Genomic DNA, 72,089 nt, shown 5'->3' on the forward strand with positions numbered 1-72,089 from the left:
CACACAGGCTGAGTGGATGGGTGCCCTCTGCAGACAGGCTGAGTAGAAGGGTTCCCTCTGCAGACAGGCTGAGTAGATGGGTGCCCTCTGCAGACAGGCTGAGTAGCTGGGTGCCCTCTGCAGACAGGCTGTGTGGATGGGTGCCCTCTGCAGACACGCTGAGTAGATGGGTGCCCTCTGCAGACACGCTGAGTAGATGGGTGCCCTCTGCAGACAGGCTGAGTAGATGGGTGCCCTCTGCAGACAGGCTGAGTAGATGGGTGTCCTCTGCAGACAGGCTGAGTAGATGGGTGCCCTCTGCAAACAGGCTGAGTAGATGGGTGCCCTCTGCAGACAGGCTGAGTACATGGGTGCCCTCTGCACACAGGCTGAGTAGATAGGTGCCCTCTGCACACAGGCTGAGTAGAAAGGTGCCCTCTGCACACAGGCTGAGTGGATGGGTGCCCTCTGCAGACAGGCTGAGTAGCTGGGTGCCCTCTGCAGACAGGCTGAGTGGATGGGTGCCCTCTGCAGACACGCTGAGTAGAAGGGTGCCTGTTATGGCCGGCAATCAGGCAACACAACGTGCAGTAATCAGCGCACATACAGAGATCTGGCAATAACCAAAAACAATAGGACGAGCTCTGAGACGTGGAATCTCTGTAGACTGCAGTACCTGATCTATCCTCACACAACTATAAGCAGCAGTGTATTGCGCCTATCACTACCTATGCAACTCGGCACTGCCTGAGGAGCTGACTAGCCTGAAGATAGAAATACAAGCCTGACTTACCTCAGAGAAATACCCCAAAGGAATAGGCAGCCCCCCACATATAATGACTGTTAGCAAGATGAAAAGACAAACGTAGGAATGAAATAGATTCAGCAAAGTGAGGCCCGATATTACAGACAGAGCGAGGATAGCAAAGAGAACTATGCAGTCTACAAAAAACCCTAAAACGAAAACCACGCAAAGGGGCAAAAAGACCCACCGTGCCGAACTAACAGCACGGCGGTGCACCCCTTTGCTTCTCAGAGCTTCCAGCAAAAGTTAATAGCAAGCTGGACAGAAAAAACAGAAAACAAACTAGAAGCACTTATCTAGCAGAGCAGCAGGCCCAAGGAAAGATGCAGAAGCTCAGATCCAACACTGGAACATTGACAAGGAGCAAGGAAGACAGACTCAGGTGGAGCTAAATAGCAAGGCAGCCAACGAGCTCACCAAAACACCTGAGGGAGGAAGCCCAGAGACTGCAATACCACTTGTGACCACAGAAGTGAACTCAGCCACAGAATTCACAACAGTACCCCCCCCTTGAGGAGGGGTCACCGAACCCTCACCAGAACCCCCAGGCCGACAAGGATGAGCCACATGAAAGGCACGAACAAGATCTGGGGCATGGACATCAGAGGCAAAAACCCAGGAATTATCTTCCTGAGCATAACCCTTCCATTTGACCAGATACTGGAGTTTCCGTCTAGAGACACGAGAATCCAAAATCTTCTCCACAATATACTCCAATTCCCCCTCCACCAAAACAGGGGCAGGAGGCTCCACAGATGGAACCATAGGTGCCACGTATCTCCTCAACAACGACCTATGGAATACATTATGTATGGAAAAGGAGTCTGGGAGGGTCAGACGAAAAGACACCGGATTAAGAATCTCAGAAATCCTATACGGACCAATAAAACGAGGTTTAAATTTAGGAGAGGAAACCTTCATAGGAATATGACGAGAAGATAACCAAACCAGATCCCCAACACGAAGTCGGGGTCCCACACGGCGTCTGCGATTAGCGAAAAGCTGAGCCTTCTCCTGGGACAAGGTCAAATTGTCCACTACCTGAGTCCAGATATGCTGCAACCTGTCCACCACAGAATCCACACCAGGACAGTCCGAAGACTCAACCTGTCCTGAAGAGAAACGAGGATGGAACCCAGAATTGCAGAAAAATGGAGAGACCAAGGTAGCCGAGCTGGCCCGATTATTAAGGGCGAACTCAGCCAACGGCAAAAATGACACCCAATCATCCTGGTCAGCGGAAACAAAACATCTCAGATATGTTTCCAAGGTCTGATTGGTTCGTTCGGTCTGGCCATTAGTCTGAGGATGGAAGGCCGAGGAGAAAGATAGGTCAATGCCCATCCTACCACAAAAGGCTCGCCAGAACCTCGAGACAAACTGGGAACCTCTGTCAGAAACAATATTCTCAGGAATGCCATGTAAACGGACCACATGCTGGAAGAACAAAGGCACCAAATCAGAGGAGGAAGGCAATTTAACCAAGGGCACCAGATGGACCATTTTAGAAAAGCGATCACAGACCACCCAAATGACCGACATTTTTTGAGAAACGGGAAGGTCAGAAATGAAATCCATCGAAATATGTGTCCAAGGCCTCTTCGGGACCGGCAAGGGCAAAAGCAACCCACTGGCACGTGAACAGCAGGGCTTAGCCCTAGCACAAATTCCACAGGACTGCACAAAAGCACGCACATCCCGTGACAGAGATGGCCACCAGAAGGATCTAGCAACCAACTCCCTGGTACCAAAGATTCCTGGATGACCGGCCAGCACCGAACAATGAAGTTCAGAGATAACTTTACTAGTCCACCTATCAGGGACGAACAGTTTCTCGGCCGGACAACGATCAGGTTTATTAGCCTGAAATTTCTGCAACACTCTCCGCAAATCAGGGGAGATGGCAGACACAATGACTCCTTCCTTGAGGATACTCGCCGGCTCAGATAACCCCGGAGAGTCGGGCACAAAACTCCTAGACAGAGCATCCGCCTTCACATTTTTAGAGCCCGGAAGGTATGAAATCACAAAATCAAAACGAGCAAAAAATAACGACCAACGGGCCTGTCTAGGATTCAAGCGCTTGGCAGACTCAAGATAAGTAAGGTTCTTATGATCAGTCAATACCACAACGCGATGCTTAGCACCCTCAAGCCAATGACGCCACTCCTCGAATGCCCACTTCATGGCCAGCAACTCTCGGTTGCCCACATCATAATTACACTCAGCAGCAGAAAATTTCCTGGAAAAGAAAGCACATGGTTTGAACACTGAGCAACCAGAACCTCTCTGTGACAAAACCGCCCCTGCACCAATCTCAGAAGCATCAACCTCGACCTGGAACGGAAGAGAAACATCAGGTTGACACAACACAGGGGCACAGCAAAAACGACGCTTCAACTCCTGAAAAGCTTCCACGGCAGCAGAAGACCAACTAACCAAATCCGCACCCTTCTTGGTCAAATCGGTCAATGGTCTGGCAATGCTAGAAAAATTACAGATGAAGCGACGATAAAAATTAGCAAAGCCCAGGAATTTCTGCAGACTTTTTAGAGATGTCGGCTGAGTCCAATCCTGGATGGCCTGAACCTTAACCGGATCCATCTCGATAGTAGAAGGGGAAAAGATGAACCCCAAAAATGAAACTTTCTGCACACCGAAGAGACACTTTGATCCCTTCACGAACAAGAAATTAGCACGCAGTACCTGGAAAACCATTCTGACTTGCTTCACATGAGACTCCCAATCATCTGAGAAGATCAAAATGTCATCCAAGTAAACAATCAAGAATTTATCCAGATACTCACGGAAAATGTCATGCATAAAAGACTGAAAAACAGATGGAGCATTGGCAAGTCCGAATGGCATCACCAGATACTCAAAATGACCCTCGGGCGTATTAAATGCCGTTTTCCATTCATCTCCCTGCCTGATTCTCACCAGATTATACGCACCACGAAGATCAATCTTAGTAAACCAACTAGCCCCCTTAATCCGAGCAAACAAGTCAGAAATCAATGGCAAGGGATACTGAAACTTAACAGTGATCTTATTAAGAAGGCGGTAATCAATACACGGTCTTAGCGAACCATCCTTTTTGGCTACAAAAAAGAACCCTGCTCCCAATGGTGACGACGATGGGCGAATATGTCCCTTCTCCAGGGACTCCTTCACATAACTGCGCATAGCGGTGTGTTCAGGTACGGACAAATTAAATAAACGACCCTTAGGGAATTTACTACCAAGAATCAAATCGATAGCACAATCACAATTCCTATGCGGAGGTAGGGCATCAGACTTGGACTCTTCAAATACATCCTGAAAGTCCGACAAGAACTCTGGGATGTCAGAAGGAATGGATGACGAAATAGACAAAAATGGAACATCACCATGTACTCCCTGACAACCCCAGCTGGTTACCGACATAGAGTTCCAATCCAATACTGGATTATGGGTTTGTAGCCATGGCAACCCCAACACGACCACATCATGCAAATTATGCAGTACCAGAAAGCGAATAACTTCCTGATGTGCAGGAGCCATGCACATGGTCAGCTGGGCCCAGTACTGAGGCTTATTCTTGGCCAAAGGTGTAGCATCAATTCCTCTCAACGGAATAGGACACCGCAAAGGCTCCAAGAAAAATCCACAACGTTTAGCATAATCCAAATCCATCAGATTCAGGGCAGCGCCTGAATCCACAAACGCCATGACAGAATACGATAACAAAGAGCACATTAAGGTAATGGACAAAAGGAATTTGGACTGTACAGTACCAATAACGGCAGAGCTATCGAACCGCCTAGTGCGTTTAGGACAATTAGAAATAGCATGAGTAGAATCACCACAATAGAAACACAGTCTGTTCAGACGTCTGTGTTCTTGCCGTTCTACTTTAGTCATAGTCCTGTCGCACTGCATAGGCTCAGGTTTACTCTCAGACAATACCGCCAGATGGTGCACAGATTTACGCTCGCGCAAGCGACGACCGATCTGAATGGCCAAGGACATAGACTCATTCAAACCAGCAGGCATAGGAAATCCCACCATTACATCCTTAAGAGCTTCAGAGAGACCCTTTCTGAACAAAGCCGCTAGTGCAGATTCATTCCACAGAGTGAGTACTGACCACTTCCTAAATTTCTGACAATATACTTCTACATCATCCTGACCCTGGCATAAAGCCAGCAGATTTTTCTCAGCCTGATCCACTGAATTAGGCTCATCGTAAAGCAATCCCAGCGCCTGGAAAAATGCATCAACATTACTCAATGCAGAATCTCCTGGTGCAAGAGAAAACGCCCAGTCCTGTGGGTCGCCGCGCAAAAAAGAAATAATAATCAAAACCTGTTGAATAGGATTACCAGAAGAATGAGGTTTCAAGGCCAAAAATAGCTTACAATTATTTCTGAAGCTCAGGAACTTAGTTCTGTCACCAAAAAACAAATCAGGAATCGGAATTCTTGGTTCTAGCATCGATTTCTGATCAATAGTATCTTGAATCTTTTGTACATTTACAACGAGATTATCCATTGAGGAGCACAGAGCCTGAATATCCATGTCCACAGCTGTGTCCTGAAGCACTCTAATGTCTAGGGGAAAAAAAAGACTGAAGACAGAGCTAAGAAAAAAAAATGATGTCAGGATTTCTTTTTTCCCTCTATTGGGAATCATTGGTGTGGCTCCTTGTACTGTTATGGCCGGCAATCAGGCAACACAGCGTGCAGTAATCAGCGCACATACAGAGATCTGGCAATAACCAAAAACAATAGGACGAGCTCTGAGACGTGGAATCTCTGTAGACTGCAGTACCTGATCTATCCTCACACAACTATAAGCAGCAGTGGATTGCGCCTATCACTACCTATGCAACTCGGCACTGCCTGAGGAGCTGACTAGCCTGAAGATAGAAATACAAGCCTGACTTACCTCAGAGAAATACCCCAAAGGAATAGGCAGCCCCCCACATATAATGACTGTTAGCAAGATGAAAAGACAAACGTAGGAATGAAATAGATTCAGCAAAGTGAGGCCCGATATTCCAGACAGAGCGAGGATAGCAAAGAGAACTATGCAGTCTACAAAAAACCCTAAAACGAAAACCACGCAAAGGGGCAAAAAGACCCACCGTGCCGAACTAACAGCACGGCGGTGCACCCCTTTGCTTCTCAGAGCTTCCAGCAAAAGTTAATAGCAAGCTGGACAGAAAAAACAGAAAACAAACTAGAAGCACTTATCTAGCAGAGCAGCAGGCCCAAGGAAAGATGCAGTAGCTCAGATCCAACACTGGAACATTGACAAGGAGCAAGGAAGACAGACTCAGGTGGAGCTAAATAGCAAGGCAGCCAACGAGCTCACCAAAACACCTGAGGGAGGAAGCCCAGAGACTGCAATACCACTTGTGACCACAGAAGTGAACTCAGCCACAGAATTCACAACAGGTGCCCTCTGCAGACAGGCTGAGTAGATGAGTGCCCTCTGCAGACAGGCTGAGTAGATGGGTGCCCTCTGCAAACAGGCTGAGTAGATGGGTGCCCTCTGCAGATAGGCTGAGTAGATGGGTGCCCTCTGCACACAGGCCGAGTAGAAGGGTGCCCTCTGCACACAGGCTGAGTAGAAGGGTGCCCTCTGCACACAGGCTGAGTGGATGGGTGCCCTCTGCAGACAGGCTGAGTAGAAGGGTTCCCTCTGCAGACAGGCTGAGTAGATGGGTGTCCTCTGCAGAGAGGCTGAGTAGATGGGTGCCCTCTGCAAACAGGCTGAGTAGATGGGTGCCCTCTGCAGACAGGCTGAGTAGATGGGTGCCCTCTGCAAACAGGCCGAGTAGATAGGTGCCCTCTGCAAACAGGCTGAGTAGATGGGTGCCCTCTGCACACAGGCTGAGTAGAAGGGTGCCCTCTGCACACAGGCTGAGTGGATGGGTGTCCTCTGCAGACAGGCTGAGTAGATGGGTGTCCTCTGCAGACAGGCTGAGTAGATGGGTGCCCTCTGAAAACAGGCTGAGTAGATGGGTGCCCTCTGCAGACAGGCTGAGTAGAAGGGTGCCCTCTGCACACAGGCTGAGTGGATGGGTGCCCTCTGCAGACAGGCTGAGTAGAAGGGTTCCCTCTGCAGACAGGCTGAGTAGATGGCTGTCCTCTGCAGACAGGCTGAGTAGATGGGTGCCCTCTGCACACAGGCCGAGTAGATAGGTGCCCTCTGCACACAGGCTGAGTAGAAGGGTGCCCTCTGCACACAGGCTGAGTGGATGGGTGCCCTCTGCAGACAGGCTGAGTAGAAGGGTTCCCTCTGCAGACAGGCTGAGTAGATGGGTGCCCTCTGCACACAGGCCGAGTAGAAGGGTGCCCTCTGCACACAGGCTGAGTGGATGGGTGCCCTCTGCAGACAGGCTGAGTAGAAGGGTTCCCTCTGCAGACAGGCTGAGTAGATGGGTGCCCTCTGCACACAGGCTGAGTAGAAGGGTGCCCTCTGCAGACACGCTGAGTAGATGGGTGTCCTCTGCAGACAGGCTGAGTAGATGGGTGCCCTCTGCAAACAGGCTGAGTAGATGGGTGCCCTCTGCAGACAGGCTGAGTAGATGGGTGCCCTCTGCACACAGGCCGAGTAGATAGGTGCCCTCTGCACACAGGCTGAGTAGAAGGGTGCCCTCTGCAGACACGCTGAGTAGATGGGTGCCCTCTGCACACAGGCTGAGTAGATGGGTGCCCTCTGCAGACAGGCTGAGTAGATGGGTGCCCTCTGCACACAGGCCGAGTAGACGGGTGCCCTCTGCAGACACGCTGAGTAGATGGGTGCCCTCTGCAGACAGGCCGAGTAGAAGGGTGCCCTCTGCAGACACGCTGAGTAGATGGGTGCCCTCTGCACACAGGCCGAGTAGAAGGGTGCCCTCTGCAGACAGGCTGAGTAGATGGGTGCCCTCTGCAGACAGGCTGAGTAGCTGGGTGCCCTCTGCACACAGGCTGGGTAGATGGGTGCCCTCTGCAGACAGGTTGAGTAGAAGGGTGCCCTCTGCAGACACGCTGAGTAGATGGGTGCCCTCTGCACACAGGCTGAGTAGATGGGTGCCCTCTGCAGACAGGCTGAGTAGATGGGTGCCCTCTGCACACAGGCTGAGTAGATGGGTGCCCTCTGCAGACAGGCTGAGTAGATGGGTGTCCTCTGTGGGTTTTTAGGCTGCCACTACTCTTTCTAATGACTGTCAGTGCGGCCAAGAATCCATCAGCTGCTGGATCTCCGCTTGTGTGTAACCTTGCCATCATAGACGTAATATAGCTCTCGCATGTACAGGTGTCTATCGTATGGAGCGTATTTAGCAATAACTAATACTTAAAGGGAAACTCCAGAAAGCATCATGCTCCTTATTATATATAGATGTATATGAACTGTAAAGAGCAGAAAAGGCGCCAGCGAGAGCGGTGCTACTCTCAGTGAGGCGCCATACAGCAGCATCCATCCCAGTTCTCAATGTAACCAGGCATTTGCGTTGCTAAGTGACGCCAATGTCCATTCATAATTTTTTCCTTCGTGGGCGTCAACTTCCCGCGCTGTGATTGGCTGATCATCTCACATCGCATACAGTTTTTGGAAAGAGTGGGCGCGGCTAAGTGACGTCACCTCTGACGTGCGCCCGGAGGAGGCGACCCGGAAACAGGAACTGAGAGCCGCGGCACGGGGAAGCCATCTTACTGTCTCCCGGGAAGATGACCGGGAAGTCTGTGCGGGACGTGGAGCGGTACCAGGCCGTGCTTTCTGAGCTACTGCTGAGGGAGGAGAACAAGTTCTGCGCTGACTGCCAAGCTAAAGGTATGTGATTGTTCTGGACGCCCTATGCGAATGCCGGCGATCCCTGGGAACCTAGGTGACAAGGATCTTATCCTGGGTGTGCGCCGAGGGTCTGCCCCGTGGGTGTGCCCCGTGGGTGTGCGCCGAGGGTCTGCCCCGTGGGTGTGCGTCGAGGGTCTGCCCCGTGGGTGTGCGCCGAGGGTCTGCCCCGTGGGTGTGCGCCGAGGGTCTGCCCCGTGGGTGTGCGCCGAGGGTCTGCCCCGTGGGTGTGCGCCGAGGGTCTGCCCCGTGGGTGTGCGCCGAGGGTCTGCCCCGTGGGTGTGCGCCGAGGGTCTGCCCCGTGGGTGTGCGCCGAGGGTCTGCCCCGTGGGTGTGCGCCGAGGGTCTGCCCCGTGGGTGTGCGCCGAGGGTGTGCGCCGAGGGTCTGCCCCGTGGGTGTGCGCCGAGGGTCTGCCCCGTGGGTGTGCGCCGAGGGTCTGCCCCGTGGGTGTGCGCCGAGGGTCTGCCCCGTGGGTGTGCGCCGAGGGTCTGCCCCGTGGGTGTGCGCCGAGGGTCTGCCCCGTGGGTGTGCGCCGAGGGTCTGCCCCGTGGGTGTGCGCCGAGGGTCTGCCCCGTGGGTGTGCGCCGAGGGTCTGCCCCGTGGGTGTGCGCCGAGGGTCTGCCCCGTGGGTGTGCGCCGAGGGTCTGCCCCGTGGGTGTGCGCCGAGGGTCTGCCCCGTGGGTGTGCGCCGAGGGTCTGCCCCGTGGGTGTGCGCCGAGGGTCTGCCCCGTGGGTGTGCGCCGAGGGTCTGCCCCGTGGGTGTGCGCCGAGGGTCTGCCCCGTGGGTGTGCGCCGAGGGTCTGCCCCGTGGGTGTGCGCCGAGGGTCTGCCCCGTGGGTGTGCGCCGAGTGGGTCTGCGCCGTGGGTGTGCGCCGAGGGTCTGCCCCGTGGGTGTGCGCCGAGTGGGTCTGCGCCAGTAGGTAAGTCCCGGAAGTTTTGTTTTCTTTGAGCAATTTGCTGAATAGTTTAGAACCAAGAAATGAGGCTGGCAGTGCCATCTGGAGGGTGGGGATACACATGAGGTGGCAGGGTGGCGAGATGTTACCTGCCGGTGCCCAACCCCTAGTATGTCAGCTCTGGATGCCCATGATACACAGGTCCTTCTAAAAAAATTAGCATATAGTGTTAAATTTCATTATTTACCATAATGTAATGATTACAATTAAACTTTCATATATTATAGATTCATTATCCACCAACTGAAATTTGTCAGGTCTTTTATTGTTTTAATACTGATGATTTTGGCATACAACTCCTGATAACCCAAAAAACCTGTCTCAATAAATTAGCATATCAAGAAAAGGTTCTCTAAACGACCTATTACCCTAATCTTCTGAATCAACTAATTAACTCTAAACACATGCAAAAGATACCTGAGGCTTTTATAAACTCCCTGCCTGGTTCATTACTCAAAACCCCCATCATGGGTAAGACTAGCGACCTGACAGATGTCAAGAAGGCCATCATTGACACCCTCAAGCAAGAGGGTAAGACCCAGAAAGAAATTTCTCAACAAATAGGCTGTTCCCAGAGTGCTGTATCAAGGCACCTCAATGGTAAGTCTGTTGGAAGGAAACAATGTGGCAGAAAACGCTGTACAACGAGAAGAGGAGACCGGACCCTGAGGAAGATTGTGGAGAAGGACCGATTCCAGACCTTGGGGAACCTGAGGAAGCAGTGGACTGAGTCTGGTGTGGAAACATCCAGAGCCACCGTGCACAGGCGTGTGCAGGAAATGGGCTACAGGTGCCGCATTCCCCAGGTAAAGCCACTTTTGAACCATAAACAGCGGCAGAGGCGCCTGACCTGGGCTACAGAGAAGCAGCACTGGACTGTTGCTAAGTGGTCCCAAGTACTTTTTTCTGATGAAAGCAAATTTTGCATGTCATTCGGAAATCAAGGTGCCAGAGTCTGGAGGAAGACTGGGGAGAAGGAAATGCCAAAATGCCTGAAGTCCAGTGTCAAGTACCCACAGTCAGTGATGGTGTGGGGTGCCATGTCAGCTGCTGGTGTTGGTCCACTGTGTTTCATCAAGGGCAGGGTCAATGCAGCTAGCTATCAGGAGATTTTGGAGCACTTCATGCTTCCATCGGCTGAAATGCTTTATGGAGATGAAGATTTCATTTTTCAGCACGACCTGGCACCTGCTCACAGTGCCAAAACCACTGGTAAATGGTTTACTGACCATGGTATTACTGTGCTCAATTGGCCTGCCAACTCTCCTGACCTGAACCCCATAGAGAATCTGTGGGATATTGTGAAGAGAAAGTTGAGAGACGCAAGACCCAACACTCTGGATGAGCTTAAGGCCGCTATTGAAGCATCCTGGGCCTCCATAACATCTCAGCAGTGTCACAGGCTGATTGCCTCCATGCCACGCCGCATTGAAGCAGTCATTTCTGCAAAAGGATTCCCGACCAAGTATCGAGTGCATAACTGAACATTATTATTTGATGTTTTTTTTGTTTGTTATTAAAAAACACTTTTATTTGATTGGATGGGTGAAATATGCTAATTTATTGAGACAGGTTTTTTGGGTTATCAGGAGTTGTATGCCAAAATCATCAGTATTAAAACAATAAAAGACCTGACAAATTTCAGTTGGTGGATAATGAATCTATAATATATGAAAGTTTAATTGTAATCATTACATTATGGTAAATAATGAAATTTAACACTATATGCTAATTTTTTGAGAAGGACCTGTAACTACCATCAGGACAGCCAGGGATCAAGATGGCTTCTGCATGCTTGATCTGCTATTATGTGCCCGTCCTCCAGTCATGGGGACACGGGATCACTGGGCTTCTGACAGAGGCTGTAAATACTTAATTTTAGGCTTCTCTAGTCTGTTTCCTCCTATACTTATTAAGACACATTCAGTATTTGGTCAGTATTTTACATCAGTATTTGGAAGCCAAAACCAGGAGTGGAACAATTAGAGGAAAAGTATAATAGAAACATATGCACCACTTCTGCATTTATCACCCACTCCTGGTTTTGGCTTAGGGTATGTTTCCACATTCAGGATTGCATCAGGATTTGGTCAGGATTTTATGCAGGTAAAATCCTGACCAAATCTCCACCTGAGGTCACTGGCAGGTCACCTGCGCTGTCCTTGCGTTGTTTCTGCAATGTAAGGACAGGCTGCGTTCTTAAAAGACGCACCGCATGTGCGTTTTCGCAGGTCTGCCATATGCGTCTTTTAATGCATAGTGGAGACGGGATTTCATGAAACCCCCTCCATTATGCTGTATCATCTGGACGCTGCGTGTGTGACGCTGTGGCTCTATGCAGCGTCAAACACGCAGCGTTTCCTGAATGAGGAAACACCCAAACAAATCCTGAGGTAAAAGCTCATCTGATTGTGAACGTCGGCTAACAAGAAAGAGAGTTTTCTGCAGATGCTGAAATTAGTTCCACCATTGCTCTGATTATTCTACCATGATGTGTTCTGTACTCTGCCAGTGAGTCTAGATTTCTACAATCTGCTGCCTGGCTGTACGCCACACGTCGTGCATTTTGGTGCCAAGTCATGTCCATGTCACTTGGGGAAAACTGCTTTTCTGCCAGTGAGAAGAACATCAAAATAGTCCATTCCTTTATTGATCAAAAATGTGACTAATAATTGCTCCAAAATGCTGGCTACTGGGACCCACTCCCTCCTATGATTTTGCCCACTGGTCATGGTATGGCAGTTGTGACAGATTCTACCACTTTAGGCCGGTTTCACACGTCATTGGCTCCGGTACGTGAGGTGACAGTTTCCAGATACTGACTCATGTAGACCCATTAAAATCAATGTGTCTCTGCACATGTCAGCGTGTTTTCACAGACCGTGTGTCCGTTTGGAAAACACGGAGACATGTCAGTGTTCGTGGGAGCGCACGGATCACACGGACCCATTAAAGTCAATGGGTCCGTGTAAAACACGTACCGCACACAGATGTTGTCCGTGTGCAGTCCGTGTGCCGTGCAGGAGACAGCGCTACTGTAAGCGCTGTCCCCCCCACGTGTGGTGCTGAAGCCCCATTCATTTCTTCTCTCCAGCAGTGTTTGCTGGAAAGAAGGAATGAATAATCTTTTTATTTACTTTTTTTTTTTTTTTTAAATAAAGTTGCCGGTAATCTGCCCCCTCCCACCCCCTGTGCGCCCGCCCGCTGGCATTAAAATACTTACCCAGCTCCCTCGGCGCTTACATCCTCTCAGCGTCGCTGCTTGTCCTGTATGAGCGGTCACGTGGTGCCGCACATTACAGTGATGAATATTTGGCTCCACCTCCCATAGGGGTGGAGCCGCATATTTATTACTGTAATAAAAAAAAGATTATTCATTCCTTCTTTCCAGCGAACACTGCTGGGAAGAAGGGATGAATACCGGCTTCAGCACCGCACGCAGTGGACAGCGCTTAACTCTAGCGCTGTCTCCTGCACGGTCCGTGTGGTCCTCAGTCGGCACACGGGCGGCACACGGCTGCCGCACGTGTGCCACACTGATGTTCAACGCAAGGACACGGATAATTCCAGTACCGGTTTTTCCGGTACCGAAATTATCTGGACGTGTGAGACTGGCCTTAGGATGATTCAGTGATGGTCTTGTCATTGACTGTCATATGAGTTGCTTCTGATGACAATGGCCTTTCTGAGTTTCTGTCCACCTAATCCTTCCACATAGTCAATCATCTAGTGATGTGTACTGCATGCTGATTAGAAAAACAACTGCACCTTGTCTTCTGGGTTTCCACAATCAGACCTGTTTTGTTTTTTTCCATAATGCTCCATTGATTCATAACTGAGCGAAGAGATCAAGATCTCTCCCTTTTACAGCAGTTGTCTCTGTTCCATGGCTCTCAGGCTAATGTTACTAGTAGATGTAGTTTAGTTAAAAAGGTAGAATACCACTATATTACAGATTCTTACGTACTCTGAGCTGGCCAAATCTTAAGGTACCGTCACACTAGACGATATCGCTAGCGATCCGTGACGTTGCAGCGTCCTCGCTAGCGATATCGTCCAGTGTGACAGGCAGCAGCGATCAGGCCCCTGCTGTGCTGTCGCTGGTCGGGGAAGAAAGTCCAGAACTTTGTTTCGTCGCTGGACTCCCCGTAGACATCGCTGAATCGGCGTGTGTGACACCGATTCAGCGATGTCTTCGCTGGTAACCAGGGTAAACATCGGGTTACTAAGCGCAGGGCCGCGCTTAGTAACCCGATGTTTACCCTGGTTACCATCCTAAAAGTAAAAAAACAAACGCTACATACTTACCTACCGCTGTCTGTCCTCGGCGCTCTGCTTCTCTGGTCTGGCTGTGAGCACAGCGGCCGGAAAGCAGAGCGGTGACGTCACCGCTCTGCTTTCCGGCTGCCCGGCGCTCACAGCCAGACCAGAGAAGCAGAGCGCCGAGGACAGACAGCGGTAGGTAAGTATGTAGCGTTTGTTTTTTTACTTTTAGGATGGTAACCAGGGTAAACATCGGGTTACTAAGCACGGCCCTGCGCTTAGTAACCCGATGTTTACCCTGGTTACCGTGGACCTCGGGATCGTTGGTCGCTGGAGAGCTGTCTGTGTGACAGCTCTCCAGCGACCAAACAGCGACGCTGCAGCGATCCGGATTGTTGTCGGTATCGCTGCAGCGTCGCTTAGTGTGACGGTACCTTTAGGGCCTGATGGCCATCAAATACTGCTGAGTTTGGGTTGTGACACAGAGCTGGCCATATCCCAGAACCTGGTAGCTACCAACTACTGCGGAGTTTGGGTCGTGACACTGAGTTGTCCATATCCCAGAACCTGGTAGCTACCAACTACTGCGGAGTTTGGGTTGTGACACTGAGCTGGCCATATCTCAGAACCTGGTAGCTACCAACTACTGCGGAGTTTGGGTTGTGACACAGAGCTGGCCATATCCCAGAACCTGGTAGCTACCAACTACTGCTGAGTTTGTGTTGTGACACTGAGCTGGCCATATCTCAGAACCTGGTAGCTACCAACTACTGCGGAGTTTGGGTTGTGACACCGAGCTGGCCATATCCCAGAACCTGGTAGCTACCAACTACTGCGGAGTTTGGGTTGTGACACCGAGCTGGCCATATCCCAGAACCTGGTAGCTACCAACTACTGCGGAGTTTGGGTTGTGACACCGAGCTGGCCATATCCCAGAACCTGGTAGCTACCAACTACTGCTGAGTTTGGGTTGTGACACTGAGCTGGCCATATCCCAGAAACTGGTAGCTACCAACTACTGCTGAAATTGGGTTGTGACACTGAGCTGGCCATATCTCAGAACCTGGTAGCTACCAACTACTGCGGAGTTTGGGTTGTGACACCGAGCTGGCCATATCCCAGAACCTGGTAGCTACCAACTACTGCGGAGTTTGGGTTGTGACACCGAGCTGGCCATATCCCAGAACCTGGTAGCTACCAACTACTGCGGAGTTTGGGTTGTGACACCGAGCTGGCCATATCCCAGAACCTGGTAGCTACCAACTACTGCTGAGTTTGGGTTGTGACACTGAGCTGGCCATATCCCAGAAACTGGTAGCTACCAACTACTGCTGAGCTTTTGTGACTCAGAGCTGGCCTAATAGCCACCAACTACAGCTGAGTTTGGCTTGTGACTCTGAGCTGGCCATATCCCAGGACCTGGTAGCCACCAACAGCTGCTGTATTTGGGTTGTTTTCTGGATGTCTGTGTCTTTACCTGTGAAAATGCTTCCTTGCTCTAATAGACATGTTTCTTATCAGTGGGCTGCTGCCCAGATGGTGACATTGCTAGGTGTCCGTCATCTGTGGTGATCCTGCAGTGTCGCCCATCAGGTTGATGGCGCAGCACTGTTGGACTCCAGTGGTGCTGGGAGGAAGCTGATCTCCCCAAGCTAGTTAATTTCTTATGGAATTGTAGCAGCATGCTCCTAATCGCTTCTCATCCCACGTCTCCATATTATCCATCCTATACGTCACTTCTCTGTACGTATGTAGCGCCATAAAATATATATTTCCCGGGAAAAGTGGTGGTAGCAGTCATGATCTGTACAAGAGGAGACCGGATCGTGGTTTACCAGCATGATCCGGGGAGCACATTTGCTGGGAAATGATACATCCTGTGATTCACTGCCTGAAATCCTTGCTCATGCAGTGTCCTTCAGAAAACCTTAGTGTTTATCTGGATGTAATCAGCTCTGACTCTGCAGTATCTGGCGGAGTGTTGACACCATACACAACTTGTGCATCACTGCTGCAGGCAGCAAGCGCTCCTGAGCCAATCTACAGCGGGTTAACTATTTCACTCTGTACCTGCATCGGCTTTCTTGTTTGTTTTCTCTATGTAGGTGGCTTTTAGTATCTTTATTTTGTATGCTGTATATGCCTACCAGCTTTAAATTTCTGGTTAGGATACCTGCGGTTGCACTGGAAAAGTGGCGTATATGTGATCTTTGGCTAAATATTGTATATTTCAGGACTTGTTTCGCCAAACAAGATCTTTCCTAAATAATGGAACCAAAAAGATTGAAAACACAAATAGAAACTTTACCCCTTAACCCCCAAAGCTTTTTTTTGTTTTTCGCCCCTTCTTTCCAGAGCCATAACTTTTTTTTTTTTCTGTCAATATGGCCATGTGGGGGTTTATTTTTTGTAAGACGAGTTGTACTTTTGAACTACATCATTGGTTTTGCCGTGTCGTGTAACAGAAAACGGGGAAAAAATTCCAAGTGCAATGAAATTGCAAAAAAAAGTGCAAACCCACACTTGTTTTTTTTGTTTGGCTTTTTTGCTAGGTTCACTAAATGGTAAAACTGACCTGTCATTATGATTCTCCAGGTCATTACGAGTTCATAGACACCTAACATCTCTAGGTTCTCTTTTATCTAAGTGGTTACAAAAAATTCCAAAATTTGCTAAAAAAAAATTGTGTAATTTTCCGTTAACGGTAGTGTCTCCATTTTTCGTGATCTGGGGTCGGGTGAGGGCTTATTTTTTGCACGCCGAGTTTTTAATGATACTATTTTGGTGCAGTTACGTTCTTTTGATCGCCCGTTATTGCATTTTAATGCAATGTCGCGGCGACCAAAAAAAACGTAATTTTGGTTGTTTGATTTTTTTTCTCACTACGCCATTTAGCGATCAGGTTAATCCTTTTTTTATGATAGATCATATGATAGATCGGGCGATTCTGAACGCGCCAAAAAGTAAAAAATCATTATATACTCACCTTCCTGATCCAGGCCTTTCCCGCTCCTCGCGACGCTCCGGTGATTGGTCCATTCATTGCGGTCTCGCGAGATGATGACGTAGCGGCTTCGCGAGACCGCAAGTCAACATCTTGCGAGACCGCAATGCACTCTTGGGAGCGACTGACACAGTCCGGCCGCTCCCTACTCCCCTGCAGTCAGTGCCCCCTCTATACTACCCCCCCCCCCCCCCAGACATTGGCGCAGGATTTAAATCCCGTTTCGCTGATTGGTCGCGCCCAATCTCCCAAGTCCATCTCCAAAGACCTGAATGTTCCTGTGTCTACCGTGCGCAGTATCATCAAGAAGTTTAAAGCCCATGGCACTGTGGCTAATCTCCCTAGATGTGGACGGAAAAGAAAAATTGACAAGAGATTTCAACACAAGATTGTGCGGATGTTGGATAAAGAACCTCGACTAACATCCAAACAAGTTCAAGCTGCCCTGGAGTCCGAGGGTACAACAGTGTCAACCCGTACTATCCGTCGGCGTCTGAATGAATAGGGACTGTATGGTAGGAGACCCAGGAAGACCCCACTTCTTACCCTGAGACATAAAAAAGCCAGGCTGGAGTTTGCCAAAACTTACCTGAAAAAGCCTAAAACGTTTTGGAAGAATGTTCTCTGGTCAGATGACACAAAAGTAGAGCTTTTTTGGCAAAGGCATCAACATAGAGTTTACAGGAGAAAAAAAGAGGCATTCAAAGAAAAGAACACGGTCCCTACAGCCAAACATGGCGGAGTTTCCCTGATGTTTCTGGGTTGCTTTGCTGCCTCTGGCACTGGACTGCTTGACCATGTGCATGGCATTATGAAGTCTGAAGACTACCAACAAATTTTGCAGCATAATGTAGGGCCCAGTGTGAGAAAGCTGGGTCTCCCTCAGAGGTCATGGGTCTTCCAGTAGGACAATGACCCAAAGCACACTTCAAAAAGCACTAGAAAATGGTTTGAGAGAAAGCACTGGAGACTTCTAAGGTGGCCAGCAATGAGTCCAGACCTGAATCCCATAGAACACCTGTGGAGAGATCTAAAAAGGGAGAAGGCACCCCTCAAATATCAGGGACCTGGAGCAGTTTGCCAAAAAAGAATGGTCTAAAATTCCAGCAGAGCATTGTAAGAAACACATTGATGGTTACCGGAAGCGGTTGGTCGCAGTTATTTTGGCTAAAGGTTGTGCAACCAAGTGTTAGGCTGAGGGTGCCAATACTTTTACTTTTGTCTGGCCCATTTTTGGAGTTTTGTGTGAAATGATCAATTTTTTTGCTTCATTTTATTTTGTATTTTTTCATTTAAGACAAATTAAATGAAGATAATAATACCAAAGAATTTGTGATTGCAATCACTTTCAGGAAGAAGCTGAGTATTATCTGACATAATTGCAGGGGTGTCAATACTTTTGGCTACAACTGCGTATGACTGTGTGTATGTATGCATGCATACATACATACATACATACATACATACATACATACATACATACATACATACACTGAAGAGCCTGGCATTGCCTGGGCATAGTAACTATCTGTGGTGGTTAGTTATAGCACCTCACTTCACTTATTTTCCCATCAGGCCTCTCATTTTCCCAATCACATCTCTCATTTTCTCCCTCACTCCTCTCATTCCCCCCTAACACTTGTCATTTCGACCTCACATTTGTCATTTTCCGATCACTCCACTATTTTCCCTCACTCCTCTCATTTTGCACTCACACCTTTTCATTTTCACCTCAGTATATACATGTTTGTCATCTCCCTTATATAGTATACACCTGTATGTCATCTCCTGTATATAGTATATACCTGTATGTCATCTCCCCTGTATATAGTATATACCTGCTGTGTCATCTCCCCTGTATATTGTATATGCCTGTATGTCATCTCCTCCTGTATATAGTATATACATGTGTCATCTCCCCTGTATATAGTATATATCTGTGTGTCATCTCCTCCAGTATATAGTATATAATAATAATCTTTATTTTTATATAGCGCTAACATATTCCACAGCGCTTTACAGTTTTGCACACATTATCACTGTCCCTGATGGGGCTCACAATCTAGAATCCCTATCAGTATGTCTTTGGAATGTGGGAGGAAACCGGAGTGCCTGGAGGAAACCCACGCAAACACAGAGAGAACATACAAACTCTTTGCAGATGTTTTCCTGGGTGGGATTAGAACACAGGACCCCAGCGCTGCAAGGCTTCAGTGCTATCCACTGCGCCACCATGCTGATTATATTATATATATATATATATATATATATATATATATATATATATATATATATATATATATATATATATATTCTGTAGGTCATCTGCTTCTTTATATGGTATATACCTGTGTCATCTCCTCCTGTATATAGTATATATCTGTGTGTCATCTTCCCTGTATATAGTATATACGTGTCATCTCCTCCTGTATTAGACCTCGTTCACACGTTATTTGCTCAGTATTTTTATCTCAGTATTTGTAAGCTAAATTGGTAGCCTGATAAATCCCCAGCCAACAGGAAGCCCTCCCCCCTAGCAGTATATATTAGCTCACACATACAGATAATAGACAGGTCATGTGACTGACAGCTGCCATATATTTCCTATATGGTACATTTGTTGCTCTTGTAGTTTGTCTGCTTATTAATCAGATTTTTATTTTTGAAGGATTATACCAGACTCGTGTGTGTTTTAGGGCGAGTTTCGTTTGTCAAGTTGTGTGTGTTGAGTTGTGTGTGGCGACATGCATGTAGCAACTTTTGTGAGATGAGTTTTGTGTGGCAACATGCGTGTAGCAACTTTTTGTGTGTCGAGTTGCATGTGACAGGTTAGTGTAGCAAGTTGTGTGCAGCAAGTTTTGCGCATGGCGAGTTTTACGCGTGGCGAGTTTTATGTGTGGTGCCTTTTGAGTATGTGCAAGTTTTGTGTGAGGCAACTTTTGCATGTGTTGCAACTTTTGTGCATGTGGCAATTTTTCCGCGTGTGCAAGTTTTGCGTGGCGAGTTTTCCATGAGGTGAGTTTTGCACTTGTGGCGAGTTTTGCGTGAGCCTAGTTTTTGCATGTGTCGAGTTTTGCACATGGCGAGTTTTGAGCGGCGACTTTTGTGTTTCAACTTTTATGTGGCGAGGTTGGTGTATGTGTGGTGAAATGTGTGCTGAGGGTAATATGTGTTCAAGCACGTGGTAGTGTGTGGCGCATTTTGTGTGTGTGTTCATATCCCCGTGTGTGGTGAGTATCCCATGTCGGGGCCCCACCTTAGCAACTGTACAGTATATACTCTTTGGCACCATCGCTCTCATTCTTTAAGTCCCCCTTGTTCACATCTGGCAGCTGTCAATTTGCCTCCAACACTTTTCCTTTCACTTTTCCCCATTATGTAGATAGGGGCAAAATTGTTTGGTGAATTGGAAAGCGCGGGGTTAAACTCTCACCTCACAACATAGCCTATGACGCTCTCAGGGTCCAGACGTGTGACTGTGCAAAATTTTGTGGCTGTAGCTGCGACGGTGCAGATGCCAATCCCGGACACACACACAGCTTTATATATTAGATGTGTGTGTATATATATATATATATATATATATATATATATATATATATATATATATATATATATATATATATATTTTTATTTATTTTTTTTTCGTAGGCAAAGACCACAATACAAGCCTGAGAATAGCATCATAAACTAATAAACTACAGAGTTGGCATTTGTTCTAGCCAGGGCTGTGCAGTCAGTAGGACAGACCTCCGACATTTCTCTGACTCGGACCCCACAGTACCGGTCACTACTGAGCATGTACATAAAGTGCAGCACAGATTCAGCTCCACTAAAAGCCGAGATCCTTAGATCAGTAACAGACATTTATAGGACATCTCGTAACGTTCCCAAATTACTCTGACAACTTTTACATCACATCCTGCACTGAACTACTGAACCCAATGTACTATATATTTTAGGAGTTAGTCCATTTTATCCCGACTCCACAGCCCTGGTTCTAGCCGTGAATATCCTGGATAGACATTTGTCACTTAGGCAGCAGAGAGAAATGTCAAAGCACATTGACTACTTGGATTTGTTCAGCCCAGCTTATAAACCCCCATTATTTAGGTTTTCTTTGATTTGTGCATAATGGCTGGTTCTACTAACGTTTTTCACATGTAACTTGCTGCCTAGTGTTTAGTAGTTACAACATTTCTGATCATTTAAAAAGAAATGGCACATGTATGTTGCACAACTCTGCCTCTTCTGTGGCTGAAATACAGGAAGAAGTAGAATCCGCTTTATCTTTGGTGTTCCATTATCTAAGGCTATGTTCCCATAATGAGTTTTTGCTGAATTATTTTTTTTTTTCATACGGTTTTCAAAACAATCCAAGTAACCTACAGTATTTTACCTAAAGGGTATAGAAAATCTGCAGTGTCTAAAGCTCATCTTGGGAACATAGCCTAATTCTGTTTGAAATGGGAGCTGTCGGAGCAGTGTTACTCTACAGCAGTAGAAAAGATATCTGTCCTGTAGTAATGTGATGTGCAAGCACTGAGAAAGAAAGGAAGCTTTTAAGTAGCCATGTATATGCAAAATATTGATTTTTTTAGTCCCTATACGGACTTCCAGCTGTTGTCTTTTAGCTTTTTAACTCTTTTTAAATCGGTCTGTGTAAGGCTGGTTTCACATTTGCATTTGAGTCTGCAGCGTATAGTCCGCAAACACATGATAACGCAGCGTTTTTCATCTGCATCAGGTTGCGCATGACGGCAAAAAAACCCGCAGCGTTTGTATGCGTTTTTACATGCGTTTGCACTTTTTATGCGCATGCGTTTGATATTTCCAGGAGGGCATGTCTCAGTGGGCGTATCTCAATCAGTTCCTGGACATGCGCAGTCCAAAGTACGCAAGCGCATCAAAAGCATGCGTACGCAAAGACATGTGTTCCCATTGACAGTAATCCGTTTTTTTAAAGCACTCATGCGCAGAAATTTGCCACCTCAAAAATTCCAACATGGTGCATTCTCCGCGCCTTGCCGCACACCGCGAAAAAAACCCATGGGTAAGCAAACGCGGGCAAATGCATGCATCTGCTTCTACAATGTTAAAGATAGGAAATGAAGATGCATGCGGATGTATGCGCCAAACGCTGCGGACACAACCGCAAATGTGAAACCAGCCTTAGATGCTTGCCCCAGTCCAGTGCCTGTTCCTGTGATGTGCTGATCGGAGTATTTGGAAGTCATGTGAGATACATAACCGTGCACTGTGACCCAGTGACTCTAGTTGTCCCTGATATATCTACAATGGTAAGATTAGTGTCTGGATGATGGACATGCAGGATATGGCTCAGAAATGTAGACTATTTCCTGGCTCGCAGTGCCAGGACAGAGAAATGGGATATGACTGCATATCTCTTCTGCTGAAGTGGATACTTTTCTCTCTGCTCCTTTCCTTCCTTCTGGTTTCCGTAGTCAGAATTGATGCTGTACTCACAAGACGTCTGATTTCCTGTAACACAATGTACAAGGGGACAAATGGGGAACAGGTCAAGTGACGGGAGAGCCTATATTTCCTCCCAACTAGCAGCAGCAGGTGCATGAATTATTCATCAAGGTCTCATTAATGTGTCTTCTCCCCAGGACCAAGATGGGCGTCTTGGAATATTGGGGTATTTATGTGCATCCGCTGTGCGGGTGTCCACAGGAACCTTGGAGTCCACATCTCACGGGTGAAGTCTGTCAATCTGGATCAGTGGACTCAAGAACAGATACAGGTGAAAAGAGATCATGTGGACTTGAGAAAAATCTAATAACAATAAATGATATAAATGCCAATTTGTTTAATTTTATTTATTTTTTTTTCTCCAGTGTATGGAAGAGATGGGAAATGGGAAGGCAAGACGACTGTACGAAGCATTCTTACCAGATAGTTTTATCCGACCACAGACAGACCAGTATCCTTTCAGCCTCAATTTCTTGTGGGGAAATCATACTTTTTTTTTTTTTTCTTTCTTATATTTTTCAAGAGTTTACGGAAACGTGCTTCAAAAAAGGAATGGAAAAAACTAAAGTCAAGATTTAATAATAGACATAAAAGAAAAGCCACAGTAGTTGATCTGCGACTTTTGCATTGCACACATTTATAGCAAACTATAGTCTAGTTTGTGGAATAACTTTTTTTCCTTTTGCTAATCCAAAAAGTTATTCTTGGAGACCCTGTGCATTATAAGGTTTTCTTTTTCCTTCACTTACCTTGTACAGAGCAGTAGAAACATTCATCAGAGATAAATATGAAAAGAAGAAGTATATGGATCGCAGTGTAGACATCGGTGCATTCAGAGTGAGTATCTCCAGTGTTGCTCCTTTTCCTATAGTATACTGCACTCCCAGTTAGTACAAGGTATTGATGGATGCTCTATAAGGGATAGCCGGTGTTAGAAAACCTTATTCAAATGTCCTACTCATCCGTCACCCAATAGACGGAAACTGCTCCCCACTCAGTTATGCCTGTTATTCTTTTGATAAGCACTACTCCGTGTCACTGGACCTGATATTTGTTTAAAAAAAAATTAAGTGAAGTACATTGTAAAATCCATGCAATCCCCTGATTCTGAATTTTTTTTTTTCCCTTTTTGTGCGGTTATGTTACTCTATTGCAGAGATATTCATATTTGTTTCTTTTGGAGAGCAGCATGTGATATCTCTTCTTGCAAACCAACTGGGCGTTTCTTCAGATGCTTCTTTGGTGGTACACGCTCTTACCCCTTTTTTTTCAAGATGATGTCAATTACTACCATGCAGCATCTGAGACTACTAGACTGACAAGATGTGAATAACTGCATCTGGGAGTGGAGGGATAAAGGGCAATAACCTCATATAAGACTTAGAAGAAACACCCAGTTGGTCTGCAGGCAGAGATTTCACATGCTGCTCTCCGAAAGCAATAATTGTAATTATCCCTGCAATCGAGCGATGCAGCAAAGTCAGGGGAGCTCAGGGATTTTTACAAGTTATTTAATTAAATTTCTGAGCATGTGACAGGACCTAGGCCGGGAAGTGTGAGCTGATGAGTCTTGAATTTTTCAAACAGAAAGAAAGAGAAACTAAGTGGAAGAAGTCTGAATCTGCACCTGATATAAAATCCGAACCTGTCATATTTGAGAAGGTAAAGTTGGTAAGTAACCGTTTTGTCTTGTGTTGCCTATTACATGACCGTGTATTAGCTCTGCTAATATCAAAAGGAATGTCCAAAAATATTACCTATTTTGATGGTTCAGTCATCCTTGTATCACCCTGGTAAGCTTTCAGTGTGTACATATTGCCTCCGTGTTTGTTGTACATGGCTCCCCTTTTTAATCTGCTTATAGTTATATCTTTCATACACGAGAAGATACAAGTTACATGCTAAAGATGTGTGTGTGTGTGTAGATAGTATCTGGATTTTGTGGTACATTTTTTTGGAAAAGATGGCGCAACCACTTCTGAACCCAATTATGTAGGTCTAAAATAGAAAAATAACAAACTTTGCAAGTGACTTTGCAATGGATGAATTGTGCACCCTGAATAAATACATGTTGTAGAGATACCTGGCAAATTGACCAAAGGAGCATTTCTATCTCTACGACATTGCTTTTGGAACATCTGCAGATATGCAAAGTTTACATAGATCCAACGTGAGAGACTATGATTAGACCCATGTCAACTTTTTGTTCTTAAGCCTCATAGAAAGGATGATGCTCAGCTCGCTAAAAGCTCTCCGCAAAGAACAGCAGAGCCAGTCATGGACCTTCTTGGCCTTGGTGAGATTAATTTTAATCCTTTATAATATATTTCTAATGTATGTTGCAGAGGTGTAATGTGTTATTCTGCCATAGTCCACTCTTCTCTTTTGCCACTCTTGATGATGTCAATGTCAGAGATAACATCTATTGACCACTGATGAATCTATTATTATTTTCATAGTGACCATAATTTTTTTTCTTTCTCGTATTTTTAATTGAAATGTTTTATTTTTTGATACATATGTAGCAACGTGTATTGTCTAGCTTTGTGTAAAATCAGTAGTATCTGGATAATACCTTCTGTGCCTGGATGTAGGATGCTGGGTTCTCCTTGTGAGCACTCCTAGGCATACCTGTTAGAGTCCCTAGAAAAGTAACTTCAGATGCTTGTTCCTTGTGTATTTCACCGCATATCGGCTCCTGTATGTAACCTTCTTCACTTGCTGTTTTAAGACACTCCAGTGACTACTGCTGTTCCCAATGGAAAGTCAAATACCAGCTTGGAAAAGGAACTGGACCTTTTTGGCTCTACTTGCTTGGCCGGCTCAAAGACCAGTCAGGTAAATGAAATCTCAGTGTGTACTGTATGTGGCTTATATCTTTTAAGGTTAAGGGTTCTAAGAGAACTGTACTAAAATAATACACGCTTACATATTAACCCCTTATTCCCATATGACGTACTATCCCATCAAGGTGACCTGAGACTTAATTCCCAGTGACGGGATAGTACGTCATATGCGATCGGCCGTGCGCAGGGAGCGCGGCCGATCGCAGCCGGGTGTCAGCTGACTATCGCAGCTGACATCCGGCACTATGTGCCAGGAGCGGTCACGGACCGCTCCTGGCACATTCACCCCCGACACACCGCGATCAAACATGATTGCGGTGTGCCGGCGGTACAGGGAAGCATCGCGCAGGGAGGGGGCTCCCTGTGGGCTTCCCTGAGACCCCCGCAGCAACGCAATGTGATCGCGTTGCTGCGAGGGTCTCTTACCTCCCAGGCCCGGATCCAAAACGGCCGCGGCATCCGGGTCCTGCAGGGAGGGAGGTGGCTTGCCAAGTGCCTGCTCAGAGCAGGCGCTTGGTAAGGCTGCAGCCCTGTAATTAAGATCGCTGATCTGACAGAGTGCTGTGCAAACTGTCAGATCAGCGATCTGTGATGTCCCCTACCCACCCCCCCACCCCCGCGGGACAAAGTAAAGAAAAAAAAAAATTTCCCACATGTGTATAAAAAAAAAAAAAAAATTCCTAAACAAAGAAAAAAAATATTATTCCCATAAATACATTTCTTTATCTAAATAAAATAAACAATAAAAGTACACATATTTAGTATCGCTGCGTCCGTAACGACCCAACCTATACAACTGTTCCACTAGTTAACCCCTTCAGTAAGCAGCGTAAGAAAAAAGAGGCAAAAAACAACGCTTTTATTATCATACCACCGAACAAAAAGTGGAATAACACGCGATCAAAAAGACAGATATAAATAACCATTGTACCGCTGAAAACGTCATCTTGTCCCGCAAAAAACGAGCCGCCATACAGCATCATCAGCAAAAAATAAAAAAGTTTATAGTCCTGAGAATAAAGCGATGCCAAAATAATTATTTTTTCTATAAAATAGTTTTTATCGTATAAAAGCGCCAAAACATAAAAAAATGATATAAATGAGATATCGCTGTAATCGTACTGACCCGAAGAATAAAACTGCTTTATCCATTTTACCAAATACGGAACGGTATAAACACCTCCCCCAAAAGAAATTCATGAATAGCTGGTTTTTGGTCATTCTGCCTCACAAAAATCGGAATAAAAAGCGATCAAAAAATGTCACATGCCTGAAAATGTGACCAATAAAAACGTCAACTCGTCCCGCTGGGGTTAGGGTTAGGGCTAGGGTTAAGGCTACAGTTAGGGTTGGGGCTAAAGTTACAGTTAGGGTTTAGATTACATTTACGATTGGGAATAGGGTTGGGATTAGGGTTAGGGGTGTGTCAGGGTTAGAGGTGGGATTAGGGTTAGGGGTGTGTTTGGATTAGGGTTTCAGTTATAATTGGGGGGGTTTCCACTGTTTAGGCACATCAGGGGCTCTCCAAACGCGACATGGCGTCCGATCTCAATTCCAGCCAATTCTGCATTGAAAAAGTAAAACAGTGCTCCTTCCCTTCCGAGCTCTCCCGTGTGCCCAAACAGGGGTTTACCCCAACATATGGGTTGTCAGCGTACTCGGGACAAATTGGACAACAACGTTTGGGGTCCAAATTCTCCTGTTACTCTTGTTAAAATACAAAACTGGGGGCTAAAAATCATTTTTGTGAAAAAAAAAAATTTTTCTTATTTTCACGGCTCTGCATTATAAACTGTAGTGAAACACTTGGGGGTTCAAAGTTCTCACAACACATCTAGATAAGTTCATTGAGGGGTCTAGTTTCCAATATGGTGTCACTTGTGGGGGGATTTCTCCTGTTTGGGTACATCAGGGGCTCTGCAAATGCAACGTGACGCCTGCAGACCAATCCATCTAAGTCTGCATTCCAAATGGCGCTCCTTCCCTTCTGAGTTCTGCCATGCGCCCAAACAGTGGTTCCCCACAGATATGGGGTATCAGCGCACTCAGGACAAATTTTACAACAACTTTTGGGTCCAATTTATCCTGTTACCCTTGTGAAAATTCAAAACTGGGTGCGAAAGATCATTTTTGTGAAAAATATGATTTTTTATTTTTACGGCTCTGCATTATAAACTTCTGTGAATCACTGGTTGGGTGAAAGTGCTCACCACACCTCTAAATAAGTTCCTTAGGGGTTCTACTTTCCAAAATGTTGTCACTTGTGGGGGGGGGGGGGGTTTCAATGTTTAGGCACATCAGTGGTTCTCCAAACGCAACATGGCGTCCCATCTCAATTTCAGTCAATTTTGCATTGAAAAGTCAAATGGCGCTCCTTCGCTTCCGAGCTCTGTCATGCGCCCAAACAATGGTTTACCCCCACATATGGGGTATCGTTGTACTCGGGCCAAATTGTGCAACAACTTTTGGGGTCCATTTTCTCCTGTTACCCTTGGTAAAATAAAACAAATTGGAGCTGAAGTAAATTTTTTGTGAAAAAAAAAAAAAAAAAAAAAAAAAAATGTTAAATGTTAATTTTTATTTACACATTCCAAAAATTCCTGTGAAACACCTGCAGGGTTAATAAACTTCTTGAATGTGGTTTTGCGCACCTTGAGGGGTGCAGTTTTTAGAATGGTGTTACACTTGGGTATTTTCTATCATATAGACCCCTCAAAATGACTTCAAATGAGATGTGGTCCCTAAAAAAAAAAAAAAAAAAAAAAAAATGGTGTAAAAATGAGAAATTGCTGGTCAACTTTTAACCCTTATAACTCCCTAACAAAAAAAAATTTTGGTTCCAAAATTGTGCTGATGTAAAGTAGACGTGTGGAAATGTTACTTATTATGTATTTTGTGTGACATATCTCTGTGATTTAATTGCATAAAAATTCAAAGTTGCAAAATTTTCAAAATTTTCGCCAAATTTGTTTTTTTTGGTTTTTTTTTTACAAATAAACGCAGGTAATATCAAATAAATTTTACCACTATCATGAAGTACAATATGTCACGAGAAAACCATGTCAGAATCACTGGGATCCGTTGAAGCGTTCCAGAGTTATAACCTCATAAAGGGACAGTGGTCAGAATTGTCAAAATTGGCCTGGTCATTAACGTGCAAACCACCCTCGGGGCTTAAGGGGTTAAAGGGGTCCATTCTGAACATTTGCCTCTGTGAAAATAAAAAAGCTTATGCTCCCGTCCCGTGTCGGCACCATCTCAGCGGTTTCAGCACTCGCCTTTCCTTTCCTGTGACACGTGAGGTTATGATGCGTGAGGCCTGCGTCCAGTCGGCACTGGCGTCACTGTCCTCACCTTCAGACGTATGAGTGAGGGCTGCGGCTGGCTGCTCACTTCCTCTTGATTACTAATGAGTCCGGAGGCAGAGACAGTGATGCCGGCGCTTATTGGGCCCAGGGCTCACCTATCCTAACAACCTCTGAGGACCGCAGGGAACGCGAGTGGCGGCATGGGAGGGGAGTTTACTTTTTTTAATTTTACATTTAAATCGAGAAGGGTTTGTCCTGGTAGTGGAGAACCCCCATTAAACATTTTTCTAAATACCATTTTATATAGCAAGAAGTTATGCTTTATCTACTGCACTCTCAGGATTCCAAGATGGCCGCTACCATCAATCACAACCTGTCCTAAGTCTCAGAGGACACCAGTATGAGTAGGAGGGGCTGCGTGAAGCAGGACACGGAGGTTACGTCAGGCACTGTGAACTTGCATTTCTCTGTTCAGTCCCCCTGACAGGAGTGGAGCCGGACTAAAGGAGAAGATAAACCTCTTTCTTTAGCTGACTGAGGATGAACATCCATCTCCGTCAGCCTGACCGTTTTAGTGCGTCTTTTCTTGCTGTCCATCCTACTGTATGTCCTGGCACTTACCATCTTTAAAATCCTGACAGAGTGCAGCAGATAAAGCAGACGTTTTTGCTAAATAAAGGTATTTAGAAAAATGTTTAATATTTAAATGTGTATTATTTATTTTATGACATTTCTTGGAGAACCTCTTAGGGTATGTGCACACGATGCAGATTTAGTTCAGTTCTGCAGCGTTTTTTTCTGCGGCAGAAACGCTGCAGAACTGCACTGTGAGTTACAATTCAATGAAAATCAATGGAAAAAAAAAAGCTGTGCACATGGTGCAGAAAAATCCGTGCAGAAACGCTGCAGATTTCAAAGAAGTGCATGTCACTTCTTTTGTGCAGTTCTGCAGCGTTTCTGCACCCATAGGCTCCCATTTTGTTGGTCAAATCCGCATAAAAACTGCAGATGTAAAAACCATCTGCAGATTTCATGCGGATTAGGGTGTCAAAACCGCAGCAGACGGAAGTGACGTCAGTGATGTGGAGGAAGTGTGTGGGCGGAGTGTAGCGAAGTTAGTGTATGGTCGATGTGAAGCGTATGGTGGAAATGGTATGTAGTGTCTGTGTGTGTGTGTGTGTGTGTGTGTGTGTGTGTGTGTCTCTCTGTCAGTAGTGACTCATTGTAGTCATTCGTCGGGTGGGACTACTTCTCCCATCGAAATGTGATGATGGGAGAGTTGTCCCATCGTCAGGCGACTGGCTACAATGGGTTAAAAATACAAACACACATAAAACATACATTACATACAACATATAACATGTGCCCCCACCCCACCGATCCCCCCCCAAGCCACCGAGCTGTCCGGTCCTGTGCTCCGCTCCCCCCGTGCTCTTGTCCGCTCACCCCCGTGCTCCAATCACCCCCCCCCCCCCGTGCTCTGATCCACCCCCCACCCCCCCCGTCTAGGTCTAGGGTTAGGGTTATGGCTAGGGTTAGGTCTAGGGTTAGGGCTAGGGTTATGGCTAGGGTTATGGCTAGGGTTAGGTCTAGGGTTAGGGCTTAATTTAGCTTTAAAAAACGCTTACAAAACTGCATGAAAAAACGCACAAAAAACGCACTTCAAATCTGCACCAAAACTGCACTGTAAAAAACGCATCAAAAACGCACAAAAAATGCACCTGCAGATTCTGCCAGGAGATGCAGATTTAGTGCAGAACTGCAGCAGATTTTTCTGCACCAAATCTGCATCGTGTGCACACAGCCTTAAACTGATTCCAGCTACACCACCGTATGATGTCCCAGACTGTATGACGGTATAACTGGTGCTATGTGTGCTGGGTACTCTGTTCTCTATGATTTTTACACTCTTCTCTTATTGTAATAACATTACAGAGCAAAATCTGAGCCCATTTCTCTGTTTTTTTCCAAAAGATGATCAACTCCATGCCAGTAACCAGCTCAGGGTCTGTGCCAGAGAACCTTAACCTGTTTCCAGAATCTGGTGGGAAGGCCGAAGAAGGAACAAAGAAGCAGCTTTCTAAGGACTCAATCCTTTCTCTCTATGGGCCTCAGACTCCCCAAATTCCTGCTCAAGGTCTGAACAGAACACTTTCAAATGTATCATAATTAATACTAATCATCATCATTTGCACCCTTATTTGTCCTTTTGGTGTAAAATTGCTTTTTATTCTTTGTTCTTCGGAATGGTTTGTTCAGATTCTTACTAAATGCCATAAATGTGTAATATCAGTTTGATCTGTCATCAGTATCTAATAAATGAAATCCACTATAATATTAAGGCTGTTTCATAACATTGTTAGAGTTGAAAATATTTGGAGAACTTGCAGAGGTTAAATTAAACCGTTTACATTATGAAGACTCATGCTCAGCATTGCCTTCTTAATTCTTCTCTTAATTTATCCTACAGGAGCTCTTTTCATGGCACCAGCACAAATGCCATATCCGAGTGCTTACACCAGCTTTCCAGCAGTTCCATCGCCTGGTGGTGTTATGGGTGGTATGATGGCATCACCGTTGGGAATCATGACTCAACCAGCACACCCAGGTGTAGTTGGCCCTATGACGGTCCCAACTGGGTACATGGGTGCAATGCAGGCAACAGTGATGGGTGTCCCTAATGGAATGATGACACAACATGCAGGCTATGTAGCGGGCATGGGTGCTATGGCACAGCCAATGTATGGCATGCAACCAGGACAACAGTTACAGTGGAATGTCGCTCAGGTAATTTCTGTAACATTTTCTATACAGGCCCATATGATAACATCTGTTGCATGGTGTCTCATAAACTACATTTTGTCTTTCTGGTGTATGAAGGTAGAATATTAATATCAGTATGTGTTGTGTTTTAGGTGTCCCATCAGATGGCAGGGATGACCTTTTTTGGTGTGGGAGGAATGGCGGGATATGGACAGCCTTCGGCTAACCAGGGACCTAACCAGACCCTCAGCTCACCAATGTGGAAATGAAAATCATCAGAGCCCTTCCCCTTAAACTCTTGCTCTCCTCACTTCTCCAGCCAAGCTGGTCCTTCTCTGGTGATAAATGAGCATCTTCATTCATCCAAGTCTTTCTAGAGTTCACCCTACTTATATTCCATCTTTCCCATGCTTTTACAGGGACACACTGGCCCTTTGAATCTACCATTACCAGTATATTTTAGTGTAGGATGTTAACTGTCTACAGGCACACTTGTAGGTGAGCTACACACTTCATATTGTGAAGATCCACGACAAGGATATGCAGATGGCTAGAAACGGGTGAGTTCACCTGTTGGGCTCCCGTGTTGTGTGCTGCTACCAGCTGAATACTAATAGGCTCAAGAGACCTGTGTTACAATTCCACACCAGCAAACCCCTTCAGGTCTGCAGCTAGTCTGTATCTCACCTCTCTGTACAGCTACTGGAATGAGATGGCGTCCACATTGTGTTTTTACTTATGGAGTGAAATGTAGGAATGTGCTGGTATAGATGCTCTGTGTGGAGACGCATGCCAATATTTGTAAATCAGTTGGTTAAGGTTTTCCTTTTTCCGTGTACAATTTTTTTTTTTTTATGCTTTCTATGCAAGGGTTTCTATAAAGACAAAGTGATGAAAGTAGTTAAAGGGGTTGTCGAGGATTTGTATATTGATGGTCTATTAGGATAGGTCCTCAATATCTGATTGACGTGGGTGCCGAGGTTGCCCCCCCTACTGATGGAGCCTGCAAAGGTTTGAAGTGCTCAGTTGTAGAGCTGCACAGCTACGTCAACTGTACAGCCATTGTACCCAATTGCTGCACATCTTCACCCTATTTGAATCAATAGGGGGTGGCTGTGCAGTACATGGCCATAGCCACTATACAGTTAACTGTGCTGTGCAGCTCCGTAAATGAACACTTCTGGCTACTGCCCAACTCGGGGACAGCTGATCAGCGGTGCTGCTGAATGTTACACCTCCACCAATCAGATATTGATTACTAGCAGGAATAGGCAATTAATATAAAAGTTCCATACAATCCCTTTTTAAAGAGGTTCTTTAGTGGAGAAAAGTTTTTGGAAATGGGTTCATGGTTTTGAAGAAAAAAAAGGCAACACTCCCCTCGCCAATCTGTTACTACTCCCATTTTGATTCAGCTTTTTCACTGGTCTCTATCTCCTGATTTTTGTCTTGACACAGGAAATGCCAACCAGTGGCTGGGAATGTCTCCACTGCAACCAGTGATTGAATGGATATTTCCACTGTGTTCAGATTGGACCAAGAAATAAAGACCATCACACACAATTGTCAGATTAGGGACATAAGACTTTTGTGATGTGTCCCTTTTTTTTTTTTTTTCTTTCCTCTCTAAGCCTGTTGCCAAAAGAGTTTTTCCAGTGGACAACCCCTTTTAATCAAGATCAATATAAACTAATTCTGGAATTCAGCTTGGCTTTAATAGTCTTCAACTGGTGATCTAATGTTGCATATATATATAATTTTTTTTTTTTTAAGGTCTTCAAATATTTTTGCAGTAAAATCTAATTTGTTAGTTTTTGTTGCAAAAAGTATCCAGAGGAATCTTTGTTCTATCCTTGCATCTAATCTTCCCTAGCGGAAGATGTTAAATCCACCCCCTCAATAACATTGATCTGGTTTGCTAACTGATGTTAAAAGGCCATGTTCCAGCTTACTTCACTTCTCGAACTACCCTCATTGTTACATTCCCAGGAATTGATTTTAAGTAACCTGCTGCTCTGTGCACCTGAAGTAGTATGTATGTCTCGCCTTTTCGCTGTCATGTTAGCGTGCAGTATGGAAGAATGCCATATTTTATGGCAGTGAGAGGTATATACTGGGATGTCTAACGCTCACAGTAGGGTGTAATTGGCATTCACAGTGTATGCATTAGTCCATGGGCCATATTTTTTTTATTATAGAAACATTTAGAGACAATTGTAATGTGGCTCCAATGGAGAATAATGGTCCCTTTTTAAAGGGGTTTGTCAACTACTAGGACAACCCCTTCTTGATCAAAATGTTTGGCCCCAATAAAATAGGAGTATACTCGCCTCCTGTGCCGGTGTCATTCCCCTGGTGTCGGCACTCGCTCTTGTGCGGTGTTTTGACACGTGACCCCGGCGCCCAATCAGTGCTGGCGACACTGTCTCCACCTTCAGACAAATCGAACACGAAGAAGTAGTCCGGGCTGCAGCTGATCTCAAGACTTCCTTTTCATGCTCAATTCAACAGGAAGCGGGGGACAGTGACGCCAGGGCTGATTGGGCACCGGGGTCACGTTTGACAACACCACACGAGAGCCCTGGGGGCAGGGAGTGAAGAAACTGCAACTGCATGGGAGGGGAGTATAGGGTTTATTATTTTATGGAGGCCAAGCTAGGGGTATGAAGTTGTCCAAGTAGTGGACAACTTCTTTAACTTAGCTTTTACTTTATCTATAACATAGAAGCCGTTCATTAATATATTTTTTATTTTTCGGGTGAGGTTTGTAAGATTTTCTGGTAGTGTTCTAATTTGGTGCTGTTAGTAATCATTCCTTTTGGGAAGCTTTCATGTTTGGCCCCCTAATAGCTCACCCTATTATTAGTTATTACTTATCATACTTGCACATAAGTTGCCATACATTTTATGGATGTTGAGATGATTATATTTCTGAAGAGAAATGTCTGCCTTAAGAGTATATATTAGCACATGATGTGGTGGATTGGCCTTCTTAGGAAAATTATAGGTCGACATATGACACAATTGTACAAATAATCTGTAGACCTACTGTAGTTACTTTGCGAGACATAACCTGTTTCGTCTTCATATAGAGAAGAGTTTTTGACCATTTGCACTGAGTTCTTGTTTCCTTTTGCTTTTTATATATTCTAGCGTAATGTAATACATACACATGTTTTAACAATATGGGCAACTGTGTTCATATTAGTCATTTTATTCCATTCCGCGAGCTGAGTGAGTAGACAGGTATTCTTATTATCCACATATTGGTGCACTTAATGGCTATAAGTAGCAATCGCCTACCAGCCGAGAAAATGCCGTAAATGGCACAGACATGCTATTTTATGCGTTTTTGTTTTTTCTCCAAAAAGAATGTTAATATTTGCACAAGTTTTGTGAGTAAAACTTCTGTGCAGAGTTGTGCAGCTAATAAAGGACTGCACTTGAAAACTAGTGTAGTGTATGCTGTGCCAAACAGCATGGTTTCCTTACTTTCAGCCGCCCGACGTCTGCTGCACATGGTACTGCCCTAGTAGTGCTGAAGGGCATCCCGGCACCCATTTATGAACTGAAGGGGTTAGTGTATGGGCTTTATCTTTTATTCTGCTTTACGGATTACTGACATGTTCATCGACCTGTGTACACACATGCATGTACTGCTTGGTACGCACCAAATCCATCTTTTCTACATTTAATAAAGAGTGATAGCACTTAGTCTTCAAATGTGGGCACCAGTGCACAAAATGGCATATTTATCAAGAGTGCTAGGAAATGTATTAAGTCACCGCATCGCATGCATCAAGAGGAAAAAATGTTAGGATCCGTTCACACACGCAGTTTTTGAAGCCTATCTGATCTTTCTGCAGAATAAGATGTGGCATTTAGAGGAAGAACTTTCCTTGTTTTGTATCACTTCTAGGGCATTGCTAACCAAAAGTACTAAACATTGAAGTATGATCCTGTCTTTAAGGAGTTATCCAAAGGTAAGGGTGAACATGCATTTGCTAGATAGGCTGCACGAATCCCGTCCCATGCGATAACTCTGTGCAAGTCTGGCCTCTTCATAAATGTGCCCCACTGTGAACGTTATCACCCTAGAGGGTCTTTGTGGGTTATTATAGATACTATATTTTTACGCCGATGTTCAGAGCCGGTCGCCTTGTACTAAACTAGTAGTGAATGTAACTAAAGCCGGACCCAGGGTTCCCGTGTAGGAGCTATATGGCCTGGGTGTCCCTGGCACACAACTGCCTCTGTCCTGTTCTGTATCTTGTTTCTACACCATATCGCACATGTAGAATTTTTTTTTTTCCAGGCAGACAAGACTTGCAGGTATAATGTGATAGTAGGTTAGGCTGATACTTGGCTGTTGCATGATGGTTTCCCAGGAAAAGCAGGGTTTTTAGCATGTCAGGCCTTTTATTAATGTTTCTGTATTGTATTGTTTGCTAATCAGCTGAACCAAATTTCTTCATACAAAAGGACTCCATTTACCATGTGTGCTGGGAAATAAATGCATATTATGAATGTGAAATATTTGCACTTTCTGTAGCTTTAACATATGCTTATATTGTTTGGCTAACCCTTGGTGTTCCTTTGTTTTGCTTTTTGTGTGTAACTTGTCAGTTATTTTCTTCTGGCAATGAGAGAGTTAAAGGAGATGTTAATTTAACCTATTTTACATGGCTCATTTAAGTTATAAACCAATCTAATGCAGATAATCTTACAGGTATATACAATATTTTTGTTCTGTCTGAATTTATACCTTTACAAATGTTTCTATTCATTTTTTTTTGTAACAATGATTGTAAAGAAGAAATGGTTTCTTGTGTATTTGATTCTTGTTCATTTGAAGGTGGGTATCATATACAGAGGCAGCTACACATCGGTGTATATGTACATTCCGAAATAAAAATAGTTAATAAACATTAATATGGTTATTGTTTACTTGTTTGTTTTTTTTCCCCCAGATTGTTTCAATAATCTTAAAGGGGTATTCACATCTTATGTAATGATTGAGTTGAGGGTCTGACCTCTTGGCCACTTACTGATGTTCATAATGAAGTGAGTGCAGCATTGATTTTCTAGTGCTTCCCCTGAACTCCTCTTTGCTTATACGGTGCCAACCTACACATGCTGTGCAAGGAACTACAGACTGGTCCAATGTAAGTGAAAGGGGCAGTGCACAGCCAAGTGGATGGGAGCACGGTAATGCTAAGGAGAGGAATCGGCCCTAAGACTCTATCATTCTTAGGATTGGTAGAGGTCCCAGAGGTCAAGCTCCCACAGAACATGAAATGATGACAGATTCTAATGGTATGGATGGAAGATGAGAATACTTCCTTAAATGGGTTAACCACTACTTTTCCAAGTCCCTTTATGTGAACTGTCACAGATGGGAAAGAAAGGCATTTTTAAAGTAGCCCAAGTCATTCTGTAACCCGAGCTGTTCTCCTGCTCACATGATCATTGGATGAAAATACTCTGACTTCCTGTGATGTCACCTCAGAATCTCCCTGAGTTTCTGGCTCTGGAATCTGTTGTGACATTAGTGTCATGGTGTGCGGGTAGACGGGACTCTATTCAGCAGAGCTCACTCGCTTGTGAGCTTCTATTCAGCAGAGCTCACTCGCTGCTTGTGAGCTTCTATTCAGCAGAGCTCACTCGCTGCTTCTGAGCCTCTATTCAGCAGAGCTCACTCGCTGCTTGTGAGCTTCTATTCAGCAGAGCTCACTCGCTGCTTGTGAGCTTCTATTCAGCAGAGCTCACTCGCTGCTTGTGAGCTTCTATTCAGCAGAGCTCACTCGCTGCTTCTGAGCTTCTATTCAGCAGAGCTCACTCGCTGCTTCTGAGCCTCTATTCAGCAGAGCTCACTCGCTGCTTGTGAGCTTCTATTCAGCAGAGCTCACTCGCTGCTTGTGAGCTTCTATTCAGCAGAGCTCACTCGCTGCTTGTGAGCTTCTATTCAGCAGAGCTCACTCGCTGCTTGTGAGCTTCTATTCAGCAGAGCTCACTCGCTGCTTGTGAGCTTCTATTCAGCAGAGCTCACTCGCTGCTTCTGAGCTTCTATTCAGCAGAGCTCACTCGCTGCTTCTGAGCTTCTATTCAGCAGAGCTCTCGCTGCTTGTGAGCTTCTATTCAGCAGAGCTCACTCGCTGCTTCTTAGCTTCTATTCAGCAGAGCTCTCGCTGCTTCTGAGCTTCTATTCAGCAGAGCTCACTCGCTGCTTCTTAGCTTCTATTCAGCAGAACTCACTTGCTGCTTGTGAGCTTCTATTCAGCAGAGCTCACTCGCTGCTTGTGAGCTTCTATTCAGCAGAGCTCACTCGCTGCTTGTGAGCTTCTATTCAGCAGAGCTCACTCGCTGCTTGTGAGCTTCTATTCAGCAGAGCTCACTCGCTGCTTCTGAGCTTCTATTCAGCAGAGCTCACTCGCTGCTTCTGAGCTTCTATTCAGCAGAGCTCTCGCTGCTTGTGAGCTTCTATTCAGCAGAGCTCACTCGCTGCTTCTTAGCTTCTATTCAGCAGAGCTCTCGCTGCTTCTGAGCTTCTATTCAGCAGAGCTCACTCGCTGCTTCTTAGCTTCTATTCAGCAGAACTCACTTGCTGCTTGTGAGCTTCTATTCAGCAGAGCTCACTCGCTGCTTCTGAGCTTCTATTCAGCAGAGCTCTCGCTGCTTGTGAGCTTCTATTCAGCAGAGCTCACTCGCTGCTTGTGAGCTTCTATTCAGCAGAGCTCACTCGCTGCTTGTGAGCTTCTATTCAGCAGAGCTCACTCGCTGCTTCTGAGCTTCTATTCAGCAGAGCTCACTCGCTGCTTGTGAGCTTCTATTCAGCAGAGCTCACTCGCTGCTTCTGAGCTTCTATTCAGCAGAGCTCACTCGCTGCTTCTGAGCTTCTATTCAGCAGAGCTCACTCGCTGCTTCTGAGCTTCTATTCAGCAGAGCTCACTCGCTGCTTCTGAGCTTCTATTCAGCAGAGCTCACTCGCTGCTTCTGAGCTTCTATTCAGCAGAGCTCACTCGCTGCTTCTGAGCTTCTATTCAGCAGAGCTCACTCGCTGCTTCTGAGCTTCTATTCAGCAGAGCTCACTCGCTGCTTCTGAGCTTCTATTCAGCAGAGCTCTCGCTGCTTGTGAGCTTCTATTCAGCAGAGCTCACTCGCTGCTTCTGAGCTTCTATTCAGCAGAGCTCACTCGCTGCTTCTGAGCTTCTATTCAGCAGAGCTCACTCGCTGCTTCTGAGCTTCTATTCAGCAGAGCTCACTCGCTGCTTCTGAGCTTCTATTCAGCAGAGCTCACTCGCTGCTTCTGAGCTTCTATTCAGCAGAGCTCACTCGCTGCTTCTGAGCTTCTATTCAGCAGAGCTCACTCGCTGCTTCTGAGCTTCTATTCAGCAGAGCTCTCGCTGCTTCTGAGCTTCTATTCAGCAGAGCTCACTCGCTGCTTCTGAGCTTCTATTCAGCAGAGCTCACTCGCTGCTTGAGCTTCTATTCAGCAGAGCTCACTCGCTGCTTCTGAGCTTCTATTCAGCAGAGCTCACTCGCTGCTTCTGAGCTTCTATTCAGCAGAGCTCACTCGCTGCTTGTGAGCTTCTATTCTGCAGAGCTCACTCGCTGCTTGTGAGCTTCTATTCAGCAGAGCTCACTCGCTGCTTGTGAGCTTCTATTCAGCAGAGCTCACTCGCTGCTTCTGAGCTTCTACTCAGCAGAGCTCACTCGCTGCTTGTGAGCTTCTATTCAGCAGAGCTCACTCGCTGCTTGTGAGCTTCTATTCAGCAGAGCTCACTCGCTGCTTGTGAGCTTCTATTCAGCAGAGCTCACTCGCTGCTTGTGAGCTTCTATTCAGCAGAGCTCACTCGCTGCTTGTGAGCTTCTATTCAGCAGAGCTCACTCGCTGCTTGTGAGCTTCTATTCAGCAGAGCTCACTCGCTGCTTGTGAGCTTCTATTCAGCAGAGCTCACTCGCTGCTTCTGAGCTTCTATTCAGCAGAGCTCACTCGCTGCTTGTGAGCTTCTATTCAGCAGAGCTCACTCGCTGCTTCTGAGCTTCTATTCAGCAGAGCTCACTCGCTGCTTCTGAGCTTCTATTCAGCAGAGCTCACTCGCTGCTTCTGAGCTTCTATTCAGCAGAGCTCACTCGCTGCTTCTGAGCTTCTATTCAGCAGAGCTCACTCGCTGCTTCTGAGCTTCTATTCAGCAGAGCTCACTCGCTGCTTCTGAGCTTCTATTCAGCAGAGCTCACTCGCTGCTTCTGAGCTTCTATTCAGCAGAGCTCTCGCTGCTTGTGAGCTTCTATTCAGCAGAGCTCACTCGCTGCTTCTGAGCTTCTATTCAGCAGAGCTCACTCGCTGCTTCTGAGCTTCTATTCAGCAGAGCTCACTCGCTGCTTCTGAGCTTCTATTCAGCAGAGCTCACTCGCTGCTTCTGAGCATTCTGCTACAGACACTGCTCTCCTATCTCCCTGCATATTTCTATGTGCCCTATATATTGTACCATCTATAATATGTCATACATTTCACCCCATCCACCTTATTACAGTTGAACATGTCAGTAAGGGGTCAGTATTGGATAAACTTTATCCTCAAGTTTGGTGTTCTAGGTCTTTAAGTGATTTGCCTGCAGCAGTGTTATGGTTATTATGCTGAGGCAGTGTGACAGTGTAAGGGTATGTTTCCACGTGGCGTACCGGCAGAGCTTTGAACACGGCAGATCCCCGTTCCGTCCAAAGCGCTGCCAGCTTTTGTATGCGCGGTGATTCCGCATGTATTCATTGAACACATGCGGAATCACCGCATCCTATACATAGAATGGTGCTATTTATCTTGCGGAGATGGAGCGTCTCCGCAAGACAAATAGACATGCTGTAGTCTAGAAAGACGCGCCACATGTGCGTATACGCAGGTCTGCCACCTGTGTCTTTGAATGCATAGTGGAGATGGGATTTCATAAAATCCTATCCACTATGCTGTAACATCTGGACTCTGCGGATTGGACACCACGTAGAAACATACCCTAAATGTAAAGCTGGGGGTGGAGTGGTTTTAGGCAGAGTTACAAGATATGTGCTTACTTTTGGCTTACAGCGCAGAAAAAGGACTGATGGGGAAATATAGTCATGGGCAGCACCGTGGCTCAGTGGTTCGCACGCCAGCCTTGCAGCGCCTGAGTCCTGGGTTCGAACTCCACCAAGGACAACATCTGCAAGGAGTTTGTATATTTCCTCCGGGTTCTCCGGTTTCCTTCCACATGCCAAAGACATACTGATAGGGAATTTAGATTGTGAGCCCCATCAGGGACAGCGATGATAATGTCTGTAGCGAGCTGCAGAATAAGATACCGCTATATTAGCAGAATGATGCATAGGGTTGTGGAAAAAGATTCAGTGCTTTAATAAATTAAATCCCTTGGATCTGTTTTTGTCCAGTGGGCAGTCCTATTTCGTGATTGACAGTGATCTCTGCCAGCACGGTCATACAGGGAAGACTGCCAATCACTGAATAGGACAGCCCACTGGAGTCGAACATACTAACATCACAGATTTCAATGAAAAGAATGCAAGGTTTTCTACAACTTTTCCCGCAAAAATGTATATTAATCTGATTAGCTCCTCCTGCTCTATAACATCATGCCGGCGGATCAGGTACAATTTCCAATATGACAGATAACATTTTAACACTTATGATGAGAACAGTAGCCGAGTTAGAGTAGTGAGTAACCTCTTAGTGATCTGATCGATTCAGATGCCTTTTCTTCCAGCTATTTAGTTCTAATACAAAGAGCATTCCAGTTTAATTTAATTTTTTGTTTTACTATGGGAAAAGTAAGATCTTTCTTCAATGTTAGCAGTAAAAGCAATCTGTCATCAGGTTTTGCCACCTAATTTGAGTGTAGAATAAAGTAGAAACTAAAACGGTCCACAATTCTTCCAATGTGTCACTTACTGGGCTGCTTGCTGTAGTTTTGATAAAATCGCTGTCATCAGCATATTATCACCAGAGGACTAGTAAGCTTGCTGCCGTGTAGGCCTCCATATTAATGGGCTGTGTATGATCAGTCTCCGCCTCTGGCTGCTATCAGTGTTCACTGTGCATGGGCAGAAAGCTGCCAATCGGTGGTTATGCACAGCTCAGCATTCAGAGATCTTGTTGATCTACAGCTGATAAAACACATTTTATCAAAATTGCAGCAAGCAGCCATACATTGCTAGAATCGGGGTCTCTCCCTCTACATCATGCTGCTCTCAACTGGGGTAACAAAAAAGTGACAGATTGCCCTTCAGGTCAGACAAATGTGGACCAGGCTCTGGTTCCTTGTGCTCGTCTCTTCCTAGTGCACAGATGCAGGAGCTGTTTCCTATTTACATGCACTTGTCCGGCCACCAAACTTTGCCCAGACTAGCACAGCCTGCATTTCTTTTTGTCCATGTTACCTATAGGTCCGTTAACAATTGTTAATATGCAAAAAGGCTAACATTGGTCCGTAAGCCGTCATCGAAGCTTAACAGTAAGCTCTTGTAAGACCGATGCAAGCCCATCTTACCACTGCAGTAATACAGCGCTACAGAACGTTCAGCTATGCCGGGTGCCAGCTTCAGGTTGGCAGTATATGTGGTTTTTGTCCCCCTCTAGTGCATGGAGTTAGAACTACTATGGTAAGAAGCTAATTCATTTAAAACTGAAAATAAAATGCTTAATCTGACAAAATTAAAAAAGTCATAAAACGCACAAATTACTTTTTGTTAGCACATGACCACTTATGTTTTGGTTTGGGTTTTTTTAACCTCTACACTTAAGGGAGTTTTTCAACTGCAAACGTTGGCGCATATCAACAAGTCCGAAGTAAAATCTCTGGTCACTGAGGCTCCCACCAGTTGCTACAATGGGGGCTCGCATCCACCTGTTCCTCCAACTTAACTGGAGTGAGGAGGGCATTGAATAGAATGGTTCTTAAAGGGAACCTGTCACCAGTATTTTGCTCAGTAAACTACAGACACTGTCAGGTTGGCGCTGTTATACTGATTAAAATGATACCTTGGTTGATTAAATCAGTCTTTCAGTTTTATGTTAATGATATGCTCGTGCTCTGGAGCGGACATGTGGGAGGGTCTTCATGCATACGTATGCATCTGTATGGGGTTATGAGAGGTCACTGACCTACCCCTATGTTTCTTAATGCATATCATATTGTAGGATTAGAAAAAAAATTACATTAAGCAGAATGGCAGTGACGCATGCGCAATAGCATGTTTAGCATCATGCATAGAAACATTTTTACCCTCCCATATCATAACTTCATCAAAATGGTGTCGGCTGTGTTCAGATAGATGCTACTGTGCAACCTCTGCTGCTGGTGCCATTTTGCTGCAGCCACATTTCTTTTCTCCAGTAAAATGGCAGCGCATGCGCTGTAGCATATATTGGCATTTTGTGTAAACCGGAGGGAACCTACACAAACAGTGGGAGAACATACCAACGGAATGCAGATGCTGTCCATATGCACTGCAATGTAAAAACTGGCTGTCCATATGCTCAGTCTTCTGAGCTTTCCAGCACTTCACGTTTCCAAAGATGCAAAGCCATTAAGTGACCTGACCATTCTTTAGGTGCTTTCCTCTTATCGTATCGTACAAGGTTGAAATAAAACGCTACAAAAAAAAAAAAACGCTACAGGAAAAACCACCATCATTTTCCTGAAGTGTCTCTTGCTTGAAAAACTCGCTGGGTACGCTGGCATCTAAAGACTGTGTGTCCGATGCCCATAGTGTCATGATCCCCCTGTATGCCTTGGGTAAGTGGGCACTGATGTGACCACATTTATGCAATTTGCATACATACAATCACGTGCTGACTAAACTGCTTCTCTCAATTCTCTTTTATTGAGAGTAGCCTTATGAGACTAGTTGGCACATGATGGAACGTATGCAAATCTCATATTTGAGGTCATACAGGTGAATTGTGACAGTGCGCATCAGTAGTCTGCACTCAATCATATAGTGACTAGAGATGGGCGGACACCTGGATGTTCGGGTTCGGACTAGTGATGAGCGAGTGTATTCGTTGCTCGGGTTTTCCCGAGCACCCTCGGATGACCTCCGAGTATTTGACTGTTCGGAGCTTTAGTTTTCATTGTGGCAGCTGAATGATTTACAGCTATTAGCCAGCTTGATTACATATGGGTATTCCTTAGCAACCAGGCAACCCCCACATGTACTAGCCTGGCTAGAAGCTGTAAATCATTCTGCTGCCGCGATGAAAACTAAATCTCCGAGCAGTCATAAATACTCGGAGGTCACCCGAACGTGCTCTGTAAAACCGGAGCAACAAGTATACTCGCTTATCACTAGTTCGGACGAACGGTTACAAAAAGTTCGGGTACCAGAACAGTACCCGGACCCTGATCCCATTCACTTGAATGGTGGGCCTGAACATCCAGTGTTTGCTACACTGTTATGTGTATGATAGCGCGGCAAACACTGCTTCTGATCGGCGGTAAAATAATCGCTGGCCAGAGAGCCGCGGTTCCCACACTGTCAAGACAGTGTGAGCCCGCAGCGGTTATCGGAGGTTTAAACTTTACCTCTGGTCACTGATGTCAGCTGCTCAATTTCACTGTGAATAAATTACTTTATAAGTAACTGGCATGGGTTCCCGTATATTTTTGGGTTATAGGATGTTTCGCCCCAGGTACATTTCGTCCCCAGCATTTGGCCCCCAGGATGATACTTAACTGTCGCAGCTGCAGCTCCTTGGGTCACGGAGTGAAGTCTAGTTGATTTACAGTGCCTACAAGTAGTATTCAACCCCCTGCAGATTTAGCAGGTTTAATAAGATGCAAATAAGTTAGAGCCTTCAAACAAGAGCAGGATTTATTAACAGATGCATAAATCTTACAAACCAAAAAGTTTTGTTGCTCAGTTAAATTTTTATAAATTTTAAACATAGAAGTGTGGGTCAATTATTATTGAACCCCTAGGTTTAATATTTTGTGGAATAACCTTTGTTTGCAATTACAGCTAATAATCGTCTTTTATAAGACCTGATCAGGCCGGCACAGGTCTCTGGAGTTATCTTGGCGCACTCCTCCATGCAGAACTTCTCCAAGTTATCTAGGTTCTTTGGGTGTCTCATGTGGACTTTAATCTTGAGCTCCTTCCACAAGTTTTCAATTGGGTTAAGGTCAGGAGACTGACTAGGCCACTGCAACACCTTGATTTTTTTGCCTCTTGAACCAGGCCTTGGTTTTCTTGGCTGTGTGCTTTGGGTCGTTGTCTTGTTGGAAGATGAAATGACGACCCATCTTAAGATCCTTGATGGAGGAGCGGAGGTTCTTGGCCAAAATCTCCAGGTAGGCCGTGCTATCCTTCTTCCTATGGATGCGGACCAGATGGCCAGGCCCCTTGGCTGAGAAACAGCCCCACAGCATGATGCTGCCACCACCATGCTTGACTGTAGGGATGGTATTCTTGGGGTCGTATGCAGTGCCATCCAGTCTCCAAACGTCACGTGTGTGGTTAGCACCAAAGATCTCGATCTTGGTCTCATCAGACCAGAGAACCTTGAGCCAGTCAGTCTCAGAGTCCTCCAAGTGATCATGAGCAAACTGTAGACGAGCCTTGACATGACGCTTTGAAAGTAAAGGTTCCTTACGGGCTCGTCTGGAACGGAGACCATTGCGGTGGAGTACATTACTTATGGTATTGACTGAAACCAATGTCCCCACTGCCATGAGATCTTCCCGGAGCTCCTTCCTTGTTGTCCTTGGGTTAGCCTTGACTCTTCGGACAAGCCTGGCCTCGGCACGGTAGAAAACTTTCAAAGGCTGTCCAGGCCGTGGAAGGCTACAGTAGTTCCATAAGCCTTCCACTTCCGGATGATGCTCCCAACAGTGGAGACAGGTAGGCCCAACTCCTTGGAAAGGGTTTTGTTCCCCTTGCCACCCTTGTGACCCTCCACGATCTTGTCTCTGATGGCCTTGGAATGCTCCTTTGTCTTTCCCATGTTGACCATGTATGAGTGCTGTTCACAAGTTTGGGGAGGGTCTTAAATAGTCAGAAAAGGCTGGAAAAAGAGATAATTAATCCAAACATGTGAAGCTCATTGTTCTTTGTGCCTGAACTACTTCCTAATACTTTAGGGGAACCAAACAGAATTCTGGTGGGTTGAGGGGTTGAATAATAAATGACCCTCTGAAAAGAATTTTCACAATTTAAAAAAAAAATAAAGAAATAACATTCTTTTTTGCTGCAGTGCATTTCACACTTCCAGGCTGATCTACAGTCCAAATGTCACAATGCCAAGTTAATTCCAAATGTGTAAACCTGCTAAATCTGCAGGGAGTTGAATACTACTTGTAGGCACTGTAACATTTCACAAAAGTGCAGCACTCTGTATAGTACGTTTGTGACATGTGGATTAATGACGGACGGGAATTCATGAACCACAAGGACAAACTGGCAAAACATCCAAACACAAAATTCTGGGGGCAAAACAGCGTACAAGGGGGAAATGTACCCGGGGGCGAACTGCTGGGGGGGCGAAACATCCAAATCCCGTATTTTTGATAACCAGCCAGGCAAAACTCACAGCTGGCGGCAGCATCCCTCAGCTGTCGGCTTCAGCAAGGCGGGTTATCTAGTATAGAGGGATTTCCACTCCAATTTTAATTATTTAAATAAAAAGGCAACCAGCCTTGCTAAAGTAGTCAGGTGTGGGCTAATATTCTCAGGCTGGTAAAGGGCCATAAACAATTTTCAACCTGGACGGTGCCAAGATGCGACAGTCCAAACTGAGAACCATTGGTTCAGCGTCAGTGACTAGCGGTGACATCATCGAGGTTACTGTAGGTCACTGAGGCTGCGTTCCCAGCCGTGCTGAACTGCGGTGACTGGTAAGATCCCCACTAGCACAGTGAGAAAAAGTCTCATGGTGCAGAGGAATAATTTCACTGTGGTGTATTTGAACTGTGGCGAACTAGTCTCTGCACCGTGAGACGTTTTCTCACTGTGCTAGCGGTGATCTCGGGAACGTAGCCTGGGCGGCTGCGGGCTGCTATTTTTAGGCTGGGGGCCAATATCAATTTCCCTTTACCAGCCTGAGAATACTAGCCCCAGCTGTCTGCTTTAGCAAGGTTAGTTGTCAAAAATAGCCATTTTTTTTTTTTTATTTGTTTCAAAATCGGAGTGGGGACTCCTCTATTCTTGATGATCAGACTTGCTGACAGCTGATGGTTGCAACCCACAGCTGTGAATTTTCCCTGACTGGTTATAAAAAAAATACAGGGGAACCAAAGTCTTTTATTTATTTACAGCGCAGGTGCGGGTCGATGAATACTCCTATCTGACACTCCTGCTCTCACTATTAGGCCGGCTTCACACTCAGCGTATGAAAATACGGTCCGTTTTTTACAGCCGTAATACGCTGATAAGTCCCCAAAATAGTGGTCCGTAGCTCCTCCGTAGGCAGGGTGTTTCAGCGTCTTTTGCGCATGGCATCCTCCGTATGTAATCTGTATGGCATCTGTACTGCGTGTTTTTATCGCAGGCTTGCAAAACCGACATACGGCTATACAAGGGATCCATGTGTTTTAAAAAAAAATATATACTGTGTGTATATATATATGTGTGTGTGTGTGTGTGTGTGTGTATATATATATATATATATATATATATATATATATAATTGTCAGTAGACACATATATGTGTATATATATATATATATATATATATATATATATATATATATATATTAATATTTCATCCAGCGCGATATAGCAGAAAGCCGAAAAGCATTACTGCGCATGCGCCCACGCACTGTCCCGCAACACAGCAAAATACTTCCAGGACATAGTGTATGCGCTGTAATGCTTTTCGGCTTTGCCCGCAGTTGGGCAAAGTATACTGCGAGTGTGCCACCGAAGATTGCATTGCGCAAGCGCCAACTATGGTGCACACATACTCTAATTCACTAACATATTGCAGCCAACAGGGATGAACGGGGTGGAGAAATGAAAAGGAAACGCCTCCCATCTGTCACGTCCGCTGTCTCGTCCGCACATACTTACCCGGCTTCTTCCATCCCTCGGCGCACTCTCGATCCTGTCCCTCGCCGCTCTGCCTCCTCCTTCGCGGGCTCACGGCGTCCGGTCTCTCTGCGCATGCGCGGTCGCGTCTCCTCCGTCGCTGAGCCCTCTGGGAGGTCGCGACCTGATGGCTCCGCCCCAACATGGCGGCGCCCATCGGGTATTTCTTCCCGGCGTCTTTCCAGGTAAGATGCCTTTGTTTTGTAGGTGCACTGTCTGCCGTCAGTGTCCCTATGCCCTAGGCTCCCCAGTATTTGTATCTTTTCCCTGCTTAGTTCTCTCTTTGTCTCAGTGCCGTGTCCTGCCAAGTCCTGTGTTCCTGCCGTGTTCTGCCTAGTTCCGTGTTCCTGCCATGTCCTGCCAAGTTCCGTGTTCCTGCCGTGTCCTGCCAAGTTCCGTGTTCCTGCCGTGTCCTGTGTTCCAGCTGTGTCCTGCCAAGTTCCGTGTTCCTGCTGTGTCCTGCCAAGTTCCGTGTTCCTGCTGTGTCCTGCCAAGTTCCGTGTTCCTGCTGTGTCCTGCCAAGTTCCGTGTTCCTGCCGTCTCCTACCAAGTCCTGTGTTCCTGCCGTGTCCTGCCCAGTCCTGAGTTCCTGCCGTGTCCTGCATCGTCTCGTGTTCCTGTCGTATTCAGCTAAGTCCTGTTTTCCTATTGTTCCCCGTCATTCCTATAGCTCTGTGGTCTCCTTCTTTCTCTCGGGTCATCCCTTTGGCTCTAGCTGTTGTGTCTCCATTCCCCCGAGGTCCTGCTCCTAACACTCCCTGTATAGGGGGTGGTTCCATCTGGTCCGCTCGACCCCGGGGGCTCTAGAGTCACGACCCAGAGGGTCCACTCTCGGATTTCTGTACGAATCCTTACAGTAAGCAAAGGCCATGGACCCCGCTGGGGCCTCTGCTGCGCAAAAAGAGCTACTCTTTGCGGGAGAATCAGTCCCGTATTATGTCCTTTATGAAGGCTATGGATTCTCGCCTTTCTACGCTCCAGCCCTCTGATCCTGGCAACGCCGCTCTACTCGTTGGCTTACAGCAAGAGTTAGCTCAGTAGCGTGACACCCAGGCTCATATCCTCAGTTATATGTCTTCGATAGACGATCGGCTGCTTTCTATTCAGACAGCCGCTTCTACCTCTGCTTCTGCTTCCCACCCTCCACCCCGCTTGGCTAAACCACCTCGGTACAATGGGGATCCTAAATTCTGCCGAGGATTTTTAAACCAATGCCGTCTTCACTTTGAGCTTCTGCCCCAGCATTACCCAACGGATCGGTCCAAGGTTGCTTTTTTGATTTCCCATCTGGAGGGTGATGCCTTGGCATGGGTAAATCCTCTCTGGGAGCGAGACGATCCCCTAGTCTCCCGCTTGTCTGAATTTTTGGAGACCTTCCGTTTTTTTTTTTTTTGACGAACCTGGTCGTCTGGCTTCTACTACTGAGGCTCTATTGTCTCTCCATCAGGGATCTTTATCCGTGGGCTAATACGCTATTCAGTTCCGCACCCTCTCCTCCGACTTAGGCTGGAACAATGAGGCGTTAGTGGGTGCTTTCTGGCGGGGCCTCTCTGAGCGCATAAAAGATGAGTTGGCTGGTCGGGACACCCCTACGGTTTTGGAGGATTTAATTTCCTTAGCTACCTGTATTGACCTTCGGTTCCAAGAACGCGCCCGGGAGCGGAGATCTCTTCGTCCTTCCCCTGCCACCTGTAAGCCACTCAGCCCACAGCCTAGAACTTCCTCTCTGGCGTCCGCACCTGAGCCTATGCAAGTGGACCGTCTAAAGATGTCCGAACAGCGACGTAAAGAGAGGCGTACTCAGGGTTTATGTTTTTACTGCGGGAGTGCTTCTCATCTATTGCGGTCTTGCCCTGAACGTCCGGAAAACTTCTCCGCCTAGGTCAGGTAAGAGAGGCCTCCCTAGGTGTGTGTGATTCCTCTCAACCCCTCACTTTGTCTGTCCTTTTGCATATTTCTGGCAAGGGCATTTCTTTGGATGCTTATGTGGATTCTGGCGCAGCAGGGAATTTTATCAGGTTGGAAGAGGTTTTGAAATTCTCCGTTCCAGTCAAAACCTTAGAGGCTCCTGTGATTCTTGCATCTGTGGATGGTAAACCGTTACAGGAGACCATTACTCAAGTAACACTTGAGGTGGAACTTCAAGTTGGGGCTCTGCATAGGGAGAAAATTGCATTTTATGTTTTAGCGGGTCTGTCTCATCCTATGCTATTAGGTCTTCCTTGGTTATGGAATCACGAGCCCACTTTAGATTGGCGCAATGGCAATATCTTGCGCTGGGGAGAGCTTTGTCGGGAACGTTGTCTGCTGCCGGTGTGTCCTGTGGGTTCTTCTTCTTCTTTTCCCGCCTTACCCTGTGTCTACAGTTCTTTCTCTGATGTCTTCAACAAGAAGGAGGCTGAGGGTCTTCCGCCTCACCGTCTTTATGATTGTCCCATAGATCTCGTGCCTGGTACTACCCCGCTCAGGGGAAGAATCTACCCTCTCTCTCCTGCTGAGACACAAGCTATGTCTGAGTATATTCAGGAAAATCTTGCTAAGGGATTCATTCGCAAGTCTTCTCCTGCCGGAGCAGGTTTTTTTTTCGTGAAGAAGAAAGATGGCTCACTTCGTCCCTGCATTGATTATCGAGGCCTAAACAACATCACGGTGAAGAACAAATATCCTCTGCCACTCATTCCGGAACTCTTCGATCGTCTTCGAGGAGCGCAAATTTTTACCAAATTGGATTTGCGTGGCGCATACAATCTGGTTCGAATTCGTGCAGGCGATGAGTGGAAGACCGCCTTCAATACTCGTGACGGTCACTATGAGTACTTGGTTATGCCGTTTGGTCTCTGCAACGCTCCTGCGGTTTTCCAGGAATTTGTGAACGATGTATTTCGGGATCTTCTCTACTCCTCTGTCGTAGTCTACCTTGACGACATTCTCATCTTTTCTCCGGATCTTTCCACTCATAGACGAGATGTCCGCCGTGTTCTGCAACGGCTAAGGGAGAATCATCTGTTCGCTAAGATTGAGAAGTGCGTCTTTGAGCAATCCTCACTTCCCTTCCTTGGATATATTTTCTCAAAATCGGGCCTAGAGATGGATCCAGAGAAGGTTTCTGCTGTCCTGAATTGGCCTCGTCCTCTTGGAACAAAAGCAATCCAACGTTTTCTTGGCTTTGCCAACTACTATAGACAATTTATTCCTCATTTTTCTTCCATTACGAAGCCTATCTCTGCCCTAGTTCACAAAGGAGTCAACTCCAGTCTTTGGACCCCTGAGGCTGAAGAGGCCTTTCAGTCCCTTAAACAAAGTTTCGCTACAGCCCCTGTGCTTCACCGTCCTGATGCTAATAGACTGTTTTTCCTTGAAGTCGACGCATCCTCTGTCGGAGCCGGAGCAGTACTTTTGCAAAGATCTTCGTCCGGACATTTGGTGACCTGTGGGTTTTTTTCTAAAGCCTTTTCTGCTCCAGAGCGAAACTACTCCATTGGAGATAAGGAACTATTGGCTATCAAGCTAGCCTTAGAAGAGTGGCGTTATCTCCTTGAGGGGTCTCTTCATCCATTCACCATTTACACAGACCACAAGAATTTGGCCTATGTTCAGTCTGCTCTAAGACTAAACCCACGACAAGCCAGATGGTCTTTATTCTTTGGACGATTTGAATTTGAACTTCATTTCCGACCCGGAAATAAGAACGTCAAAGCGGATGCTCTTTCAAGATCCTTTCAGCCTCAGGACATTGAGGACTCTCCGGCTCACATCATTGATCCAGCGAAGATCGTCACTCTTGCTCCTCTAAGAGTGATTTCAACTCCTCCTGGCAAGACTCTTGTGTCTAATCAAGACAAGGAGAGAGTTTTACGTTGGGGTCATTCCTCCAAGATTGCGGGACATGTAGGAGTCAAGAAGACACTTTCCCTTATCTCTCGGCACTACTGGTGGCCATCTCTCCGACAAGACGTCACCGAATTCATTGCTTCTTGTTCTTGTGCCAAAAATAAGGTCCCTAGACAGCTTCCTTCCGGTCTCCTGCATCCTCTGCCTGTGCCTTCCGTCCCTTGGAGTCATATCGCTATGGACTTCATCACTGATCTACCTTGTTCCTCGAATTGCTCTGTCATCCTAGTTGTTGTAGATCGCTTCTCTAAGATGGCTCACTTCATCGCGTTGCCTAGTCTGCCTTCTGCTCCTGAGTTGGCAAAAATCTTTTTACACCAAGTCTTCCGTCTTCATGGTTTTCCACATCATATTGTCTCAGACTGTGGAGTACAATTTACCTCACGTTTTTGGAGAGCTCTCTGCAGTCTATTGAAAATTTACCTGGACTTCTCTTCCGCTTATCACCCTCAGTCCAACGGTCAAGTGGAGCGAGTTAATCAGGTCCTGACTACATACTTGCGACATTTTACCAATGCACATCAAGATGACTGGGTCTCCCTTCTCCCCTGGGCTGAGTTCTCATATAACAATCTTCCCAGTGAGTCTTCCTCCAAATCTCCCTTTTTTGTAGTCTATGGTCAACATCCGAGCATTCCTCTTCCTGTTTCTTTCTCCTCGGGGGTACCGGCAGCGGATTTCTTGTCCCAGGAATTCTCTAAGATTTGGAGGGAGACCAAAGAGGCTCTTGAGAAAGCTAGCCATAATATGAAAAGATTTGCTGATAAGAGGCGTTTGGATGCTCCTCCATATTCTCCGGGTGATAGTTTGGCTCTCCTCTCGCTATATCAAGCTTAAAATCCCCTCTTACAAACTGGGTCCTCGCTATATTGGTCCTTTTCCTATCTTGGGTCGCATTAATGATGTTTCCTACAAATTGAAACTACCTGCCTCTTTACGCATTCCCAATGCCTTCCATGTATCTCTTCTCAAGCCCGCAGTGTTTAATCGTTTTCACTCCGCTACCTCTCTTTCTCCTCAGCTCTGTACCTCTGATGGAATCTTTGGTCCTGAGGAGAGGTCCTGGGAACCCCAAAAGAACATCAATGCTCCTCTTATCATGAAAAGATTCCTTTCTAGCCTTAAAAAAAGGGGGACTAAGGAGGGGGGTACTGTCACGTCCGCTGTCTCGTCCGCACATACTTACCCGGCTTCTTCCATCCCTCGGCGCACTCTCGATCCTGTCCCTCGCTGCTCTGCCTCCTCCTTCGCCGGCTCACGGCGTCTGGTCTCTCTGCGCATGCGCGGTCGCGTCTCCTCTGTCGCTGAGCCCTCTGGGAGGTCGCGACCCGATGGCTCCGCCCCAACATGGCGGCGCCCATCGGGTATTTCTTCCCGGTGTCTTTCCAGGTAAAACGCCTTTGTTTTGTAGGTGCACTGTCTGCCGTCAGTGTCCCTATGCCCTAGGCTCCCCAGTATTTGTATCTTTTCCCTGCTTAGTTCTCTCTTTGTCTCAGTGCCGTGTCCTGCCAAGTCCTGTGTTCCTGCCGTGTTCTGCCTAGTCCTGTGTTCCTGCTGTGTCCTGCCAAGTTCTGTGTTCCTGCCGTGTCCTGCCAAGTTCTGTGTTCCTGCCGTGTCCTGCCTAGTCCTGTGTTCCAGCTGTGTCCTGCCAAGTTCCGTGTTCCTGCTGTGTCCTGCCTAGTCCTGTGTTCCTGCTGTGTCCTGCCAAGTTCCGTGTTCCTGCTGTGTCCTGCCAAGTTCCGTGTTCCTGCTGTGTCCTGCCAAGTTCCGTGTTCCTGCCAAGTCCTGTGTTCCTGCCGTGTCCTGCCCAGTCCTGAGTTCCTGCCGTGTCCTGCATCGTGTCGTGTTCCTGTCGTATTCAGCTAAGTCCTGTTTTCCTATTGTTCCCCGTCATTCCTATAGCTCTGTGGTCTCCTTCTTTCTCTCGGGTCGTCCCTTTTTTGCTCTAGCTGTTGTGTCTCCATTCCCCCGAGGTCCTGCTCCTAACACTCCCTGTATAGGGGGTGGTTCCATCTGGTCCGCTCGACCCCGGGGGCTCTAGAGTCACGACCCAGAGGGTCCACTCTCGGATTTCTGTCCGAATCCTTACACCATCGGACTGGTAAAAACGCATTTAAATATCCCGCCAATTTGCGGTGACAGGTTCCCTTTAAGCATGGGGGTGAATCAATCATGCTTTGGGGTTGTGTTGCAGCCAATGGCAACAAATTCTTGATGCAAACATAACACCATCTGGGAAAAAAGCTTAAAGAAGTTAAAAAGAGGATGGCTTCTACAAATGAATAATAATCCTAACCACTTGTCAAAATCCACAATAGACTACCTCAAAAGGCACAAGCTCAAGGTTTTACAATGGCTCTCACAGTCCCCTGATCTGAACATCATTGAAAATCTGAGGCTAGATCTAATAGCAGGGCATGTAAGACAACCCAGGAATCTCACAGAACTGGAAGCATTTTCCAAGGAAGAATGGATGAAAATCCTGCAAACAAGAATTGAAAGACACTTGGCTGGCTACGTAAAGCATTTACAAGCTGTGATACTTGCAAAAGGGGGTGCTACTAGGTACTAACCTTGCAGGGAGGGTGTCCAAAATACAAAGGAAAAATGTCATCAGCTCCTTACTTCCGGATTGCTTGAGGGAGCAGGAACTCCTCCATAACTTATAGTCATGGCCTGGAGCTCTGTCTTGCTTCAATACATCAACGGTCAGTCAGTGTTTGTTCTGATTAATACACTGTTATCACTATAGTTAGATATAGAGATCGCAGTACATGTGAACAAGCGCACAGTTCTAGAAAACGAGAGCAGTGATTTAGGAGAAATGCTCTGGAAACTGCCTGATACCGAGGCTTCAAGGATTTTTGATATGCAGAAATGAGAAGAAAGGGAAAGGAGGTGAGCAGCAAACTGTTGTATAGAATTCAATGGGCTGGAGAGAGCTAACTCAGAAAGCTAATTTTGGAGTTACCAACTCCCCTCCCAACCCCCCCTCACACCCTTCCTGGAGTTTAACTACTGCGTACACTCTGCCAGGCTCAGGTGGCCAAGCTCCTCAAAATATGCTCTACACTGTGTAAGATAAAAGCTTTTACAGCAGGAGCATTACAGCAGATAGAAAAGGCAAGTAAATGGCAAACACTAGGGATGAGCGTACGTGCTCAGTGATACTCGGTTATCTCTCAAGTATCAAACTTGTATCTCTGCCCCGCATCTTTGGTGCCTGTTACACAGCCAATAAGCAAGCGGGGATTGCCTGTGAGTTACTGTAATGCCGTAGCCATCTTGGTTGTGGCATTACTGTAGCCATCTTAATTGTGGCATTACTGTGATTAGCTGGCAGTGTGACATCATCAGAAGTTAAAAAAGGACAGTTGCCACCCGACTCAGCACACTGACGCCATTGCACAGCTCTGTGACATTTTGTATTGGAGGGAGAGTGCTTGTCTAGGCCTGTGTGTGCACAATATAACAAACTAGCGGCCTGTAGAGTTGATACTGGTGCTGAATCTGAGCCATCATACTAATAGAGTGATGGTAAGACTGTAGGATCTTACCCTAGTGTCGATCTCTGCCTGAGACATGGAGGTTGGCACTCTAGGGTCATGACAGTTGAGTTGCAGTTCAGTTGAATGCATCTGTTTATTTATTGTTATTATATTTTTTTCACTCACAGGGTATTACATTTTCTTGGGTGCATATCATTGCTATAAAAGCCTCAAAAAACTTGTTAAAAAATCTATCTGTATTATATTGCTCATCCATAGGGTATTACATCTTCTTTGGTACATCTTGTTGCTATATAAGCCCCCAAAAACTTTTTCAACATTTATTGTTATTATATTCCACACCTGTAGACTATTCAGTGGACTGGGGTCCATTTCGTTTGTAAATAACTGTCTTATTCAAACCTTTATTGGTATTGTATGCCACACCCACAGACTATCCCATGATCTGGAGTACTTTTTGTTGCTATTTAAGCCTCAAAAAATTTGTTCAAATCTTATCATTATTATATTGCTCACTCTTAGGCCGGCGTCACACTCAGCGTATGAAAATACGGTCCGTTATTTACGGCCGTAATATGCAGAAAAGTCCCCAAAATAGTGATCCATATGTCATCCGTAGGCATCCGTTTTCTGTATGTAATCTGTATGGCATCCGTACTGTGAGATTTTCTCGCAGGCTTACAATACGGACATACAATGGATCCATGGGCTCAAATAATCGTAATAACATATATACTGTGTATATATATATATATATATATATATATATATATATATGTGTGTATATATATATATATATATATATATATATATATATATATATATATATATATATATATATATATATATATATATATATATATATATATATATATATATATACACAGTTATATGAAAAAGTTTGGGCACCCTTATTAATCTTAAGCTTAATGTTTTATAAAAATTGTTTTTTTCCATCATACATGACGGCACCACGAGAGAGGGGATCCGCCCATCAAGGACCTGAAACCTTCAAGATAAAAGGGGCGGCTCCTCTCTCCACATCAGTTGGTTTCCTGTCCTTGACGGGGAACCCTCAAGATGGAAGACTTCTGATGAAGACAGAAGAGGATGCCGGGATCTGGGTCGGGTGGATTTGGGCAGGCGCTGGTCTGCTGCACCCGTCACCAGGTACCTGTAGTCGCCTCGGGGGTCAATGTATACCATGCCCCCCCTGAGCGAAGCATGGCCACAGCCTGCGAGGCGAACGCCCGGGTGAAGATACTCCACGGGGGCCGCAAGTGCGCTCCCCCCCTGTCGAGTTGGAAAAATCCTGCCTGTCCACGGGGGTCACTTTAGGGTGCCCCCCCTGTTGACCACTGGTGGCCATGCAACCCGTGAGGCACATCGGTGCCCGGGCTATGTAAGTCTCCTCGGAGGTTGGGGCCCTCCCTGTAGAGCTTCTAAAGCAGGTCCCCCCCTCCTCCTCCCTCCTTCCTGGCGGTACCTGGGCATGGAAGCGATGTTTGGCGCTGAGGGTAAAGTGCTGGCTGACATCTGTAGCGTGGACACCGCAGCAAGAGGTGCAGGAGATTGGCGCTGAAGTCTCCCTCCAGCCGGCGCCGGGTACCCGGAAGTGAAGGTACGCACTTGCGCTCATTACCTGGAGCGGAACTTTGGTAAGGCGCTATGGGGCAGGGGGACCGGAAAAGGCGGCGCACACCGGAAGTGATGTGCGCCTGGAGCACAATTCAGCAGCGCGCACCGGAAGTAAGTCCGGGTGCGCGCACAGGCCGTCAGTGGATTTAGATGGCAGGATCAACCAGGTGTAGTTGATTAAGGAGCGCGCACCGGAAGTTAGGTCCGGGTGCGCACTCAGAGCCTGACGGCAGGATCAACCAGGTATATATTGTGGTTGCCAGGTGCGTGCTTGGGCATGTCTTTACAGCGCAGGCGTTGCGCTAGCGTCAGCAGGATCAACCAGGTGATTGATTGCATATAGGAGCACCGGAAGTGGTGCAGGCACGATCAGCCAGGTAATCATTCATAACAGGTGCGATGGTACACCTGATCACTGAATCGACCAGTAAGGCAGGATCAACCAGGTGGTTTCTTTAAAAAAAAAAAAAAATAAAGGCTCTATTTAAACGAGCTAGAAGTGCTGCCCTGTGTCACTAAAGCCAGGCATGTTGAAGGTGACTACTCTTGTGTGCTGGTGTGTATAATGGAGAGTTTCTCGCCAGAGCATTTGATACCACAGCAAGAGGTGCAGGAGAGGCGGTCTCGCTCAAGCGAAAAAAGCCAGACCCGCCATGTCAGCAGCAAAAGCCGCTCGGACAGTATACGGATGGATCGGCGTAACAAGGAGGGGTCCCTAGTCTCATTGGGAGACACGGAGAAAACCAGCCAACCTCCGGATCCGGTACCCGTACTTTGAAAACGTCCGAGTGGTGAGTGAACTACGAGAAAGTCCAGTACGCTAATGCCTGTTCTTTTCTCTTCTCTTATCTCTGTCTCTCCCCTCTTTTCTTACATACATTGCGGGGTGGAGTATAGGAGGTCCCCAAAAAGTATAAGGCGAAGACTAAAAATAGAGAATGTCCCTTATGTAAAAAGCCTTTAATGTCATCTTGGGGTAAAAGACTGTGTGAGGACTGTATTAACCAGACTGTGGCGGAGGAAACACCCTCCTTTACGGACAGCCTAAGATCTCTGATCCAGTCCGAAGTCTCTAAGTCCGTAAGAGCATTACAGACACCTGACACAGATGCCAGATCTAGGGACAGATCCAGCCCCTCTATAGCATCCCAAAGGGATTCCTCGGGGTCAGAGCAGGATTCTGATATGGCCCGCTGTTCTGATAGTAACTCTGAGGAGGAAGACACCTTTCCGGCAGAGGCTACAGATAAACTTATTAATGCTGTTCGCTCTACCATGGGGCTGGTAGAGGAGAAGGCCAAAAAGACAGCCCAAGAACTCATGTTCAGTGGCCTACAAAAGAAGAAACGGAGATCATTCCCTGTTAACTATCAAATTCAAGAACTAATCAAAAGGGAATGGCAAAGGCCGGAAAAGAGGTCCCAAATAACTACCTCCCTTAAAAGAAGGTATCCCTTTGAAGAGGAAGCATCCTCATCTTGGGACAGAGCCCCAAAAATCGATGTGGCGGTCTCAAAAGTGGCCAGGAAGTCCTCCCTGCCATTTGAGGACCTAGGTTCTCTAAAAGAACCTCTGGACAGGAAGGTGGACAGTTCCCTGAAGACAGCTTGGAAAGCCTCAGCGGGAGCACTAAGGCCAGCTATCGCGGCCACTTGTGTCGCCAGATCCCTTAAGATCTGGATAGACAACCTGGAGGAACAGGTGGAGCAAAAAGCTCCCAGGGAAGCTATTCTAGAGTCACTTCCAACTATGAGGGCAGCGGCTATGTTTCTGGCTGAAGCATCAGCAGACTCTGCTAGGCTGGCAGCAAAATCAGCAGCGTTAGCTAACACTGGACGCCGTGCCGTATGGCTTAAATGCTGGCCAGGGGACACTCAGGCCAAAATTAAGCTTTGTTCTTTGCCTTGTGAGGGAAACTTCCTGTTCGGACCGGCATTAGATGAGGTACTGGAGAAGGCCGGTGATAAAAAGAAGAACTTCCCAAGACAGCCGTTTCAGCCCTTTCGTCGCACCTTTCGGAGAGGCCAAAGATTCCGAAGACAGCAGTACAGGGACCGAGACAGAAGCAACCTGGACAAGCGACCCAGGGGAGGAAAGGGCTTCTATTTCGGCAAGTCCCCCAGAGACACCAAAAAACCCTCCCAGTGACGGTCCTTCTCAGGTGGGAGGGAGGCTCTCTCACTTCCTTCCAGCCTGGGAGAGGATCTCCTCCAGCATATGGATCCGGCAGATCGTAGGATCAGGCCTAAGACTAAAGTTTCACCACTGGCCTCCAAGAAGGTATATGCAGACCCCGGTACAGTCCTCCCAAGAGAAGCAAGACAGTCTGGAGGGGGAAGTAACATCACTCCTAGACAAGCACGTCTTGGAAGAAGTTCCTATAGACGAAAGGAGGGAAGGATTTTATTCCCCTCTTTTTCTCATAAAAAAACCGGACAACTCTTGGAGGACAATTATAAATCTAAAAGGCCTCAACAAATTTCTTGTAGTACCATCATTCAAGATGGAAACCATAAAATCGGCGGTGAAACTTCTCTATCCCCAGTGCTACATGTCCGTCCTCGACCTCAAGGACGCTTATTATCACGTCCCAATCAGACAACAAGATCGTCAGTTCCTCAGAGTGGCAGTTCAGATGGGATCACAGCTGCGTCACTTCCAGTACAGGGCTCTGCCCTTTGGAATAGCAACCGCCCCACGCGTATTTACGAAGCTGATTGCAGAGGTCACAGCACATCTCAGGGAAAAGGACACTCTAATAATTCCCTACTTGGACGACTTCCTGATGGTGGGAAAGAACTTTTCTCACTGTCAGGAGCAGGTCAGGATAGTGATGGACACTCTTCAGACACTGGGATGGCAACTAAATCTCAAGAAGTCCAAGTTAGAGCCGGCAATGGTCCAGAATTTCCTGGGGATAACGGTGGACTCCGTGGCACAGGAGTGCTGCCTCCCAGAAGAAAAAATCAAACAGATGATTATGGCCACATTAAAAAAAGCCGGAAATGACCTTAAGAAGGGCCATGTCGGTGTTAGGGTCCCTAACCTCCTGCATACCGGCAGTAAAATGGGCCCAGTTCCATGCAAGAGAACTGCAATGGTGTGTGCTGCAGAACGACCGAGAACTTCAGGGACAGTTAGAGCAGAAGCTCACTCTCCCACTCTCTGTGCTCCAATCTCTCAGATGGTGGTTACAGATAGTCATCCCCCAGAGGAGTTCCCTGGACATTCACAGCCTCCATGGTAATCACAACGGACGCCAGTCCATGGGGATTGGGAGCTCACTCAGACACACTATGGGTCCAAGACCCCTGGGCTCAAGAGGAGAAAGATCTATCCTCAAACGAGTGGGAGCTCCTAGCAATAGAAAGGGCGCTAGAGAGATTACTTCCACACTTGGCAGGGCATCATCGGACAACCGAACAGCGGTCGCATACGTGAACCACCAGGGAGGCACCCGCTCTCGGGCACTGATGCACATAACCACAAGACTCATGTCTCTAGCCGAAAGGCACTTCCTGTCATTATCGGCCCTGCATATCCGAGGTGTGGACAACATAAAGGCAGACTTTCTAAGCAGGAACCACTTGAGGCAAGGGGAATGGTCCCTAAAAAAGTCCGTTTTTCAACGGATAGTGCACATGTGGGGAAAACCCAGGGTGGACCTCTTTGCCTTAAAAGTCAACAAGAAAGTCCAAAAATTCTGCTCCCTGAACCCTACAGACAGGCCGTTGGCAGTAGACGCCTTCAGCATAAAATGGACGTCTGAACTCCTGTATGCCTTCCCACCGATATGTCTAATCCCAGTGGTTCTGAGGAAGATCAGGGAAGACAAGGCCAGAGTGATCGTGATAGCGCCCTTCTGGCCGAAAAAACTGTGGTTCTACTGGCTGAGAGTGATGTCAGTGACGGACCCGTGGGTTCTCCCGGAAGACCAGGACCTTCTAACTCAGGGTCCCTTCAACCACCCGTAGAACTCCGGGCTTCATTTGACAGCCTGGCATTTGAGCGGTCGTTACTAGAGAAAGAAGGGTTCTCAGCTGGGTTAATATCCACCTTGCTCAGCAGCAGAAAACCAGTAACGACCAAGATCTATGGGAGGATATGGAAGAAATTCCTGTCCAGCTCAGGGCCAATACGGGAAGGGGAGGTCCCGATAGTGGCAATACTGGAGTTCCTGCAGAAGGGCTTAGATCTGGGGTTAGCTGTTAGTACCCTCAAAGTACACATTTCAGCCTTAACAGCCCTATTCAACTGTGACCTGGCAAGTAATAGGTGGGTGGTGAAGTTTATCCGAGCCTGTAGTAGAGCTGACTCTGTCCCATCTCCTACTCCTCCACCATGGGATCTAAATCTAGTGTTAACTGCCCTGACGGAAAGCCCCTTTGAGCCGTTAAATACAACTTCTGATAAAATACTAACATTAAAAACAGCTTTGTTAGTGGCACTTACATCGGCCCGTAGGGTGGGGGATTTACACGCGTTGTCAGCTGACCCTCCTTACACACAAATAATGGACGATAGGGTTGTTTTAAAATTAGATCCGGCGTATCTCCCCAAAGTGGTATCGAGATTCCATAGAGCTCAGGATATAACCCTACCCTCTTTTTGTCCCAACCCTAGTAACAAAAAAGAGGAGAGACTCCATTGCCTAGACGTTAGGAGATGTATCCTACAGTATCTAGAGAGTACAAAATCCTGGAGGAAGCAGAGGGCTTTATTTGTTTCGTTCCAGGGGTCAAGGAAGGGCCTTAAAGCCTCAAAACAGACTATAGCTAGATGGGTGAGAGGGGCCATTATTCTAGCATATAGTAGTGCAGGCAGGGTTGTTCCACAGGGTCTGAAAGCCCACTCCACGAGGGCCATGGCGACATCGTGGGCGGAGAGAGCAGATGCTACCATCGACCAAATTTGTAAGGCGGCCACTTGGTCCTCTCCGTCTACTTTCTTTAAACATTATAGGCTAGACCTATCTGCTACCTCTGATCTCACCTTTGGGAGAAGAGTGTTACAAGCAGTGATCCCTCCCTAGAAGAGAATGCAAATCTCTGTAACTCTCTCGTGGTGCCGTCATGTATGATGGAAAAACACGGGTATTACATACCTGGTAATGTGTTTTTTCATGAGACATGACGGCACCCTTATATTCCCACCCTTTTGATCACGTCATTAGTTGGGTGCATTATTAGCATTATTTGTATTATACACTCCCTGGGGTATCGGTGAATAGAACCGTATAGGATGTATTATTTATGTGTACACTAACCAGCGGAGTTCCTCTCGTACTCTGTAAAACAACTGATGTGGAGAGAGGAGCCGCCCCTTTTATCTTGAAGGTTTCCTGTCCTTGATGGGCGGATCCCCTCTCTCGTGGTGCCGTCATGTCTCATGAAAAAACACAATACCAGGTATGTAATACCCGTGTTTTTGCAACAGCTATTTCAGTTTCATATATCTAATAACTGTTGGACACAGTAATGTTTCTGCCTTGAAATGAGGTTTATTGTACTAACAGAAAATGTGCAATCTGCATTCAAACAAAATTTGACAGGTGCATAAGTATGGGCACCCCACCAGAAAAGTGACATTAATATTTAGTAGATCCTCCTTTTACAAAAATAACAGCCTCTAGTCGCTTCCTGTAGCTTTTAATGAGTTCCTGGATTCTGGATGAAGGTATTTTTGACCATTCCGCTTTACAAAACAATTCCAGTTCAGTTAAGTTTGGTCGCCGAGCATGGACAGCCCTCTTCAAATGATCCCACAGAAGTTCAATGATATTCAGGTCTGGGGACTGGGATGGCCATTCCAGAACAGTCTAATTGTTCCTCTGCATGAATGCCTGAGTAGATTTGGAGCGGTGTTTTGGATCATTGTCTTGCTGAAAGATCCATCCCCTGCGTAACTTCAACTTTGTCACTGATTCATGAACATTATTGTCAAGAATCTGCTGATACTGAGAGGACTCCATGCATCCCTCAACTTTAACAAGATTCCCGATGCCGGCATTGGCCACAAAGCCCCAAAGCATGATGGAACCTCCACCAAATTTTACTGTGGGTAGCAAGTGTTTTTCTTGGAATGCTGTGTTTTTTGGCCGCCATGCATAATGCCTTTTTGTATGACCAAACAACTCAATCTTGGTTTCATCAGTCCACAGGACCTTCTTCCAAAAAGAAATTGGCTTCTCCAAATGTGCTTTTGCATACCTCAGCCGACTGTTTGTGGCGTGCTTGCAGAATCGGCTTCTTTCGCATCACTCTCCCATACATCTTCTCCTTGTGCAAAGTGCGTTGTATAGTTGACCGATGCACAGTGACACCATCTGCAGCAAGTTGATGCTGCAGCTCTCTGGAGGTGGTCTGAGGATTATCCTTGACTGATCTCACCATTCTTCTTCTCTGCCTTTCTGATGTTTTTCTTGGCCTGCCACTTCTGGCCTTAACAAGAACTGTACCTGTGTTCTTCCATTTCCTTACTATGTTCCTCACAGTGGAAATTGACAGGTTAAATCTCTGAGACAGCTTTTTGTATCCTTCCCCTGAACAACTATGTTGAATAATCTTTGTTTTCAGATCATTAGACAGTTGTTTTGAGGAGCCCATGATGCCACTCTTCAGAGGAGATTCAAACAGGAGAACAACTTGCAAGTGGCCACTTTAAGTAGCTTTTCTCATGATTGCATACACCTGGCTATGAAGTTCAAAGCTCAATGAGGTTAGAAAACCAAAAAAAGTGCTTTAGTAAGTCAGTAAAAAGTAGGTAGGAGTATTTAAAACAAGAAAATAAGGGTGCCCATACTTATGCACCTGTCAAATTTTGTTTGAATGCAGATTGCACATCTTCCGTTAGTACAATAAACCTCATTTCAAGGCAGGAACATTACTGTGTCCAACAGTTGTTAGATAGATGAAACTGAAATAGCTGTTGCAAAAAAAACCACATTTTTTATAAAACATTAAGCTTAAGATTAATAGGGGTGCCCAAACTTTTTCATATAACTGTATATATGTCAGTGAGATATATATATATATATATATATATATATATATATATATATATATATATATATATATATATATATATATATATATATATATATATATATATATATATATACACGTGTATATATACACCGTATATACGCGAGTATAAACCGACCCGAGTATAAGCCGACCCCCCCCCCTAATTTTGCCACAAAAAACTGGGAAAACTTATTGACTCGAGTATAAGCCTAGGGTAGAAAATGCAGCAGCTACCGGTGAATTTCAAAAATAAAAATAGATGCTCCATACCGTTCATTATGGCCCCATAGCTGTGCCATATAGTGCTCTGCACCGTTCATTATTGCCCCATAGATGTACCATAGAAAGCTGTGCCATATAGTGCTCTGCACCGTTCATTATTGCCCCATAGCTGTGCTATATAGTGCTCTGCACCATTCATTATTGCCCCATAGCTGTGCCATATAGTGCTCTGCACCGTTCATTATTGCCCCATAGCTGTGCCATATAGTGCTCTGCCCCGTTCATTATTGCCCCATTGATGTACCATAGAAAGCTGTGCCATATAGTGCTCTGCACCGTTCATTATTGCCCCATAGCTGTGCCATATAGTGCTCTGCACCATTCATTATTGCCCCATAGCTGTGCCATATAGTGCTCTGCCCCATTCATTATTGCCCCATTGATGTACCATAGAAAGCTGTGCCATATAGTGCTCTGCACCGTTCATTATTGCCCCATAGCTGTGCCATATAGTGCTCTGCACCGTTCATTATTGCCCCATAGATGTACCATAGAAAGCTGTGCCATTGCTGCTGCAAAAAAAAAAAAAAAATGCCATACTCTCCTCTCTTGCTTGCAGCTCCTCAGCGTCCCGTCCCGGCGTCTCTCCGCACTGACTGATCAGGCAGAGGGCGGCGCACACACTATATGCGTCATCGCGCCCTCTGACCTGAACAGTCAGTGCAAGAGGATGCAAAGACAGAGCGGCGCCCGGCGTGTGGAACGGGGACAGGTGAATATGTAATACCTGCTCCCGGCGTCCCGCTCCTTCCCCCAGACAGCTGATCTTCGGTGCCGCAGCCTCTTCCTCTATCAGCGGTCACCGTTACCGCTCATTAGAGAAATGAATATGCGGCTCCACCCCTATGGGAGTGGAGTCCATATTCATTTCTCTAATGAGCGGTCCCACGTGACCGCTGAACAGGGGAAGAGCTGCGGCATCCGGAGACCGTGGGATGGGCAGGGACAGCGCCAGAAGCCCCGGAAGCAGGTAAGTATGCCTCAGCGCCCTCTCTCCCTCACCCGCCGACCCCACCGCCGACCGTGACTCGAGTATAAGCCGTGAGGGGCACTTTCAGCCCAAAAATTTGGGCTGAAATATATATATATATATATATATATATATATATATATATATATATATATATATATATATATATATATATATATATATATATATATATATATATATATATATATTCTCTCATACAGCGCTAGATAGCTTAAAAGCCGGTAATTCAATTGCCGGCTTTTGCTATCTCCTTCTCAAACCCGACATGATATGAGACATGGTTTACATACAGTAAACCATCTCATATCCCTTTTTCTTGGAATATTCCACACTACTAATGTTAGTAGTGTGTATGTGCAAAATTTGGGCGCTCTAGCTATTAAATTAAAGGGTTAAATCGCGGAAAAAATTGGCGTGGGCTCCCGCACAATTTTCTCCGCCACAATGGTAAAGCCAGTGACTGAGGGCAGATATTAATAGCCTGGAGAGGGTCCATGGTTATTGGCCCCCACCTGGCTAAAAACATCTGCCCCCAGCCACCCCAGAAAAGGCACATCTGGAAGATGCGCCTATTCTGGCACTTTAGGCTGTGTGCACATATTGCAGATTGGGTGCATTTTTGTTGTGTTTTTTTTTGGCATGGATTTGTGGCAAAACCTGATGCCAGCAAAGTGAATGAGAAACCTGTCATGCACACGTTAAGGCTATGTGCACACGTTGCGGATTATGCTTAGGAATTTTTGGTGCGGATTCTGCATCTCTTGGTAGAAACCGCAGGTGTGGATTTGACACGTTTTTTGTGCGGATTTGCTGCAGATTTACTGCGTTTTTTTACCCCTGCGGATTTCTATAATGGAATGGGTACAAAAACGCTGCAGATCCGCAAAAAAGAAGTGACATGCTCCTTCTTTTAATCCGCAGCATTTCCGCACCATTAGCACAGCATTTTTTTCCCCTATTGATTTACATTGTACTGTAAATCACTTGCTGATCTGCAGCTTTCTGCACCGCAAAAAACGCTGCGGATCCGCAGGAAATCCGCAATGTGTGCACATACCCTAAGGGTATGTGCACACGTTGCAGATTTGCTTGCGGATTTTTCTGCACTAAATCCGCAGCTCTTAGCAAAAAACGCAGGTGCGTTTTTGCACGTTTTTGATACTTTTTTGTGCAGTTTTGATGCGTTTTTGTATGCGTTTTTGAAAGCTAAATAAAGATGTATTATTGAACAAAAAAAAAATTGTGATATCATTTTTTGTCCAACCCACACTCCATTAGACAGACAGACAGACAGACAGACAGACAGACAGATAGATAAAGATAGATAGATAGAAATAATGATAGATAGATAGAAATAATGATAGATAGATAGAAATAATGATAGATAGATAGAAATAATGATAGATAGATAGAAATAATGATAGATAGATAGATAGAAATAATGATAGATAGATATAGATGGATAGATATAAATATTGATAGATAGAACTATAGATATATTAATAGATATATCTAGATGTAGATAGATATATGGATAGTTAAGCTACTTTCACACATCACTTTTTTTCTGTCAGGCAGGATCCGGCAAATTTCTGAAAAAATGGATCCATTGCAAATAGTGAAAAAGCAATGCAACTGATCCGTTTTTTTTTTCAAGAGAGAGAAGGGAAAATGTGCATAATTTGAATGGAAAAATGCATGAAAACCGGATTCGGAGGCCGGACTCATCATTTCACATCTCAGTTTCATACGTTTTTCGCCGGACAGAAAAAAAACATCCTCTGTACGTTTTCTCCGTCCGCCATCAGGCGCAATCCAGCGCTAATACAACTGTATGAGAAAAAAACAGATCTGGCGGGAAAAAAAACTGATCCGTTTTTTTCAAAACTTGCCGGATTGTGCCTGACTGTAAAAACCTGATGTGTGAAAGTAGCCAGATAGATAGTCTATGCATCTATAGATATAATTATCTATCTATAAATATATCTATAGATAGATATAGCCATAGATATCCATCTATAGATATATCTATAGATATAATGGCGAGGCCGATGTTGATTAATGAACATGTTTAATTAACAAAAAATGGCATGGGCTCCCGTGCACTTTTCTGCGCCAGAGGGGGACAGCCGACGGCCGGGGGCAAATATTTGTAGCCTGGGAAGGGGGTAATACCCATGGCCCATTCCCAGGCTATGAATATCAGCCCACAGCTGTCTGCGTAGCCTTTACTGGCTATTAAAATAGGGGGACCCCCAAAAGTGACGTGGGGTCCCCCTATATTTTATAGCCAGAAAGGCTACGCAGACAGCTGTGGGCTGATATTTATAGCCTAGAGAGGGGCCATGGATATTTCCCCCCCCCAGGCAAATACAAATACCAGCCACCACAGAAATGGCGCATCTGTAAGATGCGCCAATTCCGGCACTTAGCCCCTCTCTTCCTACTCCCCTGTAGCAGTGGGATATGGGATAATAAGGGGTTAATGTCACCTTGCTATATTAAGATGACATTAAGCAGGGATAATAACTTAGAGGCGTCAATAAGACGCCTATCCATTATTAATCCAATACTAGTAAAGGGTTAATAAAACACACACACATTATGAAAAAAGTATTTTAATATTCTTCATTTAACCATACTTACCATACTTCAGCGCCTGCAAAAAACGTAAAATAATAAACCGTATACTATCTGTCCGCCGTAGTTCAATTAACCCCTCAATGACCTTAGACGTACTATGCCGTCGAGGTGCCCTGGGCCTATCTGACCCTCGACGGGATAGTACGTCATAGCGATCGGCCGCGCTCACGTGGGGAGCGCGGCCGATCGCGGCCGGGTGTCAGCTGCCTGTCGCAGCTGACATCCGGCACAATGTGCCAGGAGCGGTCACGGACCGCCCCCGCCACATTAACCCCCGGCACACCGCGATCAATTATGATCGCGGTGTGCCGGCGGTACAGGGAAGCGTCACGCAGGGAGGGGGCTCCCTGCGGCTTCCCTGAGACCCCCGCAGCAACACGATGTGATCGCGTTGCTGCGAGGGTCTCCTTACCTCCCTCCCTGTAGCAGGCCCGGATCCAAGATGACCGCGGCATCCGGGTACTGCAGAGAGGGAGGTGGCTTACCAAGTGCCTGCTCAGAGCAGGCGCTTGGTAAGCCTGCAGTGCTCTAAGTCAGATCACTGATCACTGTGATTCCCCCCTGGGACAAAGTAAAAAAGTAAAAAAAAAAAAAATTTCCAAATGAGTAAAAAAAAAAAAAAAATAAAATAAAATTCCTAAATAATGAAAATTTTTTTTATATATATATTATTCCCATAAATACATTTCAGTATCTAAATAAAAAAAAAACAAACAATAAAAGTACACATATTTAGTATCGCCGCGTCCGTAACGACCCAACCTATAAAACTGTCCCACTAGTTAACCCCTTCAGTAAACACCGTAAGAAAAAAAAAAAGAGGCAAAAAACGCTTTATTATCATACCACCGAACAAAAAGTGGAATAACACGCGATCAAAAAGACAGATATAAATAACCATTGTTCCCAAAGTTGGTGGTCTGGATTCGCTTATAGCCATCGTTGTAACAGTTATGATTTATTTACTTATCTTAACATTACTTGCATGTAACGTTTCCGACCTTTACGTTAAATAAAGACTTTACAAAAAAATAATAAGATATAAATAACCATTGTACCGCTGAAAACGTCATCTTGTCCTGCAAGAAACGAGCCGCCGTACAGCATCATCAGCGAAAAAATAACAAAAGTTATAGTCCTCAGAATAAAGCGATGCAAAAATTATTTTTTCTATAAAATAGTTTTTATCGTATAAAAGCGCCAAAACATAAAAAAAATATAAATGAGGTATCGCTGTAATCGTACTGACCCGAAGAATAAAACTGCTTTATCAATTTTACCAAACGTGGAACAGTATAAACGCCTCCCCCAAAAGAAGTTCATGAATAGCTGGTTTTCGATCATTCTGCCTCACAAAAAATCGGAATAAAAAGCGATCAAAAAATGTCACGTGCCCGAAAATGTTACCAATAAAAACGTCAACTCGTCCAGCAAAAAACAAGACATCACATGACACTGGACTCAAATATGGAAAAATTATAGCTCTCAAAATGTGGTAACGCAAAAAGTATTTTTTGCAATAAAAAGCGTCTTTCAGTGTGTGACGGCTGCCAATCATAAAAATCCGCTAAAAAACGCGCTATAAAAGTAAATCAAACCCCACTTCATCACCCCCTTAGTTAGGGAAAAATTAAAAAAATGTATTTATTTCCATTTTCCCATTGGGGTTAGGGCTAGGGTTAGGGCTACAGTTAGGGTTAGGGTTTGGATTACATTTACGGTTGGGAATAGGGTTGGGATTAGGGTTAGGGGTGTGTCTGGGTTAGAGGTGTGGTTAGGGTTACCGTTGGGATTAGGGTTAGGGGTGTGTTTGGATTAGGGTTTCAGTTATAATTGGGGTTTCCACTGTTTAGGCACATCAGGGGCTCTCCAAACGCGACATGGCGTCCGATCTCAATTCCACCAATTCTGCGTTGAAAAAGTAAAACAGTGCTCCTTCCGTTCCGAGCTCTCCCGTGTGCCCAAACAGGGGTTTACCCCAACGTATCGGGTATCGGCGTACTCAGGACAAATTGGACAACAAATTTTGGGGTCCAATTTCTCCTGTTACCCTTGGGAAAATACAAAACTGGGGGCTAACAAATAATTTTTGTGGGGGGAAAAAAAAGATTTTTTATTTTCACGGCTCTGCGTTATAAACTGTAGTGAAACACTTGGGGGTTCAAAGTTCTCACAACACATTTAGATAAGTTCCTTGAGGGGTCTAGTTTCCAATATGGGGTCACTTGTGGGGGGTTTCTACTGTTTAGGTACATTAGGGGCTCTGCAAACGCAATGTGACGCCTGCAGACCAATCCATCTAAGTCTGCATTCCAAATGATGCTCCTTCCCTTCCGAGCCTTCCCATGCGCCCAAACGGTGGTTCCCCCCACATATGGGGTATTGGTGTACTCAGGACAAATTGGACAACTTTTGGGGTCCAATTTCTCCTGTTACCCTCGAGAAAATACAAAACTGGGGGCTAAAAAATAATTTTTGTGGGAAAAAAATTTTTGTTTTATTTTTACGGCTCTGCGTTATAAACTTCTGTGAAGCCCTTGGTGGGTCAAAGTGCTCACCACACCTCTAGATAAGTTCCTTAGGGGGTCTACCTTCCAAAATTGTGTCACTTGGGGATTTCAATGTTTAGGCACATCAGTGGCTCTCGAAATGCAACATGGCGTCCCATCTCAATTCCTGTCAATTTTGCATTGAAAAGTCAAATTGCCCTCCTTCGCTTCCGAGCTCTGTCATGCGCCCAAACAGTGGTTTGCGCCCAAACAGTGGTTTACCCCCACATATGGGGTATCGGCGTACTCAGGACAAATTGTACATCAACTTTTGGGGTCCATTTCTCCTGTTACTCTTGGTAAAATAAAACAAATTGGAGCTGAAGTTAATTTTTTGTGAAAAAAAGTTAAATGTTCATTTTTATTTAAACATTCCAAAAATTTCTGTGAAACATCTGAAGGGTTAATAAACTTCTTGAATGTGGTTTTGAGCACCTTGAGGGGTGCAGTTTTTAGAATGGTGTCACACTTGGGCATTTTCTATCATATAGACCCCTCAAAATGACTTCAAATGAGATGTGGTCCCTAAAAAAAAAATGGTGTTGTAAAAATGAGAAATTGCTGATCAACTTTTAACCCTTATAACTCCCTAACAAAAAAATTTTGGTTCCAAAATTGTGCTGATGTAAACTAGACGTGGGAAATGTTACTTATTAAGTATTTTGTGTTACATATCTCTGTGATTTAATTGCATAAAAATTAAAAGTTGGAAAATTGCAAAATTTTCAAAATTTTCGCCAAATATCCATTTTTTTCACAAATAAACGCAGGTATTATCAAATAAATTTTACCACTATCCTGAAGTACAATATGTCACGAGAAAATAATGTCAGAATCACCAGGATCCGTTGAAGCGTTCCAGAGTTATAACCTCATAAAGGGACAGTGGTCAGAATTGTAAAAATTGGCCTGGTCATTGACGTGCAAACCACCCTTGGGGGTAAAGGGGTTAATAACGAGTGTCCCACAATGATCTCCCCTATAGAACAGTGACATCGGGTGATGTCACTGCTCTATAGGACCTTCAGTGACACACTGACATGAGACAATGGCTCTTGCAGTGCATCACTGAGAGGTTACTAGAGTTCAAAGTCTCACTTTATGGCAATTGCTGCGTGGGGAAATTTCTCACACAGCAATGCCAAAAGTGAGACTAGGGACTATTTTTTTTTTTACAGCGGCAGATGAATACAGTGCGGAAGGATACCTTCCTCCTGTCATTGTGTTCCTGGGGCCCCTAGAGAGAGGTCGCATCAGCTGATGCTGCCGTTCTCCATGGGAGATCGTCGTGGGACACTCGTGGATTTCTGCGGACAGGGAGTATATTGGTTGTTTGTTATTTTAATCTTTTTTACAGATGACGCTGGCTTTGGGGGTCAAAATGACAAGTGATGGTGAGTATGTACTCTGTTATATGTACTGTATGTCTGTAAATTTTTTTTTTATTATAACAGAAACCAACACTGAGGACGTAATCATGGGTAAAGAAATCCCTTCTACAGGACGTGCCCATTGCACTCCAATGGGGAAAAGAGGGGGGCAAAACTCCCCTATAATGTAAACCTATAAATTTCAGAGAGTATAATGCCCCATACCAAAAAAACCAAGCCAGCGGATAAGGGGGGGAATGTGGTCATCTGGCCGACGGTTAAGTAAGAAAGGGAGGCCTTCCGCCAGTTGAGGGACCGTGAAGCATATACATCCCTGGCATGTAATCCACTATCCAATTTCTCTGGCGAATTGTTTGGGATTTTGGATCGGGCCCTGACACGGGGCATTATATCTAAAGAAGTATTTGAAGGCCTGCTTGTAGAGTATCCAGTGGTCCCTACCTTCTACCTACTGCCGAAGGTACATAAGGACTCAGTTACGCCCCCGGGGCGTCCGATTGTCCCGGGCATGGGAGGGCTTTGCGACCCCGTTTGTAAATTTATTGAACATTATTTGCACCCTTTAGTGGAGTCGCTTCCCTCCTATGTCAGGGACACTACGGACGTCCTGGGGAAACTGGACGGCCTTATTCTGGAGCCTGACATGATCTTTGCAACTATCGATGTAGAATCTCTCTACACCAGTATCCAACATGACGATGGACTGGAGGCGGCTGAGTTTTTTCTGGGTATGAGTAACCTGGACCCCTTGATGCAGGCCCTGATCCTGGAACTATTACAATTCATCTTAACACATATTTTTTTCTATTTAAAGATCGTTATTTTCTACAGAAACGTGGCACTGCCATGGGCGC

General features: G+C 45.8%; 1 protein-coding gene across 1 annotated transcript; it reads left to right on the forward strand.

The window, feature by feature from the left end:
- The first annotated feature begins 8,428 nt into the window (after positions 1-8,428).
- On the forward strand, positions 8,429-36,174 carry SMAP2 (small ArfGAP2). Its single transcript, XM_069756981.1, has 10 exons — positions 8,429-8,587; positions 22,463-22,596; positions 22,691-22,776; positions 23,084-23,162; positions 23,913-23,996; positions 24,540-24,621; positions 25,057-25,163; positions 30,454-30,616; positions 30,950-31,266; positions 31,395-36,174. Exons 1-10 carry the CDS (start codon positions 8,485-8,487, stop codon positions 31,509-31,511), a joined length of 1,272 nt encoding a protein of 423 aa, XP_069613082.1. The 5' UTR covers positions 8,429-8,484; the 3' UTR covers positions 31,512-36,174.
- Positions 36,175-72,089: the final 35,915 nt, after the last annotated feature.

This window comes from Ranitomeya imitator, chromosome 3, assembly GCF_032444005.1.
Source record: "Ranitomeya imitator isolate aRanImi1 chromosome 3, aRanImi1.pri, whole genome shotgun sequence".
Taxonomy (NCBI): Eukaryota; Metazoa; Chordata; class Amphibia; order Anura; family Dendrobatidae; genus Ranitomeya; species Ranitomeya imitator.

Excerpts from the sequence above, each read along its gene's own strand:
- SMAP2 (XM_069756981.1), top strand. The coding sequence starts at position 8,485 with ATGACCGGGAAGTCTGTGCGGGACGTGGAGCGGTACCAGGCCGTGCTT. Across the intron at positions 24,622-25,056 it reads CATGGACCTTCTTGGCCTTG|ACACTCCAGTGACTACTGCT; the intron begins GTGAGATTAATT and ends TGCTGTTTTAAG. Across the intron at positions 31,267-31,394 it reads TACAGTGGAATGTCGCTCAG|GTGTCCCATCAGATGGCAGG; the intron begins GTAATTTCTGTA and ends GTTGTGTTTTAG.